The sequence below is a fragment of the Lathyrus oleraceus genome, chromosome 1 (genome assembly GCF_024323335.1).
Source record: "Lathyrus oleraceus cultivar Zhongwan6 chromosome 1, CAAS_Psat_ZW6_1.0, whole genome shotgun sequence".
NCBI classification, from domain to species: domain Eukaryota; kingdom Viridiplantae; phylum Streptophyta; class Magnoliopsida; order Fabales; family Fabaceae; genus Lathyrus; species Lathyrus oleraceus.
Window position 1 is genome coordinate 389073329 of NC_066579.1, and position 72089 is coordinate 389145417.

Sequence of the window (72089 nt, forward strand, 5' to 3'; positions counted from 1 at the left end):
AGATCCTTAGACAGCTTCAGAGCAGTAACCATGGGTCTCCACTTCTTTGGCAAGCTTCTGACTATCTTTTTGACATGGTCTGCAGTTGTGTATCCTTTGTCTAGAACCTTGAGACCTGCAATCAGAGTTTGGAATCTAGAGAACATTGCCTCTATAGCCTCATCATCTTCCATTTTGAAAGCTTCATATTTCTGGATAAGCGCCAGAGCCTTTGTCTCTTTGACCTGAGAGTTTCCTTCATGAGTCATCCTCAGAGAGTCAAGTATGTCTTTGGCTGTTTCTCTGTTGGTGATCTTTTCATACTCATTGTAGGATATAGCATTGAGGAGTATGGTTCTGGCCTTGTGATGATTTTTGAAAACTCGCTTCTGATCATCTGACATCTTACTTCTGGGAACTTCAGCTCCATCCTCTGTGACAGGAGGTTTGTATCCATCTGTAACAATGTCCCAGAGATCAGCATCATAGCCCAGAAAGAAGCTTTCGATTCTATCTTTCCAGTAATCGAATTTCTCTCCATTAAAGACAGGAGGCTTAGCATTGTAACTATCCTTTTCATTTGTGTGGGCCATAGTTTTTCTCGTTCTGGATCTCTCTACACTGTTAAGTGTTTGATTAGAAAATCAATAACAGAGCCGGAGCTCTGATACCAATTGAAGGTGAGAAAAACAAGAAAGGGGGGTTTGAATTGTTTTGGAAAAATAAGCGCTTTTTCAAAATGAAAATCACACAAGGATTTTATACTGGTTCGCTTATAACACAAAGCTACTCCAGTCCACCCGGCCAAGGTGATTTCACCTTCAACAAGGACTTAATCCACTAATCTTGAAAGATTGTTTACAAACAACGTCTAAGAGAAGGATCTCTTAGTCCTCTCAAGTCTACAGACTACACAGAGTCACTTGAGGAAAATAAAACAATAGATGAAAGCTTATGTAATCTAGAGTGCTTCTAAGATAAGCAAATATTACAACAATAAGAACAAAGTATTTCACGTACTAAGTAAAAGCTTCGTGAAGATTGAAAGAATAAACAATATTTTTGTGTGTTGATGTTTCAGTAAAATCTTGTTGTATTCTGTGTGTTGTGTGTGTTCACAATGTTGATTTGCAGTCCTTTATATAGAAGAGAAGGATCCGTTGAAAAATCATGGCAGATAATAACTCTTGAATAATAATTAGTGCCATATCTTATGTTGCTTGTTGTCAAAGCAACTTTCTCTTCTTGAATGACTACTTACCACAAATAGTTCCTTATCATTTGTATTTTTGGAGTTAACGTCTCTTTCTGTATTAGGAAATCCATTTCCATAACTTTATTTGAAGTTAACGTTACTCTTCCTTATTTAGCAATTCCATAATCAGAGTCTTCGTGTTTCTGGAGATTTTGGAATCTGCTATCTAGCTTCTGATGTTGATCTGTTTTGAGTTCTGATGATTTCTTCAGATAGCGCTGAGAGTTTCTGGAGTTAGACATACCGTTGTTCAGAGTTAGAACTTCTAGAGCGTACTTCTTGTTCAGATGCTTCTGATATTTTACTGTTTTGCTCAGAGTTAGATTTTCTTGAACGTGTTTCTACTTCAGATGCTTCTGGTCTTCTGATAAATTTATCTGATATGATTATGTATCTGATGAATTCTTCCTTCTTTCCTTAGAACCCTGCACACTTAGAAACTTTTCGTTAGGGTGCCATTTTTGGTTTCATCCTTTGTTATCATCAAAATCATGGAATCTGATGTAGAACAATTTTTGTTCTTACATGTTTCGACCAAACTTCTTTAGGTGTCTTCATCCCCAAAGTTGTCGAGGGACACCTATTTATCAGGTAAGTTGTATTCATGACAACCTCAACCCAAAACACCTTCTTCAATCCTGCACTAACTAGCATACACCTCACTCGTTCCAAAATGGTTCGATTAAACCTTTCAGCCAAACCATTTTGTTGGGGAGTACATGCAGTAGATTTGTGCCTTGCAATACCAGACATATCACAATAGTTATCGAAAGCCCCATTGCAAAATTCAAGACCATTATCAATCCTCAACCTCTTGTCCTTCCTACCAGTTTGGTTTTTGACCAGGGACTTCCAACTTTTGAAAATTTCAAAACTTTCTTCCTTAGTCTTCTGAATGAATACCCATAACTTTCTGGAGTATCATCAAGTATGGATAGAAAATACTTTGCACCTGAGTGTGAAGGATTTCTTGCAGGTCCCCAAAGATCAACATGAATGTAATCAAGGGATCCATGTGTTATTTGTTTACCTTTGTTAAACTTCATTCTACAGGATTTACTAAATACATAAGGTTCACAGATCTCTAATTATCCGACCTTGTCACCACCCAACAGATTTTGTTTAGATAACTCGACCAGGCCTCTTTCACTGACATGGCCAAGTCTCTTATGCCATAGCCCAGTCTTCGACACAGGTTTTGTGGATGCCACATCTGCTAAACCACTTACAACCTCAACCTCAAGGGTATATAAGCCTTGTTTCTTCATGCCTCTCAAAACTTCCTTCGACCCCTTCATTACCCTTAGGATACTTTGATCTCCTTTAAAAACATATCCTTTCTTGTCAAATTCACCAAGAGAAATCAGATTCCTCTTAATATCAGGTACATACCTAACATTAGTTAGTATCCTTATTAACTCATCATGGTGCTTGAATCTGACAGTTCCAATTCTTCACTCATCTTGAATGAATATAAAGCTTGCTTCAGGTAGAGACGATTAACCAACGATTTTGTCATGTACAAACTTCAAGTTTCGTCTACGCACCAGCTACAATTTTCTCCTTTGAAACCCGTTGGATAACCTTATCACCAAGGCTCAATACAATGACATTGTGGGCTTTTTTGACCTTCGTTGTTTTCTCCTTCTCCGATAGGGAATCGTCCATCTTCTCCGATCCTTTCAACTCTTCTGACAAACCATGTTGAACAAGAAGGGCTTGCATCTTCAAGGGCCACAAACCGAAATCATTCACACCGGTGAATTTCTCAATCTCATACTTTGTTGACGACATCTTCTCCTCCATGCTCACTGCACCAATTTGTTGTGAATTGATGTCGTCGAGAACAAACCAAACTATGAAAAAAAGATTGAGTTACTTGAACAAAAACAATAAACCCTATTAGGTTTTACCAAGGGAGAGAAAAGGGAAGAAGAAGAATAAGAATTGGTTAAAACTGTTTTACTATTCACTTTCTCAATAAGGGTTCACAAATTACAAGTGAATAACAACAATTAACTTCTCTCAACAACCCGAGAAAACTAGCTATTTATAGATTACTAAGCTAACTTAGGCTACAAGAGAACTTAACAATTGGGCTTTACAAGCAAGGGCCAATTCGACATGTTTTTAAACAAAACATATTTTGACAACATGCTTGAACAGACTTCGACTATAATATGCACAACTCTTGTCGAACCATGAAGCTACCCTTGCCGACACCAGAGTTCGATCCAAAATACCACAATATAAAAAAAAAGGTTAGATAAATAAAATAAATATTCAGTTATATGATTATTTAAGAACACAAAATTTAAACCCAAATATTTGATCCTTAAACCCAAATATTTTTCTGCTCTTGCAATCCATCATAGAGAACAATGTTTCAATGTTTCTTATGTAAAATAAATAAGTTTCAATGTTTTCATGACAAATGCTTTCATGATCAATTTTTTATATTCATAATTCTTTTATAATGTGACATGAGCCTTCTGAATGGATGTCTTTTAAGTTTCATGCGAATCACTAATGTCAGTGTCTTGAACGTTGATACTCACTAAATGGACGATAAATATTTGTTTAAGGACTCCGAAGAAATTCAATAAACACGCTTATTTTTCCCTTTGGTTTTAACCTCAGTTTCTAAAAGAACCAAGATAAATAGATGACTTCTATTGCCAAAAAAATTGGTGAATGGAAAAAAAATTAAAGTAACATGTATTATTTCCTTTTTCAATTTTTTACCATTCACCAATTTCTTTATGTGTTGCAATATGATTAAGAATAAATTTTTCAATATTGTTAATCAAAGAAAATTTTCTATTATATATATATATATATATATATATATATATATATATATATATATATATATATATATATATATATATATATATATATATATATATATATATAATAGAAAGTTTTCTTTGATTAACAACATTGAAAAGTTATTCTATTAAACATTGACGTGAACAACAACAACACCATTACGTGAGATAGATTGCAAGAATAGAAAAATAATTTGTTAAAGGATGGTGATGAAGAACAATAACATAAACCAATTTTTTTTGTCTCAGAATCCATCAGATAAAATGATGTGTAAGAGTATAGAGCGACTGAACTTGTGAGTTAGGATTACGGTAAAACTTAGTGAATGAATCATTTTATAGTAAAATCTATGTATGATACCCCTCATTTATTTTAGAAACTGGGGGAATAGAATGTTTAATAATAAAATAAAATCTTAAGTAATAAGAAATATGTCACTTTTAAAGAAAAAAAAACAAAAGTTGTAGTTGTTGAGACTCGAAGCAAGTACCCTGAATTAGTTTACCCGTCGTTTTTTCCTTAAACCAAGGGAATACATGATAATTTCTTTTAAAAAAATAACATAGCGCGTCATGGAATATTACATCGTTTTTTTGTTGAGTAAGATGAAATATTTTTCATAAAATATAATATCTGTAGTAGTGCTTCATAAGTCACAATCATAGGTTAAGCAATAAAATGACAAGAATGTAAGAGTTTCAGAGTCCAATCTACAATCATTTCTGGATGTCGACTAGAATACCTAATTTGAATCCCTTTACATATTTCAAGGCTAGTTTCACTAGGTAAACCAAAAATCACTTATCGGTGATCAATCAATAAATATAATTAAGAATATATATCAGATAAATAGAAAAATACAATCCCTTAGAATATCAATTGCATACAAGATTATGCCCTAAGAACAAGAACTCATCCCTAATATGTTGGAGTGCAACTACTCATAATAATTAAACAATTAAATATATTTAAGAAAATAATACAGGAATCCTACAATAAACAATAAAGCTTCAACGGTGAAAACCTACAACCTCTATTTAGGAAATCTATGTAAAAAAATATCCAACTATAGACTTCAGAGCCCCTATGATCACCCAAGAGTTTAGCTTAAATACTAGTTTTTTCTATAGAGAATCGAGCCACATCTCTATGCAATATCACCACAATGAGTGACTTATATTGACGTGGCAGGAGCATCAAAACTCGAATCGCGTTGCGTTTGATATACAATTGTGACACGGTTTTTCCAGGAATTGTTGGGCATGTGAGTCCACACACAAAGGGGGGGGGGGTGAATTGTGGGTTTTAAAAAAATGACAGTTTGAAAGCAGGCTAAAATGAAAATTTGCGGAAAATAAAGAGTTAATGGTAAGAGAAATGACACCAAAGATTTATACAAGTTCAGTCAAGAAGACTTAATCCTGTCCCTAAGATTTGATCTTGAGAGTATCAAGTAATGCTTAAGGGTTTTTAGTAGGTTAAAATCTTGAACCCCCTTATATCGGAAAAGTGAAGTTTGAGGCTAACTTCCAACCAAACAACAAATAATAGAGAGAAGCGATTAGCCTTCCTTCCAAACACGAACTTGCGGAGAGAAGCGGTTAGTATTCCTTCCAAACAAGAACTTGAAGTGGTTAGTTCCTAAGTTAAACAAAGATTTTCTATGGACTTATCTCGAACCAAGGTGAGCTTTTAAAGTAGGCTAAACTCACGAACCAAACAAGGGGTTTTTACCAGGATGACCACAAACCAATATGAGATTTTAAACTAGGCTTATCTCGAACCAAAGTGAGCTTTTAAACCGGGTTGAACTCACGAATCGAGATGAGATTTTGAACCGGGCTGATCTCGAACTGAAATAAACTTTTAACTAGACTGAGCTTACGAACCGAACAGGTGACTTAGAAACTAAATCCACAAACCAAAGCTCTTAAAGGATTTAACTTTTAACTCAAACAAACACCCTCTTAAGGATAAACCATTAAACAAAGATAAGAATACCTCTTTATGAATTTACAATAATACCCCTTCCAAAATACAAACTTCCTTACTAAACAAAAAAACTTTCTCGAAGCGCTACGACTAATTTTAAGTGAGAGAAAGTAAATAAATATTTTTGAGAGAGAGAGAGAGAGAGAGAGAGAGAGAGAGAAAATTCTCACATTTTTTTGGATGTCAAAATGTGAAGGAAGAAACCCCTATTTATAGGCTAGAGGTTGACACATAAAAGGAAAGATACATGAGCCAAAATTAATGTTCAAATTGATTGGCTTCTTGCCCCAATTGACCGGAAGCCCAAAAATAAATATTTATGAATGCTTGAAAAGGAAAAAATAGATACAAAGACGTTTCCCTTGATTAAGATGATGTCACAAACGTTTAAGGACAACTTTTGTACTAACGCATTGATTAGGTATGAGTAGCAATCAATTAGACAATATAAAATTTTGTCCAAAACTTTTTGACAGTTCCTGAATCAACTAGAACGACTCCAAAACATTTTTAGGGGTGTATTATTAAGAATTAGAGGATTAAAAATTTGTTTTAATCTATGTGTGATTTAACCGTATAACTTTACGCGAAAACCCTTGTGTTTTTACAAAACACGGTTCACTCAGACGCGACAGGGCGAACTTTCACATTTCCTCTCTTTAATACTTTGAAGCTTCGAGATTTGTCAAGTAAACTAATCATATAGACACTTGTTTGAATCTTCTTTGAGACGAGGCTTGAGATCTTTTCAAGTTGAATACTATCATCAGAGGATGTTTGCAGTGATTACCAAACCCTAACTTGTCTGCTTGCATCTTTAACCGCTAGTCATACTTGAATCCTCATAAGTTGTACGGGTTCCCATACAAGTTGTATCATCAAAGACTCATTTTATTTGTCATCATCAAAAATACATTATCAAGGGATGAAAAAACACAATCTTTTCTAGAGAGAGATGCTCTCTTCTCTCTAGAAAACCTCCCCCCAAACTTTTAGGGTTTGATGATGGTTGTCTTCCACGTTCATGGTGGCTTCCATCTACCATCCTTATGGTGGTCATCCCCCCTCTATGAAGAGTAATACCTCTTTCATCGAACCTCACACTCATGCTTCAGTCGAAACTAGCTCCATCATCGGATATGCCCTTTTTCCACCGCGAACCACTGTCGAGTCGCCTCTTTCTCTTCTGATCCGGCCGCCACTTGAACCACCACCACTAGGAGATGAAAAACTTGTTAAGGTTGATATTAGAATTTCAAACTTAACAATGATATGTGTAATTCTCTTCACCATTTCTGCTCCCACATCCTTGGTGTTAGCTACGTTTCGCCCACCTCCACAGTCGTCGTGAATTTACTACATGTTGTATTTTATCTCTCTTTTAGATCTATCCATTTTTGGTTTTGTCTTGTCTATTTTATGTTTTCTTCTTTTAGGATTTAGGTATGTACTCTTAGTGTTTGATAAAAAGTCTCAAAGGATTTTTGTGTGTTGGAGCAACACTATCTCTAGTCATCAATTAAGTTTTGAGCATTTCATAAAAATGGAGAATCTTGAGATAAAATACAATCGAAATGCGCTTACACAAGTCAAAGAAATCGTCCTTAATTAGATTTGGAAAAATATCACTATGGATTCTCACTCCTATATTACCACTAATAGTGTTGGAAAAAGATCATTATGGATTCTCACTCCTATATTACCACTAATAGTGTTCTTAAGAGAGTTGATGGATGAATGATATGTTGTTGTTTCTGATTTGATTGTGTCTTTTTAGCTTATAATCAATCTAAATGTAATATCTTTTATATTTATGCAATTTTTACTAGTAGATATGCTTCTAACCTAGGGATTAAGTATGTTATATGTCATATATCTCTTGATAATTGTAATGCGTTATGACTTTTTCACATAATAAAATGGTATTTTTCTATAAAAAAAAATCAAAAGCACATTGTCAACTGCTTCTCTAATTGCTCCTTTGAGTAACCTGCAAAACATATTTCTACCTGAGTTTCCAACTTTGATTGTCTTCATGAATTGTCACACGTTTCATTGTGATAACACCATGATTAGTCAAATTCTTCATTTTTTGTTTTTTTCTTCAATTTTGTGCGACAGATTCGCTCCACTTTTTTTATCTGTAACTTTCTTCATATAAAGAGTGTACAGAGTATTTTTTTCTTGAATCGATCTCTCTATAATATTATTAATCCGCTTATACTTTACCCTATTTCATACAGTTGTAAGTGTCATAAAAAAGAGCATGTTCAAAATAGTGTGTCAATGACGTTTAATAATGTTTGATTATATTTGTTACTCGTTCAAGTGATTTCAATTTAGTAGTAAGAGCTTAACTTTATAACTTTTAATTCAAACCTCATTTATATTAATTGTAAAACTATTATTAGAATCGTGGTTATTAATAGTAATTTAACATACCTAATATATTTTAAGTAAATCTATATAAAACTTAAATATTTTATACATTAATTTGTGTTGAAATTATATAAATTTTTATGATAATGTAAATTTTTTATTAATAAATATCCATTTCTTTTCCTTATTTATAAAAATTATAAGAGAAATTGATTGATGGAAAGTGAATATATATGTTGGATAAAAAAATTATGGCTAAATACATAAATTTTTTAGATACCATTTTTATTTATATTTTTTATTCCAAAAAGAGTCGTTAGTAAAATGGTTTTATTTGATTTATAATTGAAAAACTAACTTCAATTTATCCCTTTTTATATTATCAATCATTATAGAAATGATTATGAAAATGAAACATACTTTTTTTAATGTTAATTATACAATCATAATATTTTAATATCCTGATTTAGAAAGTCAGTTTAAGTTGTATGTTAAATAATCATTTTATTTTGATAATTTTGAGTAACTTTTATACTCTTTTCTTGATCCTTTTATATGATACTCCCTCCGTTTTTTATTATAAGTCGTTTTTTTACTTTTCACAATATAAAAAAAAGAAATTATGAAGGATTTTACAAAGTTGTCATTCATTAATGATATTGAAAAGATAAATTAATATAATTGAAAGAAGAGAGAATAATAAATATTTAAGGGTATAATAGGGAAAATAACATTAATGATTTAATGATATTATAAAACGACTTATATTGTGGTATAAAATATTTTCCCAAAACGATTTATAATAAAAAACAGAGATAATAATTTTTTAACATATTATTTTCAGACAATGTTAAATATCCATAAATATAGGTCTATTAACCATGCAAATATTGTTTGACTAGATACTTTGTATACGGGTCCTTAATTCAAACTTGAGATATTCTTTTTGTGCCTGATTTATGGTGAATTTGTCATTTCATTTATAGACCTAAAAAGAGATAATAAATTTAATATATTCATTTGTATATGAATTTTTTTGAGACATTGTATATGGATTTTTTTTGAGACATTATATATATAATTATTTTAAAATGAATTAGAAATATTAATAAAAAGTAATTTTTAAAAATATTATTAAATATATCAAGTAAATTGTATAGTTGTTTATATCCATCTAGGGGCAGATTTTTTTTTAATGAAATAAATAGGAACATGGATTTGTAAAAAGAAAAAACTATGGGCAAGGAGTAAAAAGGATGGGATGAAAGTATTTTAGTCTCCCATCATTTCTTAATATAAGACTATAGAGCATTAAATATTAAAATAATAATAATAATAATAAATTTAGGGCTAAATATATTTGTGCTCATATATATTTAATATTTTATTTTAATCTTCAAAATATTTTTTTTAAAGAATAGTCCTCCTAAAAATTTTCACTTAACACTTTGGTCTCTCATGCTAAAACCCTCTTTAAAACCATCATTAATTTCATCGTTAAATAATAAATTATTGTTAATTCTATCATTAAGTTATAAAAACTGTCGCTAAATTGTAGGAATTATTGAGGTTGAAAATTTTTTAAAGACTTTTTTTTGAAAAACTAAAAATAAAATATAAAATATTTATAAGGACCACAAAGATATTTAACTTATAAATTTATTAGCAGTCATATTAATTTTATATATTAATTTTTATAATTATAAGAAAAACTACATATTTAATTATATAAGTAATTAAATAAGAATGTTTTTAGTATAAAACTATTGATATATAATAAATTTTTCACATATTTTATGTTAAAGAACACATTTTTATAATAAATGTTTTTAAAATTAAAGAGGCAGATAATATACCTTGAAACCAATACCTATGTACTACCAATGTAAATTATTTTTTACACATGATTTCAACGATTGACCCAAAAAAGATAATAAAGTTAATATATTCATTTGTATATGAATCTTCTTAAAATACCATTTATATATTAATGTATATAATTTTTAGTTTTTATTTTTTAAGATAAATTAGTAATATCACAAATAAAATCTTAAAATAATAAAATATTAAATGAATCTAATAAATTGTATAGTAATTTATAATTAGGGACATCAATATTTCTTTTAAAAGTAATATCCTTCCTCAATCTCTTTTTACAAAATCCTCTAACAAAGTATTAAGAAAGAAGTTTAAATAATAAATTTAATAAAAGTTATATTAATTTCTATATTTACTAATATTATAAGAAAAAAATTCATATATTCAATTGTACTTTAAATAAGAATGCTTTCAATAAAAAATTATTAATAAATTTAAAAGTTTCAAAGAATTTTATGCAAAAGAATAAAGTTTTATAAGTAAAGGGAAAAATATTTATGTATAAAAAAAAGTAATAATCCAGAATAATTTGACTAAATTTATATATAAAAAATTACACCAATAATAAAATAAATAAATAAACATTTTTATTTTTATATATGAATGCATAGTTTCTTTTTTTCGGAAAGCACGTCAAAGTGACGTTGTACACTAAATACTGTTTGATTCTATCCTTTTTTTTCTTCATTGAATGTGATAAGCAAAAGTGATAAGCACAGGTACTTATCAGTTTCTGTCCAAATACGATAAACACGTGCAAACGACACTGAAACCAAAAACAACTTATCAACACACTTTGAGTAACACAAGGTTGTCTCTCTGTGTGCTAGTTTTTTGTTTCTTCTTCCTCACTCACACAAACCAACTCATCATTCATTGTCACTTCATTGCATATCAACATCACTAACTAAAAAGATATCAAATTTTCAACTCATTCATCATTTCTCTCTCAGAGAGTCTTTTGATTCTCATCACTTGAAGCTAGAAAAATGACAGCTTTGAACAAGGAATTGATGCTACTCGTGATCCAGTATCTCGCTGATGAGAACTTGAAGGAAACTATGCACAAGTAAACACTTTTTTTGTGTTTTTTTTGTCTTAACACCGAAACTATGCACAAGTAAACACTTTGTTTTTTTTTGTGTTTTGTTGGTGTTTTGTAGGATGGAGCAAGAATCTGGTCTCTTCTTCAATTTGAAGTATTTTGAAGAGAAAATTCTTGCTGGAGATTTGGATGAAGCTGAGAAGTACCTCGGTGGCTTTACGAAAATCAGTGAAAACCGTAACTCGATGAAAATGTTCTTCGAAATCAGGAAGCAAAAGTATTTTGAAGCCTTGGACAGGTACTGATCTTTATCTTTATCATCATTATCACATCATTTACTGATTAGTGTTTTTAAATATCTGTCATATTAACGACCGCGGCCACGTCTGATCCTTGATATCGTGGAGAATCGTAGTCAAATGCGACTTCAATTGATTTTGAGCAGCTAAAAACGATATATCGTGGCCTAGATCTCGATTGCAGAACTCTATTGAATGATCAAATTCGGTATCGTTTTTATAATGTTAAATGATCTGATTTCTGATTAGGCAGGACAAAGGGACGGCGGTTGATATTCTGGTGAAAGATTTGAAAATCTTTTCAACATCTAATGGAGATTTGTACAAGGAAATAACACATCTTATTACCCTTAACAACTTCAGGTAACTTTTTGCTTTCAATTTTTTTCTATGATATTATTGACTATGGAATGATTGAAGAGATGTTCAAATTTGGTTGCATTTTATATATGGATTTGGTTTAAACGCAGGGAGAATGAACAGTTATCGAAGTATGGCGATACTAAAGCAACTAGAACCATATTGATGACAGAGCTCAAGAAATTGATTGACACTAATCCTAGCCTCAAAGATAAGCTTATGTTTCCTATAGTGCAGTCATCGCGGTTGCGACAACTGGTTAATCAAGGGTAAATATAACTTTTTTGTTAATACAACACTCTTAGCTTCGTTAATCATGTTTATCTTGGCTAATGTTTTGTTATTTTTCTCTATCTATCCAGTTTGAATTGGCAGCATCAGCTGTGCAGGTTTCCGAGCCCAACTCCGGAGATCAAAACTTTGTTTACCGACCATATTTGTTTGACGCCTCAAAATAATGAAACTCGCTCGCCTACTTCGGCGTTGCGTCCTGCTGCAGATGGTCCAAATCATCTCTCTTTTGGAGTTGCGGTATGAACTTAGTTTGTCTATTAATTTTCGTGTTCGTTGATAAAATTGTTATTACATTGTTGCGATTTCGCTTATTATTACTTAATTTTGTGCAGCCGCATCGTCTAGTCCCTACAGCTCCTACTGCTAATTCTGTTGCAGCATGGTTGGCGAATGCAAATCCTTCCTCGTCATCTCAATCACCTGCTGCGGCCGCAACTTCCTTGTTGCCTGGTCCTTCTAATGCAGGTACATCTTGGTCACATTTTAGTCGCATAAAGTTTAATATGATACAATGCACTATCGATGTAAAATAGTTTTACACTGACATCCGTTGAAAATTCTTGATATTGGAACATAAGCCTTTGTCGAACTCACATGCTATTTCAATTTCTTGCAGCCTCCATTTTTAACAATTCAAGAACGCGGACTAATCTTACACTGGTGGATCACCAAAGTAAGGATCTTGATCCGCGAATGAGATTGTTACCAAATAACAACGCTTTACAGGCTGTGCAGGCCGCGTATACCTTTACATCTCCACCAATTCCTAAGTGGTTTGATGAACTTCCTAGAACCGTCTTCTGTAAGTTACATCAGGGATCAACTGTGACAAGCATGGAGTTTCATCCTTCTCGTCATTCGATACTAGCTGGTAGGTTACGTATATTTTACGCAGAAACTTAATTAGTCATTTTACTAACTTCAGAAAGTTTCATTGAAAACAGTTGGTAGCGCAAATGGTGAAATTTCACTTTGGGAAACAAAGCGGAGAGAGATGATGATAAGTAGGCCTTTCAAAATATGGAAAATTTCTAACTGTTCGATCCAATTTCAGGTTTATATCGAATTATTCAACTGCGTAGTAAATTTAATACTATAAAAACAACATACATTCTGTCATGTATTAAATGATCCTATGCACAGGCTGCGAGTTTGAAAGAAGTGATGATATCCGTTAATCGTGTATCATGGAGCCCGGATGCGAGTTTTATCGGTAAATGTCGTGATTTTTTTTCTATTTTGTTGCTTGATTACTAGTTTGTAATGTATTTCTTTTCTTTTCAGCGGTTGCTTTCGCCGAACATTTGGTTCATTTGTATTCGTATCAGGTTCCGAATGGCCTACAACAGCAATTGGAGGTATTTTCATATCAAATTTTGACATGAATCTAATAAGAAAAAATTTGCGAACAATTAATTCCTCACTAATAATGTATTTGTTTCATTATTATAGATTGATGCTCATGATGGTGCTGTTAATGACATAGCTTTTTCGTATCCGGAAAGTCAGCTATGCATTGTAACTTGCGGAGATGATAAACTAATTAAGGTGACAGAAGAGTTTCTAGTCTATAATAGATTGTATCTAGCTATTTGAGTTTATAATTATTAATATTGGAAGAATGATAAATACAGGTATGGGATTTGGATGGACATAAGATCCATTGCTTTCAAGGTCATGTAGCACCTGTTTGTTCGATTCTTCCTCGCTCGAAGGAAAATATCCAGGTTAAATACTTTTTATCACTCCCTCTTCACATTGTGGATGTTGTTCATTTGATTGACATCAAATTCTTGCAGTATTTATTTTCGACTTCGGCTGACGGGAAAGTTAGGGCTTGGATATATGAAGACAAGAGTTTCCATCTGGAGTACGACGCTCCCGGAAAATGTTCCACCACACTGATCTATAGTGCTGATGGAACTAGGTGAGAAAACTAGGAATAATCAAAATTTTATACTTTTATTTTGTGGTTAACACTATTTAAGTTTTTATGTGAATTGCAATTTTCTCTTGGATGTTTAGATTGTTTTCTTGTGGAACAAGTAAAGACGGAGATATCTTCTTAGTTGAGTGGAATGAAAATGAAGGATCAGTAAAAAGAAAATATTCTGGACTTACAAACAAAGCTGTCGGTACTGTGCAATTCGATGCTGCAAATAATCAGTTTCTGGCTGCTGGAGCAGACAACCAGATTAAGTTTTGGGATGTGGATAGTAGTAATGTTCTGATGGAAATAAACGCCGAGGGCGGTCTTCCTGTGAGTATAGTCCTTTACTTTCGATATTTGGATACATTTTTTGCGAAAACTATTTGACATTGTTGATGCCTTGCGCCAGAATCTTCCTCGCTTAAAGTTCAATAAGAAAGGAAATCTACTCGCTGTTAGTACGGCAGATGGCGGTGTTAAAATTCTTGCTAACGCAGACGGTTTCAAATCCATGAGGGCCGTTGATGCTATTGATCCAAAGGTTTGTATCTGCTTTAATTCAGCAGCACGACTAAGATGTTGATGGTTTAGGTAGGAACCTTTAGTTTATCAAATAGTTATGTGTTTAGTTGATTCGTTTTGTTATTTATCGATTCTAGAGTGGAGTAAATGTTATTATAGCTAGAAGCATGGAGATTAACAGAAGCATCGAAACCGTTCACTCTCTTCAGTGTCAAATAGTTACAATGCCGGAGAGAGTGGTTCCAAGTAAGAAGGTATTCTATGCAAACTATGATTCAATAATATATTTCTGTTTTTCTGTCAAAAATTTCATGATCATAAAGTTTTTGTCTTTACCAAGGCTATTCGTCTTCTTTATACGAACGATGGAACTTGTCTTCTGGCTCTTGGTTCAAGAGGGAGTAAGAAGCTGTGGAAATGGACCTCTGATGAAATGAATCCTACTGGAAAGGTGAATTTTACACAACAATGCATGTATTTTGTTATGTCAAAAACATTGCTGAGTTTTTTGTTTGTTTAAAAGGCGACGGCAAGTGTTGTTCCTGCACACTGGACACCGATTAATGGTATTCGTTTGACTGATGAGTTCCCGAACATTGGTGATACGGCAACTCCGTGTCTGGACATCTCAAAGAATGATAACTATGCTATTGCGTCATATGGAGGAGAAGTTGCATTGTTCAACATGGTGTCTTTTCGGGTGAGTTTTCAATATTTATGATAATGTGCTCTACTTCATCTCATTATTCTAACAAATTATTGTTGAATTCAAGGTATTGTGTCGCTTTGAGGGACCTCCGCCAGCTGCAACGTTTGTTGCGTTTAATCCTCAAGACAATAACATCGTCGCAGTTGGAATGGAAAACACGGACATTCATATTTATAATGTTAGGTCCGACGAGGTAACTAAGGAGGTCGCAATTTTATATTTAGATAATTTCACTAGTGACATTTATAATGATTTGAACCGCTTTTCCTTTTAGCTTATATCTAAACTGAAGGGTCACTTTAAGCACGTTACTGGTATAGCATTTTCGCTTCGACTGAGTATAATGGTTTCTTCGGGCGCTGATGCTAAGGTATGATTAGCCATGACTTCTATAAGGATATTAGTTAGTGTTGTCAAATAGCAGCGCTATAGCATAGCGGGTTTCGATGAATCCGTTGTGAAAACTGCCATGCTGTCCTAGAAGATTTTAACAATCATTTGTTTGTATTTGTAGGTTGTGTCATGGTTCACAGGACCATGGTTTAAGAAAAAATCGGTGACACTCAAAAGGCCGTGTGGTGGAGATGCACATTTAGGCGAGACTAAAGTTCAATTTCACATTGATCAAACAAAGTTGCTGGTATGCCATGACTCGCTGATAGCAATATATGATGCCTCGAAAATGGAATTGATTCGCAGTGTAAGCATCTATTTCCTCGTCCGTTCAAAGTGTCGAATTTGGAACACACCCTGCGCACAAGCCTCTCGTGCTGTTGTGTTTTGCTCATGAGAGAATTAGTGACATTTTTTTCTTTGTATGTAATAGTGGCCGTCACAAGACGGATTGTCCGGTACTATAACCTCTGCAGCATACAACTGCAATGGACAAATAATTTATGCTACTTTCAGTGATGGAAACATTGGAATATTTGGTGCTGAAAATCTCCATCTAAGATATCGGATCGATACATCTGCATACCTATCTCCACCTAACAGGTTTTTGAACAATTTCACTTGCTTAAACTTACTTAACTTCCTTATACCGAGACTCTATTTGGCGGTACATAGTTTTGACGTTGTAGTGAATCAAAACCATTTGATCCTTAAAATAATTTACTTTCAACCATCACGGGTTCGCCTGTTGGTGAAGGCTTCAGACCTAAGAAAGAGTGTGCTCTTTTGAAGGTCTCAGTTGTCTAACTTAAATGTTTGTTTATTTTGTGCAGCCAAAATATTTACCCTATTGTTGTCACGGCGCATCCAGAAAAGCCATATCAATTTGCAATTGGATTGACAGATGGGTATGTTAAGGTTATAGAGCCTATCAACTCAGTAGGATGGATGAAACAGAATGTGCCTGTTGTTAGAATGGATATCATATGATTCATTTGAATCATTCTAGTATTCTCTTTCAATTATTGAGTTATTAAACTATTGTGAGACTTTAAGGTTGAATGTTTTATTTTGTGAGACAATGTTTGGATGCTCATGAAAATGTTTTGGTTAAATAGCTTTTATATTTGGCAATGTTTGGTACTAGACAAGATTTCAATCTAAGGATTTGTGAGGTGGTTTCAACTTCTAAATAACCTTTATGTCTTGGTTGTCTTGAATCATGATTGGTGTTGCTATTAATGATTTTAGTAGACTGCCTTGATGATGAAGCATCTTGAGAGTCTTTTGGTGAGGATAAGTTAGTAGTTTCTTGATTTTGACTTGGAATGGTTAGAGAGTTTGATAAGTCATTTGTTGTTGATGCTTGTGAGGTTGGCCTTTGTGGCTCATTGGCACCAAGAGTTTGAGTTGTATCATGTAAAATAGAAATGGCATCATTAGTAATAAGAGGAGTGAATCTATTTTGAATCTATTTGTAATACATGGACTCTTCTAATAAGAGTTAGATGATTTAGGAGTAGAAGAATTAGGATCACGATGTAGACCATTGTTTTGAAGGGTTCTATTAGTGCATTTGTTAGTCTATTGAGACCAAATTCACTGATAATATATCTTTCTACGAGTTATTTCGTTCACGAGTTTTGACTAAGTGAATTCAAATACAAGACGGGGATGTGAGTGAATTATGATATATGGTTTTTGAATTTTTTTACAAAAAAGATTGATTTTACTTGATGAATTTTAAGAATGAGGATGAAGTTGTGATTTAGGCGTGAAAGATCAATAACAAGAAAATAAAAGAGAAGATCTAGGAATGTGCATACCAGATCAACTTGAACTTTTATCACAGTATCATCACACAATCTTCATACACCAAATTTTTACCCAAATTTAACTTGCAACCTTTATAAATATATCAATATCACACGTGAATGAAACTCTTGATTTACAATTATAGCAAAATCTGAATCAAACAAAAATTACACAACTCTTACTTAAATCTTTTGCACTCTCTGTACTAAAGTAAAATTAAATACATGAAAATATTTATAATAAGAGAGTGAGCAAGATAGAGTATTATGATATAAGATTTCTTGTGTCGTAGAAATAAAATAGAAATTGCTAAAAACAGAAATAAGAGTTATTCTGATATCGGATGTCAAACTTATGTTAATTTCGTCGAACCGTTCCAGACGTGCGGCTTCTTTTTCGATACGCACCGTCAGCCTTCCTTTAAAAAGTCGTTGTTGCAGCTAAAAAAAAAGGAAAAAGAAGAAGGATATGAATCAGATTTTTTAGCTCTTAATACCATATATTGAACAAAATGAGCATTCATTATTATTATTGAAACTTAGAAGAACTAGTTTATAATGCTGCAAATATATTGCATCACAAGGTAAAGCATATAGAAAGCAAGGCTAAGCAAATTATGACCGTTTATAAGTATCATAACATAATAACTAACTGTTAGTTATGACATTTGAAACTGTCATAACAAATTTAATTATTTAAATTTCTATTTTTATCAATGGGAAGTAGCTAGATTTAGTTTCTTAAATTTCATGGAGTAATGAACGGGAAGTAGCTAGATTAAGTGAAAAGCAAATTAATTGCAGTCATTATCAAACATAATTTAGACATATAGTTGGTGTTGAAAAATTGTTTGCAATGCATTTTTGGTAGAATTGAATACACTGATGCATGATGAAGATAGTTTATTATCCTCACTAACCAAAGAAAGGAAGGGACCTGAAGAATCAAAGAAAAGAGAAGAGAATAAATGATAGAATGAAGAATCACAATCACATGCAGAAAAGATGAGAGAGAGTCCAACTTCTCTCTAGCATTTGCCATCAACATCATCAATAGAAGCATGAACCAGTAACAAAATAGAGATGAGATCTTGGAGAAAGGTTTCAAACGGTTAGAATCAGTACAACCAGCAAGGCAGCAGATGGGATAATGTAGGAAAAGGAAGGGTTCAAGAAATTTGGAGATACTGATGAGGTGATAATCCTGGCAAAGTTAGATAAGAATAGAAGAAATTTTGGTTTTGTGAGTTTTTTTCATGTTAAAGACGAGCTGTTCTTAGCAACGGGAAACTAGTGCAGATGTTAGGGAAAATGGTGGAGCAATGAAGGAGCGGTTCTTAGTAACGGGAAATTAGTGCAAATGTTAGGGAAAATGGTGGAGCAATGAAGGACCAGAGGGGTAAAGCATTTGACCCTATCGAGTTCAACATGAGTCTCAGAGAGTTCATGCTAGCACAACACCCTACCATCTTTTGACAAACAACTTTGTTACACAAACAACCTTTTTAAGCCTTGATTGTCCACGATCCACCTCAGGGACACTTGTTGAAACATTCAAGTCATCGCATAAATCATCATGCATTGATCATGTCGTTTCGCTCTAGGATCAAACCACACTTATCATCTCATTCATCTGATATATTCTCACACCATGAATCTGATATCATCAGAAAGTCATGTAACATAAGTATCTATAAAAAGTCCAACCTTGATTGGCATATCACGAAGCCCAATTTTTCTTGGCATCCAATACCTACAGCCAAAAAGGTCAATATTACTTGAAACTCAACATTTACAATCAAAGAGCCTGACCTCACTCGACACCTCAAAATTCAAGAGTCATACTCTGCTCGACACGCCTAGAAAGCTCAGAGCTCAACCTCATTTAACACCTCTCAAAAGCCCAACCTTGCTTGACTCCTTACAAAAGACCAATATTGTTGGGTACCTCACAAAAGACTTGTCCCACTTGAGACCTACCATGAAACTCAATCTCCTTTGGAACAAAATTAATATATTGTATGCATCAATCAGTCATCCCACTTCATGCATTTCTAGCACATATCGCATAATCAATCATCATACTTCATGCATAAAAATAAATCTTAATAGTCATGCATAATCTGTGCACGCTTTGATTTTACTTCTTTCGATTTAATTAAGATGAACGTGTGTTATACATATGACATTGTGTTGCTATCTCTCATTCACGTGCCTTACTCTTGGTTATTCTTACAATGAGACTCTTCTTGTGCACGGACACTCACTTGTATGCGTTTGTTTGATTGGGCTTTCATTTAATCATTTCATTATCTCTATCCCCATTCGACAAAATGTACCCCCACTCCCATGACGTGTAATAATGTTACCGCTTTATTTTTTATTGCTTTGTTTAGTTAGTTTCTAACACAAGAATAAAATCAACCATTTCTCAAAAAAGAACAAAAATAAAAACTCGATTGAACGTTGAGTAGTTTCTCAAATCAACCATTTCAAACCTTCTATTTCAATTCATTTCTATCCTTCCCAATTTCTCAAACTTTCCATTAAACATTTTTACAATCGTTAATCAAATGTTTGATCCAACGTCAAGCCATTTTCCCAATCAAAAATCAAAACACTTAACCACTTTTCAATATTTTTCAATAAAAGAGATGAAAGGAACAAGGTGTAGTCCACGAGCTCTTGAGAGTTAAGATCTGAGATGTAGTTCTCGTTAATTTAAATAATCATCATCCTCAAATCAATTTCACAACACTTAATAAACCTCTACTAGTTTTAAGTGCCCTTTCTCAAGCCAAACTTCAAAAATATCTAAAAATATCAATACCCTTTCACAAATAAGATGAAAAAGGAGCGGGGTGTAGTCCACGAATTCCCGAGAGTTAGGAACTGAGATGTAGTTCTCGCATCTCCGAACTCTCTCATCATCCAAAAGCACATTCAACCAATCAAACTCTTTTCTCGTCGTCGTGCGATTGATCCTTAAATCCTTTTCTCAAATGAAAGGTACTTTTTCTTGAGACGACGAAAAAACAATATTTCGTCCACTTGAACGTGTGAGTATGCTTGCGATGTTACCCACGAATATTAATTTGTAAATCCATTCGGTTGTGATGCGAACGTTCTCTTCTCCACTTGTTTTGGATAGCCAACAATGTTTTAGTCTATTGACATAAATTAGCTTTTTCTAAAATCGACCAACAAATAAATATTTTCTACCCAAAACTACGTAAGCCTTGAGTTCTCTATTGCACCCAGAGATACGTAGGAGCAGAATTTGTAAATCTTGTTAGGCACATTATTAAAAAATTTAAAAACATTTTCTTTTTACTTTTGATCCTATTCTTCTTTTCCCTTTTAATAACTCGAGAAGCCTAACATTTCTAAACTAACATTAACGCGCGTAACTAATCTTATGGTTCCCGTTGAGTATAACGGACGTGAGGGGTGTTAATACCTTCCCCTTGCGTAATCGACTGCCGAATTCTAATTTGGTTACGACAACCAATATCATTGTCATTCATTCTTGGGTTTTAGTGATATTTCCCCTTTCCTTTTTAGGAATAAATAAAGTTCGGTGGCAACTCTGTTCAGTCCATCCCGCGAGCGTGCGATTGCGCTTCGCTAAGTCGTGTTCTCATTTTTTCGAGGTGCGACATATGACGACTCTGCTGGGCAACTCGATTCCCTAAGTGAGTCAAGCCTAGTTAGGTCATTTGTGTTCCTTTATTTGCTTTACTTCTGTAGCTTTTCTTTATTTCTTTTGTTATCTTTATTGTTATATTGATATAATATGTTGTATTTGTTCCATTATGATGTGGTATTGGATCATTACTCTGATTGCAAACCATGTGCGAAAGGCTTTCTACCCGAGTCTAGAGTGAAAACATGAGATATGACGAGGTTGAGTAGTGTGGGTCCCTGAGATGTAGTTCGTGTAAGGGTCGACACGAGAACCTCACTTAGATTAATTCCTTTGAAAATGTTGTCGCCCGACATGTAGTTGCCATTAACCTCGATGTTTTCGTGAGGATCCATGACTCTAAGGACCTTTGTAGAACATTGAACCCTTTGGTTAACAAGAATTAATGGTCGCGTAGTATGGGTCCCTGAGGTGTAGTTCTCGTAAGGATCGGTACGAAGACCTTGCTCAGAGTAGATTCTCTTGATGGAGTTGACACCCAACATGCAATTGCCATAAGCGGCAAACACTCATGAGAATCTGTGACTCTGGGAACCATGTCTAGAACCAAATTCTATGGTCGCATAGTACGGGTCCCTGAGATGTAGCTCTCGTAAGATCGGTACGAAGATCCCACTCATAATAGATTACCTTGATGGAGTTGACAACCAGAATGTAGTTACCGTAAATGGAAAACATTTTTGTGGATCTATGACTCTGGGTTTCCGTTTACAAATTCTAGATCATACCCGGTGAGAACCCTGTTATGGAAAGCAATCAGATTCATCTATTACCTCAGACCTTTGAACCCATGTACTGAAAAAACCAAAAATATGCATGGAATCACATTGCATCCATACCATTACATTTGCATTCATCAGCATACATTGCATATCATTCAAAAAAGAAAAAAATAATTGTGTCTTTTTCCATAATCAACCTGTTAATTTCCCGACACCCATATTGAGCTTGTGGTAGCTATTGAAGGACAATAGAGAATTTGAATCCAGATCAAGCAGAGATAAGAAAGATTATAGATGTCTTAAAAGGACAGGTAGACCAAACATGAGAGCTTGTGATAGTTATGTCAAATCTTTAGCATGCTGTTGTGGAGAATGTTGGTCCCCCACTAGACTTTACTGTGGTGACTAGCTCGACGTATAATCTCCCTTACCACTGCGCTCTTCAACAAGTGGGCGTTCCTACTCGACCTTTGTCGGTGCATATCCTGATATCTAATGAAGTCATCATGATGCATAAGACCCCCATTATTCGCAATGATGGAGGGAATCCTTAATTCACAAGGAACGTGTCAAATTCTTAAAGTGCCCTCCTAATAACAAAGATGAACCATTCTCAAGTGAATGAAGTTGCAGAAATAGGCCATGATCTGGATAAATGATTGAGGGTTATGGAAGGTTTTAGCACGTTGAGACTTGGTGACATGTGTTTGCTGCCATACCTAGTTATACCTCAAGGAGTACAAACGGGACAGTTTCCCAATGTCATATCCCAAAATTTACCCTCCATTTTCTCTCATTTTGCATACTTCATTTGCATACATCAAATCATATCATGCATGACCATTGCATTTGGTCATGGAATCAAAACCACAACCATCTTGTGGTTTTGTATCTTAACAATAGGGTTTCATCTTGTTTTGCTTCACAACTAACCTTAACTTCCACAAGAGATGGTACTTGTTTGCTCTTATTTCTCATGTAGGTAATCGTGCTCCAAATCAAGGCAAAACAAAATCCTTTTGATAAAGGGAAATGCAAGTTTGTTCATGATGATTCAAAAGTGGTTCATATGTTTATTTCTATGCCATATCACTCAATCTCCAAGTTATTCTCAATTTCACTCAAGCCCTAATCAAGTTTTCATTAAGGGAGGCTTATTCGATCACCATTGTGGCTTGAAATGCAAGAAAACATCAAGTTTGCATAAAAGGGTACAAGTTGGTTTGACCTAATTTGCAAGTAAGTCGTGCCTTTGGTCCAAACTCCATAACTCCGTTAATTTTTATCAAAATGACAAGATTCTTTGATCCAAATGTTCCTTTTGGGTTCCTCTACAACTTTGATTCAAGGGTAAAACATCAATTCATTCATTAAGGACCTCATTTGTACAAAGGACCAAGTTTCCAAAATGGGCCAAAACCTTGCCACGACCCCTATTTTCCATCCTAGTCATTTTCAACTCAAGCAATCTTTTGATCCTGTTATTTTTGCATATTGTTAAGACATTGTCAAAGATCATTTGTCCTAAGTTTTGATCAAAATGCACGAGGGAATCAAAAGTTATGGTGTCATCAACTTAGGACTTCAAAATGACCAAACATGCTGCAAAGTGTTTGACCAATTGCCCAACCCACAAAACCAGGTTACGACCTTAACTTCCCAAGCATGTAACTTTCACCTCAAAGCATATTTCGACTTGATTATTTTTGCATCATGTTCTACTCTATGAATTGATCATTTGGCTTAAAGAAAATCAGAAAATGCACGAGTGGATTGGATGTGGCCTAAGCATGAACATGGTGTCCTAAACTTTGTTTTGCACCGTGACCTATAATGGGGAAACATGCCTAAATCAACTTGGGACCACTTCTCACGTGTGCAAACTTGTTTCCCATGACCAAACGCATCTGACCACAACCTGAAATGACTTGCAAAGCTCCAAAATCACGAGTTTGGAGCCAAATTTTCACACGGTTTGGATCTGCAAATGCTCAAGTCAATTCACACAAATTAAGATCCATTTCACGCGTATTTGAATCCTAAAACATTCCCTATAAATAGAGGAAGTTTTTGCCTTCATTTCCAAGCTTTAAAATCCAAAGAAACTCTGAAACCATTGGATCCCGACACCTCAAATAACCAGTCAATAATTTCCTTGATTTGAGCTCTTTTAACTTCAAATATCCACCCAAATTTCTTCATAGACACCTTCTAAATCTAACTGAAGCACTACTTTGACTTGAATCTTCTTGGAACCTTGCATCCAGATCCATCATTGTTGACATCTGAAGCTCCAATCGAAAAGGTAGATACAAGTTACAATTTTAAGCAAACAAGTTACCACACTCTTCGCCTTGTTCCACTGACCAAAATCCCTCACTTACTTGGAATTTATTTTCAGTATCCATCATTTAATTTTACTTTGAAGAACTAGAGTTCTTCGAGTTCTTGAGCAAATTCTCCCTGCTCATAGCAAATCAATTGCTCTGATGCAGGGAGACATGAACGATGAGATGTTTTACAACTAAATCCATGCTTGATTCATGTTAAAAACAAGAGTTCATGAAGTTGCCAAATTAAAATATGGAGGTTGAAGATGAAGTTGCTTTGTGCGCTTCTGTACCAAATTCAAATCTCCTGGCCGACCAGGACACGCCACATAGCTAGCCGTTGCATTTGAATTATTTCCTTTTTCTTTTTATTTCATTTAATTCCTCTTTCTTCCCAAAGTCATTTTAATCAGCTCTTTTATTATTTTTTAGTCTAACTTTTTTTCATAATTTTATAAAAATATTGTCTATCACATATAATTTTTCCATATTTTTAAAAACTCATTTTGCATTCAATTCATATTTTATTTTATTTTCCATTTAATTTCCTTTCAACATTTTTATTTTAATCATTTTAAAATATTTTGATCCCAACTTTTGAGGTCAAGTCATTTATATTTTTTTTACCTTCTCCCTTTTTCTTGAATTTTTATTTTGTGTTTTGACCCCTCTTTGACATTTTATCTTTTATTTTCTTTATTTAATCATTATTAAATCATTTTATTCATATTATTATTTCTTTTATTTTTATTTTCATCTGATGTTTTGAATTAAGTTGGTCACTTGGTTGATGAGTTCTTCCACATCTTAAATCATTGATAGATGGACTTGAGGTTGATTCAACCTTCTCTGATTCAAAACTGTTGATAGATGATCATGAATCATCTTTAATACTTTGCAACAGTAATAGGTTATCCCTCGATGCACCATATTTTGAGCCATTTAATTTGTGGATAGAATGAACCCTATGTGATTGTCTTGAGTCTCCCATTCACTTCTTTCTATCTTCATCTCTTCTCTTTTTTAATCATTGTGTGACATTTTTGTAGGAGATTAACTTTGTGTTAATTATCTACCTTGTCTGACACATACATTGTTATTGACCAACCTTAGATAGGTATGACTTCTATTTAAGCCTGCTTAATCGTCTCGACACAATTAATTGATCACTAACTCCTAACATTACTTTATGCTTTTTACATTTTTTCCATTTAATTCAAGTCATTTAGTTTATGTCATTTACTTTTATGTCATTTACTTAATGCACTTTAATTTTATGCCTCATTAATAATCATTCCACTTCGTACTTTATTCATCTTGCTTTATTCATCTCTTGCTTGTTATCTTGTTTGATTGATCTGCTTGTTAATCTTAATGAATCAAAACATGATAAAGTGACTTAGATTTAATCCTAAACTTTGCTTGACTTGAAGTGTTGAAGACATTTTGGACTAAGGACTTTGATTTAGGTTTATCCCTTTTGCTTGACTTGGAGTGTTGAAGACCTTTTGGACTATGGACTTTGACTTAGGTTTAACCTATTTACTTGACTTGGAGTGACCTTGGACCCATGGACCATATGGACACTTTGACTTGCTTTTCTCATGTGGAAGTTGTGAGTTGGTGGTATTATTCATCTATTTTGTTCATATGCTTTTTACCTCTTGCATTCATCTGCTTAGGCCTAGCAAACTCTTGCACACCCATGGCTTTCTCTTAGGCTACCTAACAATGAGATATAAGACAATACACTTTACACCCACATGGATTTCTCTTGGTCCACCTAACAATGATACCTTAGGCTACTTTTGTATGATCATGGATATTTATTTGTTCATCAATTCTACTCTTTTGATTTGGCTGGATCAAATTCCACTTTGATCAACTAAATATTTTCATCTGATACACTCCCATTTTGTCTTTGTTAAGTGACCATAGGTTCCTTGGTCACTTGATGAGACTTTGTCCCTGTTACTTTGGAGCTTCAGCCTTTCAACAAGTACAAGAGTCCTAACAGGTTCCAGATCTCCTCAACAGATCTCAGTCATCTGACTCATCCCCACAAGCATCTCTGGGAACCTATTTCAAAAACTTATCAGACATTGACTAAGCTTGCATGCCATGAGCCTTAAGTAATAGAAAATAATGGGAGGGGGTCTTCCCTACACTTGTCTAGAATATCTCTAATTACGGGATGAATGACCCAGCTGCTCAAAGTATTTGCCTCTGTTCATAGACTTTAGAGCAATTCCGTTCAATTCACTATAAAGTCTGCAACTTCTCATGTGGCTCATTTTATCAAATTTATTAGAGACACACCTTCATGGTTGACCCTCTTTACTGGTTTTGAAACCACTTTTATCTTTCAGTTCTTGGTTATGACACCACATTTTTGGGATGACACCTTTATGGTTATTCCCCTTTCTTTGATTTAAACACCATCCTCCTTACCATGTGAGACCAAGTGCTTTGGTAAGACCCTTGTCATGTGAGTCCATGTGCTTTGACAAGTTCCTGTTTTTCCTCTTTACCATGTGAGACCAAGTGCTTTGGTAAGACCCTTTTCATGTGAGTCCCTGTGCTTTGACAAGTTCCTATTTTTCCTCCTTACCATGTGAGACCCAGTGCTTTGGTAATACCCTTGTCATGTGAGTCCATGTGCTTTAACAAGTTCCTATTTTTCCTCCTTACCATTTGAAACCTAGTGCTTTGGTAAGACCCTTGTCACGTGAGTCCCTGTGCTTTGATAAGTTCCTATTTTTCCTCCTTACCATGTGAGACCTAGTGCTTTGGTAAGAACCTTGTCATGTGAGTTCATGTGCTTTGACAAGTTCTTTTTTTCCTCCTTACCATGTGAGACCCATTGCTTTGGTAAAACTCTTGTCATGTGAGTCCCTGTGCTTTGACAAGTTCCTATTTTTCGCCTTACCATGTGAGACCTAGTGCTTTGGTATGACCCTTGTCACATGAGTCCCTGTGCTTTGATAAGTTCCAGTTTTTCCTCCTTACCATGTGAGACCCAGTGCTTTGGTAAGACCCTTGTCATGTGAGTCCTTGTGCTTTGATAAGTTCTCGTTTTCCTCCTTACCATATGAGACCCAGTGCTTTAGTAAGATCCATGTCATGTTAGACCTAGTGCTTTGACAGGTTCATGCTTTCCTTACTTACCATGACAGTCCCAGTGCTTTGGTAAGCCTTTTCCTTTCCAGCTTAAACACCACCCCACATTCATTATCTTTTCTCAATCTTTGTCCTCTGAACTACAGAGCTCTGACTTCCTTATTGCACTATAAGGATATGTAGGCACAAGGATGCGAATCCTTGTTGAGCATCTTCTTTTCTTTTCTATGTCCTCAGTGGTTCCATGAACTACGAGACTATGACTTTCTCATTGCACCATGAAAATATATATGCATGAGGACCACAATCCTCCTTGAGCACTCTTTTCCTAACCCTTTTTTTATTTTTCAAGTACATGAAGACTACAAGACCCATCCAGGCAAGAGCATTTAAAATGGTTCCCATGGAGTACCATGAATGTGAGGGGTGGTGATACCTTCCCCTTGCATAACCGGCTTCCTTACTTGTTTCTCGGTTTCCTTTTGGGTTTTATCGATATTTTCCCATACCTCTTTTGGGATAAATAAAGTTCGGTGGCAACTCTGTTGTACCTTCGAGTGTGCGATGCATTCGATGTGGGATAAATAAAGTCCCGTTTGGAAGAACGAAGCACCTGTCATCCGCAATGACCACTTGGATGAACCAGCAGACTGGCTAGCAGTGGAGGCTGAATCTGACGATAATCCTTGATTCTACGACCTTAAGAGATGTATGGATATAGACAAGAATATCCCGAGAAAGCATCCATCACAGATAAGAAAGCTGTGAGAAGGTTATCTTCTAAGTTTTTATTGAATGGGGATGTTTTATACAAGAGGAATTATGATTTTGTGTTGCTCAGATGCGTGGATAGACACGAAATAAGCACAATCATAAGGTCCATACATGAGGGTTGTGAAGGTGTACATGCTAAGGAGCCTGTTATGGCTAAGAATATCCTTCGGACTAGATATTATTATACTAGAATGGAATTTTACTGTTACAAATTCGTCAAGAGGTGTCACAAGTGCCAAACCTTTGGTGACAAGATCCATTTTTTGCCGACTCCATTAAACGTATTGACTTCTCCTTGGCCTTTCTCTATGTGGGGCATATGATTTGAAAGATTGAGCTGAAAGTTCCAACGATCATCATTTTATCCTTGTTGCCATTGACAATTTCACCAAGTGGGTTGAAGCTAATTCATATGCAAACGTCACGAGACAAGTGGTTACAAGATTTATCAAGAAAGAAATAATGTATCGCTATGGTGTTCCTAGCAAGATTATTACTGAAAATGCCAGTAACCTCAACAATAAGATGATGAGTGAGTTGTGTCAAGAGTTTAAGATCGAGTATCACAACTCTTCACCATACCCGCCCAAGATGAATGGCGTCGTAGAAGCAGCTAACAAGAATATTAAGAGAATTATCCAGAAGATGGTCAAGACGTACAAGGATTGGCTTGAGATGCTTCCCTTTGCTTTGCATAGCTATCGAACGTAAGTGTGTACTTCTACTGGGGAAACACCTTATTCGCTAGTATATGGAGTGGAGGTTGTTCTTCCTATTAAAGTTGAAATCCCCTCTTTGAGGGTTATCATGGAAGCAAACCTCGATGAAGCTGAGTGGGTGCAGTAAAGATATGATCAATTGAATTTCATTAAAGAGAAACGCTTGACGGTCATTTTTCATGGTGAGCTTTACCAACAACGCCTTAAGAGAGCTTTTGATAAGAAGGTTCTTCCTTGCTTATTCCAAGTCGACGAGCTTGTGCTCAAAACACTTTCTCCTATACACTCGGATCCTTGGGGCAAGTGGACTTCCAATTATGAAGAACCCTTTGTTATCAAAAAGTCCTTCTTAGGAGGGGATCTCATTCCCACCATAATTGATGGGGATGACTTGCGAATCCGGTGAACTTAGATATAGTCAAAAAATATTATGCCTAGAAAAAAATGAATACAAAGCCCGCTAGATTGGCATCCGCCAGAACCAATCTAGGAAAAAATGGCTATCCCGATGGACCCGAAAAAAAGAAAATGTCCATGCAAAAGTTAGGGATTCAACAAAAAAAATAGACAAGCCCGCTAAGTTGAAAACCTGAAAGGGCGACTTAGGAAAAAATGGCATCCCGATGGGCAAAAGAATCAAAAATTCCATGAAAAAGTAAGGGATAAGGGCATTTAACTATATCTTGATGTTATCATTTGAGCACATTCTCAGCTTGACCTCAGGCGGCATTAGATCAGTCCAGTCATCGTCAACAAAAGCAATGTGTTGAAGCTCAGAGCTATAATAAATGACATCCAATATTGTAATCAGTGGAAAGTCAAACAAATTTCCCATTACCATTTAATTTGCTTTTCAATTTTTGCAATTTCCTCTTTAAGGATTTGTGCATCCTTGTACACACTCTACATGTACAATTTTCCACGGTCAATAAAATCAGTCGTTATTCAATAACTTCTCATCTTTTTTACTTTTCTCGTATTTTGTTTGCAAAATAACTACCAATCTTGATTGCATAATGTCATAAAACTTTGAGAATGATAAAAAGCTAAATCAAAAGGAAAACCTTATGCATTGCTTGGTTACTGAAAAACTCCCTAGTGGATTATCAGTAGTTTACAGTTAAACACTTGCCAACTGCTCAGTGGAGCTATGCATCCTTTTTTCCCCAGCGGAACCAGATGGTAGTCCCCATCCAACAGGATTTTCCCCAGCAGCGGTGTTATCATGGAATCTTTTCATTGTAAGTTCTCTAGTCTGGATACCGACGAGTCGAAGTCTATCTTTCACCAGCATTCCTTATCAGTACCCAGTACTCACATTGCACATGCATCATAATCAAACAATCATACATTGCATTACATACACCATGCATATCAAACATTTTGCTTTGCAGCTGATCTATCTCCCTAGCGGAATATTTAAGTCAATCACGAGCAAGTCAAACCAATAAGTTTACCTGTTACTCCTTACAATACAACCTTCTAATCACGAGCTAATTTTCGGACATTTCTTTATTTACTCCTCTTCTACCTGAACACCCGAAAAGCTAAACGCAATTTGTACCTTCAGATTTAAGATGATTAAATAGGGGAAAATGTCATACCCCAATATTTACCCTCCCCTTTCTCTCCTTTTGCATAATTCATTTGCATACATCAAATCATATCATGCACGACCATTTCATTTGGTCATGGAATCACAAGCATGGCCACCTTGTGGTTTTATATCTTAACATTAGGGTTTCATCTTGTTTTACTTCACACATAACCCTAACTTCCACAAGAGACGATACTTGTTTTCTCTTATTGCTCATGTAGTTAATCATGCTCCAAATCAAGGCAAAACAAAATCCTTTTGATCAAGGGAAATACAAGTTTGTTCATGATGATTCAAAAGTGGTTCATGTGTTTATTTCCATGCCATATCACTCAATCTCCAAGTTATTCTCAAGTTCACTCAATACCTAATCAAGTTTTCATCAAGGGAGGCTTATTCCATCACCATTGTGGCTTGAAATGCAAGAAAATATCAAGTTTGCATAAAGGGGTACACGTTGGTTTGACCTAATTTGCAAGTATGCCATGCTTTTGGTTCCAACTCCATAACTCTTTCAATTTTTATCCAAATAATAAGCTTCTTTAAGCCAAATGTTACTTTTGGGATCCTCCACAACTTTGATTCAAGGTTCAAACATCAATGCGTTCATTAAGGAGCTCATTTGTACAAAGGACCAAGTTTCCAAAATGGGCCAAAACCTTGCCATGGCCCCTACATTCCACCCTATCCATTTTCAACTCAAGCATTATTTTGATCCCATTCTTTTTTAATATTGTTAAACTATTGTCAAAGATCATTTGGCCCAAGTTTGGCTCAAAATGCACGAGGTAATCAAAAGTTATGGTGTTATCAACTTAGGACTTCAAAATGACCAAACATGCTACAAAGTGCTTGACCAATTGCCCAGCCCACAAAACCAGGTCACGACCTTAACTTCCCAAGCATGGAACTTTCACCTCAAAGCATCTTGGAACTTGATTCTTTTTGCATCATGTTCTACTCCATGAAGTGATCATTTGGCTCAAAGGAAATTAGAAAATGCACGAGTGCATTGGATGTGACCTAAGCATGAACATGGTGACCTAAAATCTATTTTGCATTGTGACCTATAATGTGGAAACATGTCCAAATCAAATTGGGACCACTTCTCACGTGTGCAAACTTGTTTTCCATGACCAAATGCATCTGACCACAAATTGAAAAAACTCGCAAAAAACTCCAAAATCACGAGTTTGGTGCCAAATTTTCACATTGTTTGGATCTGAAAATGCTCGAGTCAATTCACATGAATTAAGATCCATTCCACATGTATTTGAATCCCAACAGATTCCCTATCAATAGATGAAGCTTTTGCCTTTATTTCTGGAGCCCAATACCTCAAATAACCAGTCAATCATTTCCTTGATTTAAGCTCTTTTAACTTAAAATCTCCACCCATATTTCTTTATTGGCACCTTTTGAAGCTAACTGAAGCACTACTTTAGCTTGAAGCTTCTTGGAACCTTGCATTCAGATCCAACATTTTTTACTTCAGAAGCTCCAATCAAAGAGGTAGATACGAGTTACTGCTTTAAGCAAACAAGTTAACACACTCTTCACCTTATTCCACTGATCAAAAGCCTTTACTTACTTGGAATTTATTTTCAGTATCATTCATTTAATTTTACTTTGAAGAACTAGGGTTCCTCGAGTTCTTGAGTGATTTCTCCCTGCTCATAGCAAATCAATTGCTCTGATGTAGGGAGACATGAAAGATGAGATGTTTTACAACTGAATCCATGCTTGATTCATGTTAAAAAATGGAGTTCATGAAGTTTCCAAATCAAAATCTGGAGGTTGAAGATGAAGTTGCTTCACACACTTCAGTGCCAAATTCAAATCTCCTGGCCAATCAGGACATGTCACACAGCTAGTCGTTGCATTTGAATTATTTTATTTTTATTTTTATTTCATTTAATTCCTTTTTCTTCCAAAAATCATTTTAATTAGCTCTTTTATCATTTTTTTGTCCAACTTTTTTTTCATAATTTCATAAAAATATTGTCTACCACATATATTTTTCCATTTTTTATAAAAACTCATTTTGCATTTAATTCATATTTTTTTATTTTCCATTCAATTTCCTTTCAACATTTTTATTTTAACCATTTTTAAACATTTTTTATCCCAACTTTTGAGGTCAAGTCATTTATATTTTCGTTGACCTTTTCCATTTTTCTTGAATTTTAATTTTGTGTTTTGACCCCTCTTTGACATTTTCTCTTTTATTTTCTTTATTTAATCATTATTAAATCATTTTAATCATATTATTTTTTATTTTTTATTTTTTATTTTCATCTGATGTTTTGAATTAAGTTGGTCACTTAGATGATGAGTTCTTCCACATCTCAAATCATTGATATATAGACTTAAGGTTGATTCAACCTTCTCTGATTCAAAATTGTTGATAGATGATCATGAATCATCTTTAATACTTTGCATGAAATATAGGTATTCCCTCGATACGCCATATTTTGAGTATTTTGATTTGTGGATAGAATGATCCCTTTGTGATTTACTTGACTTTCCTATTCACTTTTGTCTTCATTTATTCTCTCCTTTTAATCATTGTGTGACATTGTTGTAGGAGATTAACTTTGTGTTAATTCTATACCTTGTCTGACACATACATTGTTATTGACCAGCCTCAGATATGTATGGCTTCTACATAAGTCTACTTACGATTGCTTAACATAGCGCTAAATTGTCTCCGCATAATTAATTGATCACTATCTCCTAACATTACTTTATGCTCTTTACAATATTTCCATTTAATTCAATTTATTTATTTTATGTCATTTACTTTTATTTCATTTGCTTAATACACTTTAATTTTATGTCTCATTAATCACTTCATACTCTATTCATCTTGTTTTATTCATCTGTTGCTTCTTATCTTGTTTGATGGACCTGTTTGTTAATCTTAATGAATCAAAACATGATAAAGTGACTTGGACTTAATCCTAAACCTCTGCTTGACTTGAAGTGTTGAAGACCTTTTGGACTATGGACTTTGACTTAGGTTTAGCCCATTTGCTTGACTTGGAGTGTTGAAGACCTTTTGGACTATGGACTTTGACTTAGGTTTAGCCCTTTTGCTTGACTTGGAGTGACCTTGGACTCATGGACCTTATGGAAACTTTGACTTGCTTTACTCTTGTGGAACTTGTGAGTCGGTGGTCTTGTTTATCTATTTTTTTCATCTGCTTTATGCCTCTTGCATTCAGCTGCTTAGGCCTAGCACACTCTTTCCCACACATGGCTTTCTCTTGGGCTACCTAACAATGAGACATAAGATAATACACTTTACACCCACATGGATTTCTCTTGTCTAGAATATCTCTGAGTATGCGACGAATGACCCAATTGCTCAGAGTATTTGCCTCTGTTCATAGACTTTAGTGTAATTCCTGTCAATTCACTATCAAGTCTGCAACTGCTCATGTGACTCTTTTTATCACCTTTATTAGGGACACGCCTTCATGGTTAACCCCCTTTCTTGGTTTTGACACCACTTTTATCTTTTAGTTCTTGGTTATGACACCACAATTTTGGGTTGACACCTTTATGGTTATTCCCTGGGTTGACACCTTTAAGATTATTCCTCTTTCTTGGTTTAAACATTATCCTCATTACCATGTGAAACCTAGTGCTTTAGTAAGACCCTTGTCATGTGAGTCTCTATGCTTTGACAAGTTCCTGTTTTTCCTCCTTACCGTGTGAGACCCAGTGCTTTGGTAAGACCCTTATCATGTGAGTCCATGTGCTTTGACAAGTTTATGTTTTTCCTCCTTACCATGTGAGACCCAGTGCTTTGGTAAGACCCTTGTCATGTGATTCCCTGAGCTTTGAAAAGTTCGTGTTTTCCCTCCTTACCATGTGAGAACCAATGCTTTGGTAAGACCCTTGTCACGTGAGTCCCTGTGCTTTAATAAGTTCTTGTTTTTCCTCCTTACCATGTATGACTTTGTGCTTTGGTAAGATCCTTCCCACGTGAGTCCCTGTGTTTTGGTAAGTTCCTATTTTCCTCCTTACCATGTGAGACCCAGTGCTTTGGTAATACCCTTGTCATGTGAGTCCCTGTGCTTGGACAAGTTCTTGTTCTTCCTCTTTACCATGTGAGACTCATTGCTTTAGTAAGATCCTGGTCACGTGAGTCCCTGTTCTTTGACAAGTTCCTGTTTTTCCTCCTTACCATGTGAGACCCGGTGCTTTGGTAAGATCTTTGTCATGTGAGTCCTTGTGCTTTGACAAGTTCTAGTTTTCCTCCTTATCATATGAGACCCAGTGCTTTAGTAAGATCCCTGTCATGTTATACCTAGTGCTTTGATAGGTTCCTGCTTTCCTTACTTACCACGTCAGTCTCAATGCTTTGGTTAGCCTTTTTCTTTCTGGTTTAAACACCCCCCTTAATCATTATATTTTCTTAGTTTTTGTCCTCCGAACTATGAAGCTCTGACTTCCTTATTTCACTATAAGGATACGTAGGCACAAGGATGTGAATCCTTGGCGGGCGCTTTCTTTTCTTTTATTTGTCCTCTCCGATTCCATGAACTACGAGGCTATGACTTTCTTAGTACACCATGAGAATACGTAGGCATGAGGTCTACAATCCTCCTTGAGTACTCTTTTCCTAACCCTTTTTTTGTTTTGTAGGTACATGAATATTGCAACACACATCCAAGCAAGATCATTCAAAACGGTTTCCATGGAGTACCATGGATGCGAGGGGGGGCTAATACATTCCCCTTGCATAATCGACTTCCTTACCCGTTTCTCTGTTTCCTTTTGGGGTTTATCGATATTTTCCCTTCCCTCGTTTGGGATAAATAAAGTTCGGTGATGACTCTGTTGTGCCTTCAAGCATGCGATGCGTTTGATGTATATACCATTTATGTCAGCTATCTTCACCCAAGACACCATTTTGTGATGTTATGTCAAAAAATGACTTCCCATACTCAAGACGATAAGATGATGATTCACTAATTTCTAGACAGTTTGAGTGGAGCACCTTTGAGTTGGTACATGAAGATAGAAAGTACCCACATTTAGTCTTGGGATTACTTAGCCAACGCCTTTTTAAAGCAGTACAATCACAACTTGGACATGGCTCTAGGTCGAAGGCAGCTGCAAAGCTTATCTCAAAAGAGAAACGAATCCTTCAGAGCACATATGTAGCATTAAGAGAATTGACAGCCCAAGTGCAACCACTACTCTTAGACAAGGAATAGGTTGGCATATTCATGGATACCTTGCAAAGCCCATACTTTGAAATGATGGTAGGCAGCGTGTCATCCGACTTCTCTGACCTTGTGAAAGTGGAAGAAAGCTTCGAGAGAGGCCTAAAAAGTGGAAGAATCCAATGTGCCTCAAGTATCCAGACTAGAGAGACTGAGTCCCTTAGCGGTTCCCAAGAGGAAGAAGAGGATGTAATCAACGCAATTATGGTAGGTGTTAAGTATCCTCATGATGCACCAACAAGACCCTATGATCATCCATCTTCTTAGAGGTCACCTTTTCTAGTGTCGTACTATCCTTATGAGCAACTAGCAATGCCTAGAGCACCATGTTAGCAACCTTGGATCACTCCTCATTTAAATCAGCAAGCCCAAGGCCGATATCAGAATCATCATCAGAGTTATGCGTGTGTCAATTTAACTGAACGTAGGACTATAGATCATCATGAAGAAGGGGTGGGTTAAAATTAAATTTTGAGCCTTTTATCCTTTTGTTTCAAAAAAATTGTGAACCAGACCACGTTACAACCCTTAAAAGACCTAATTGAGGCATGATTTATTTTGAAAGCATACAACAACAAGGTTGCGTTAACCTGACTCCAAACAACTTTTTTTATCACACCACCTTGCACACTTTGAATGGCTAGATCAGCATTGTGTTTTAATTATTAACCAATTCACTGTACATCACCATCATTTCAATAATGATTGATTTCAAAATTTGTATTTGCATTGCATTAAAATTACCATTTTTGAATGAACAATTTTAGTTGCAAGTTAGCATTTAGCATCAAAGGAATCCCAATAATATGCAGTCAGTTGAGGAACTCAATCAACTAAAAGACTTAGACAGGGCAAGCCACCTAAAGAGCTCAGTGAGTCCAACTTTATAAAGGTCGATCAATCAGAAGTCTACCACTCCAAGAGTTGGTTAGTCAAGGACCACTTCAAAGTTTCAAACATTGGGGCAAGTCACCTCAAGGTCTTGTTGTGACAAGCGACTTCCAAACTCCTTGTGAGGAGAACATCTCTAAAGACCCAACATACTAGGGAAAGATGAGCCATAGAGGGACAAGCCCTCTTCATGCCTTTAAGTTGCTCAAGCTTTGCCATACGTTAATAATTGATAAGTTTAAGACGAGTGTCAGGGAATCATGCAAGTACCCCATCAAATAACCTTTTGCCTTTTGTCAAGTGAGCTTTTCTATAAAGGGACCTTCCATCCATTACCCACAGAGGCATCATTCTAGAAACCTTTAAGTCATTGCATAAAGCATTCTCATGCATTAGTCATGTCGCTTCGCTCTAGCATTAAGCCATGCATATCATCTCATTCATTGAGCATATGCCCATAACATAAGAAAATCAAGCATCAAAAACCAGTTTTCTTCTGTTAGATCATTTGAAAGTCAGTTCTCGTCTGACAGTCAGTTTTCAAACTATAATTTTCATCTGGTAGCCTTTTCTTAAAACTAGTTCCCATTTGGTGGCCTATTTGTAAACCAGTTCCCGCCCGGTGGTTTATTTTTAACTCAAGTTCCCATCTAGTAGCCCATTTTTAAGCCAGTTCATGTCTGACAGTAAATCAAAAGAAACCAGTTCTCGTCTGGTAGAGAATCTAAAAGTCAATTCACGTCTGACAAACAAAAATACAAAACACCAGTTCCCGTCTGGTAATCTAACCTTCAAGTCCAGTTCTCTTCTGGAAGTTCATCTTCTAAAGTCCAGTTGTTACTGACACCCTTTAAAGTCCATTTATCATTGGAATTTTATACAAATCCAATTGTTATTGGTATATCCAAAATCCAGTTGTCATTGGTATTGCTTGAAACCCAATTGTTATTAGTATTCCCCGAAGTCCAGTTGTCACTGGCATCTTGTTCAAAGGCTAGTTGTTACTAGTATATATTTTCAAATCCAATTGATATTGGTATCCTTGAGTTCCATTTTTCATTAGTATTGTTTCAAAACCCAATTATTATTGGAATCCCTTAAAGTCCAGTTGTCACTGGCATCATCTTTCAAACCCTATTGTCACTAGTATCATCCCAAAGTCCAATAGTTATTGGCACTCTTTGTTTGTAATCCAATTATTATTGGTATTCAAAGTCCAGTTGTTATTGACACAGTTGAAAGTCCAGTTGTCACTAGCACCATTTTTCAAACTCCAATTGTTATTGGTAGCCCAAGTCTGGTTGTTACCAACATGCATCTGTTAAATTCCAGTTGTAACTGGTACCTTATTTTCAAAGTCCAATTGTTATTGGCACCTTTTAAAGTCCATTATTATTGGCACATCTTAAAATCCAATCATCATTGGTACCGTAAGTCCAATTGTCATTGGCACTGTTTAAAATCCAATGGTTATCGGTACCTTTTAAAAGTCTAGTTGTTACTGGCATCCCCTACAGAGTCGAATTATCATTGACATTCCTTCTCAAACATCCAATTGTTATTGGTGTCCTCAAAAATCCAATTGTCACTGATATCCTTTAAAGTCCAGTTGTAACTGGCGCTCAATTCTAAAATCCAGTTGTCATTGGTACCTTTTAAGTCTGGTTGTAACTGGAACTCTATTTAAAATCCAATTGTTATTGGTACTCTTTAAAGTCCAGTTGTTACTGGCATTGTTGCAAGTCCAATTGTCATTGGCATCATTTTTAAAGTCCAGTTGTGACTGGCCCTCTGTTAAAAAATATAGTTGTAATTTATACCTCAAGTCTGGTTGTCACCAGTATTGTTCGGAAAGTCCAATTGTTATTAGCATCATTCCTATAAGTCTAGTTGTAACTGGAACTCTAATTAAAAAATCCAATTGTAATTGGTACCTTAAGTTAAGTTGTCACTTACCCCGTTTTAAATCCAATTGTTATTGGTGCCCTTTAAGTCCAGCTGTAACTGATATTCTATTTGAAAATCCAATTGTCATTGGTACCTTCTAAGTCCAATTGTAACTGTCACATTGATTTAAAATCCAATTGTAATTGGTAGCTTTTAAAGTCCAATTGTCACTAGCAATGTTTGCAAGTCCAATTGTCATTGGCATCTTTCTTAAAGTCCAATTGTAATTGGAATCCTCTGTTTCAAAACCCAATTGTAATTTGTACCTTAAGTCTGGTTGTCACCAACATTATTTGAAAAATCAAATGGTCATTGGCACCTTTCTTAAAGTCTAGTAGTTACTGGCCCCCATTTTGGAAAGTCCACTTGTAACTTGCACAAATCCGTTAGAAGCTGGTTGTAACCAATGCTTACAGTCTAAGTCCAACTATTGTTGGCACCTATAGAGAGTTTTATACCATGCTTGTCCTTATGTTTCCTATAAAGTCATGTATGACTCGTCATTCTACGGAATTCCCATAAGTGTGGATCTCATTCTTGTTGGAAGATTCCGTCGTTTTTTTCTTGATTGATTTCTTTGTTAAGAATCATCATAGCTTTTGCGTGGATGATTTTCTTGTAAGAAAGCTGCTGAATTTTGTATTGGACAATTTCTTTCTGAAGAATCTCCATGTCTTTTTTTGCATGGATGCCTTTCTTGTAAGAAAGCTCCCGAGCTTGTCTTGATTTGAATTCCTGTTTAGGAATCCCTTTTGTTGATTAGATGATTTTCTAGTAAGAAAACTCTAGAAACACTGTGATGATTGATTTCATTGTTATGAATTCCTAAAGTTTTGATTAGAAGTTTTTCTTGTCAGAAAATTCCCGAGTTTTATCTTGGATGATTTGTTTGTGAAGAATCTCCAGATTTTCTTTTGTATAGATGACTTTCTTGTAAGAAAGGTCCCAGATTTGTCTTGGTTGTATTTCCTTGTTAGGGATCACCATTTTTGTTTGATTGGATTCTTTTCTTGTTAGAAAACTCTAGATCATTGTGTGGGATGCATTTCTTGTCAGAAAACTCCAAAACTTGTGAATTCTCTTGTATTCTGAAGTGTTGTTTGTTGATCTTCACTTTGAATATTCCCTAGTGTGTTTTCTCCAACAAATTGTTATCCCCAATGAATTTCTACCCTCATTTTTGTTTCTTGTGGGCCACCATTACCTAACATTCATCATTCCCCACATATTTGTCTGTGTTTATTCATCCATCATAAAACATCCAGCTAGGGTTCATCTCATATTGCATCATATCCCTAGCAAACAAAAATGAAAAAGAGTCTCGTATACAGGCATAGCACATCATACCATGTCATATGTATTCAGGATCAAAATTCAGGTCTTTTAAGTATTTAACTATCTCCCACCTTAATCATATGAAGAGTGTTCTTCTTCATATTCTCTAGTTGAAGATACTTAAATAGGGGCAACTGTCACACCTCAATTTTAACCCTAAATCTCCTAATCGATACATACATCATGACTTTTGCATCTCAGCATATCATAGCATGCATTCTATACCGTATAATTCCTAGAATATCAGTCGAAATAAATTTTCGAATCTACAGGCAAATCGGTTGAATCAATTTTCAAATGTGTCAAATAGCGAGCAAAAAATTTCAAAATCGAGCTTGTATACATAAATTTTTTTAATCTACGTTTCACTTAGTTTAACCTGGTATGCTCGTTTTATTTTTCGACTACTTTTTCGATCACATTTTGATCTGTCTGAGCATTTTAACCGAGTATTTCATATTTCAAAATTTGACAAAAACCTGTATATTTTCGAGAAGTTTATTTCGCACTGATCATTATGGTGCAGTCATCTTAATTTTTGGAGCATTCTTGCGCTTGATTATTATTTATTTCTGATTTGTTTATTTCCTTTATCTAGTCAAAATAATCGGGATGATTTTTAGAATTAATCATGTTTTTAGTTAGAATCTTGGTTTTATCATTTATTTTTAATTTATTTTTGAAGTCTTGCTTAATATTTAAGATTTGTAAGGAAAAAAATCAAGAAAATAGCAAAATGTCTCTCTCTTTCATTAACTTTGTGCCACGTGTCCCCATTCTTATCCATACTTTTGAGCTACAATAAAAAACAAGGGGAGGCCACCATTTAGGAGAGTGGAACGTGGCCAACTGTGATTTTGGTTTTCCATTTTGTTGGTATCATGGGAGCCGACCAATAGGGAGGACACATCCCACTCACGACGGAAGGAATCACAACAATCTTTTTTCTAAAATATTGATACTCTCTCTCATTTTCTTCCACGAACCATCTCCTTTCCTCTCTCACTTTTTTTCTCCTGCAAACACATTTCCTCAACATTTTTCTTTCCTTGCTGAAAAAATAGGATCTCCTCCCTACAACAATATCACACACATCCATACTTCTTTCATCTTGAAAAAACTCATACACAAAAATCTTACACCTTATAAAACTCTTCATCGTTCCTTCACTAAAACCACACAACCATGGTAATATTTCTTCTTCAAACAACATAAACACTCACCACGACACATCTTCATGGAACTACTCCCACTCCATGAACACAATCATTGTTCCATCTCCATAATCCACAACACACATTAAATCCCATCTCACTCACGAAAATCACCAAACCACGAACTCGTGTAAAACCTCCTTCCAAACATCAACAACATGAACCTTCCTCCCTCCCCACGTGAACCGTATTTGACCTCTCATTCGCCGCCTTTAACTTCTTTATGAAACACCTTAACCTGAAACTCACCTTCTATCTCCGTCGTTTACCTTTTCACCACCATATAAACCACCACAAGACCATCGTGTTTCCGACGATAACTCTTCCCTCAACAACTTATCAATATCGAATAAAATAGTGCTTATTCGAAGAAAAAAACACCATTTGTTCTAGTTCCTACGAGCTCCTCTATTTACACAACTCAGTGACTCTATAACACTGTTCCGACTCAACATCACGTTGGAGTTCGAATCGGTAATAATTTCGATTCACATTATTTTACTATTCATGTTTACAGTTTGCATTGTATTTAATTTTGATGTCGGTTTTGTTGGAATATGGCATATTGGCTTTCATGTTGGTTCACTTTGCAATGTGAAGAAAAGATGAATAGTGATATGTTGTTCATGAGGCATGGTGGTCTGAGTTTTGCTACTTTTATTTTTTTCCATCGATATGCGCTTTTTCCGTCTTATGTTATTTAATACCATATTTTGACAATATAGAATCATGATTGAGTTGGTTGAGGCTTATGTCTCTTAACTCCCATGACTTGAGTTCAACACTAGCAAGCCACATAATTTTGGTTTGTGTTAGTTTTGATTTCAGTTTGCTTCTTTTCCTTTTATTTCACATTTTTCCTTGTATATTATTCCATACCATTGTTTGACACGATGAGGTGAATGGTTGTGTTGGTTGAGGTTTATGTCTCCTAATTCCCATAACTTGAGTTCAACACTTACAAGATACATAATTTTATTTTTTTGGAGTTTTTTACTACTTTTTGTTTGTTTTTTGCAATTCCTTTTAATCAAATAAATTGTAATTTTGTATGGGTTTATAGCATTTAATTTTAAGCTCATTTAGCTCTTGTTATTTACCCCTTTTATTAGTTGCATTTTTATGATTATTTTTCCATATATATTTCGATTACGATATTTATAATGTCGCAATATTAATGATTAATAAAGCATATTATGCATGTGGTTTTGTTCTGTTTCTTTAGTTTATTTTCATTGCTATAAATAGGATTTTAATCAGCGGATTCGACATTTTCATGTCGTTATGCCGCCAATTTTTTTACCTATATATCAATTATATTTCGCCGCGTTATGACATTTGCATACGGCGTCTCATTTGTTGTTGATACGCACAAACCGACTTTGAGCACATTACCTAGAGTTTCGCTTGCATTTCTTGATTCTTGGCTCATTTTTATTTGTCGATTGAGATGTTTACTTAATATCGATTTTGATAATGTTTGCTTTGTCATTGTGAATTAACCTCACTTTATGACTTCATTCCATTTTTGTGCATGAGTTCACTTCATCCCATTCCATTTTTGCAATGATACATTTTCATGTTAGCATTTCCTTCTATTTGTGATAACATACAACGATTCAACATCTTTGTTGTTTAAATTGAATTTGAACTCAACTTCCATTAGCTTTGCACGTCCTTACGTTATGTGACATCCATTCGCATCTCGCATCATGATTTTAATTCATGCACGCTTCGATTTTACTTCTCTCAATTTAATTAAGATGAATGTGTGTTGTACATATGATATTGTGTTTCTATCTCCCATTCACATGACTTACTCTTGAACCTTCTTAAAATGAAACTATTCTTGTGCACTGACACTCACTTGTATGCATTTGTTTGATTGGGTTTTGATTTAATCGTTTCATTATCTCTGTTCCCATTCAAAAAAATGTACCGCCACTCCCATGACATGTAATAATTTTATCGCTTTATTTTTAATTGCTTTGTTTAGTTAGTTTATAACACAAGAATAAAATCAACCATTTCTCAAAAAACAACCAAAATAAAAACTCGATCCAACGTTGAGTAGTTTCTCAAATCAACCATTTCAAACCTTCTATTTCAATTCATTTCTATCCTTTCCAATTTCTCAAACTTTTCATCAAACCTTTTTGCAATCGTTAATCAAATGCTTGATCCAACGTCAAGCCATTTTCCCAATCGAAAATAAAAAACACTTAACCACTATTCAATATTTTTCAATAAAAGAGATAAAAAAGGAACAGGATGTAGTCCACGAGCTCCTGAAAGTGAAGAACCGAGACGTAGTTCTCGTCAATCTAAACACTCATCATCCTCAAATTAATTCCAGAACGCTTAATAAACCTCAACTAGTTTTGAGTGCGCTTTCTCAAGCCAAACTTCAAAAACATATAAAAATATAAAAATCCTTTTGCAAATAAGATGAAAAAGGAGCGGGGTGTAGTCCACGAATTCCTCAGAACCGAGATGTAGTTCTCGTCTCTCCGAACTCTCTCATTATCCAAAAGCACATTCAACCAATCAAACTTTTTTCTCTCCGTCATGCAATTGATCTTTAAATCCTTTTCTCAAACAAAAGGTACTTTGTCTTGAGACGATGCAAAATTAATGTTTCGTGCACTTGAACGTATGAGTAAGCTTGCGACGTTACCCATAAATGTTGATTTGTAATTCCATTCGGTCGTGATGCGAACGTTTCACTCTCCACTTATTTTGGGTAGCCAACAATGTTTTCGTTGATTGACACGAAGTAGGTCTCGCTAAAATCGATCAACCAACAAACATTTTCTACCCAGAACTACGTAAGCCTTGAGTTCTCTATTGCACCCGGAGATACGTAAGAGTAGAATTTATAAATCTTTTCACGCACATTAATAAAAAAATTAAAACATTTTCTCTTTTCTTTTGGTCCTATTCTTCTTTTTCCTTTTAATAACTCGAGAAGCCTAACATTTCTAAGCTAACATTAACGCGCACAACTAACTTAATGGTTCCCATTGAGTACAACGGACGTGAGGGGTGCTAATACCTTCCCCTTGCGTAATCGACTTCTGAACCCTGATTTGGTTGCGACGACCAATATAATTGTTGTTCTTTCTTGGGTTTTATTGATATTTCTCCTTTCCTTTTTAGGAATAAATAAAGTTCGGTAGCGAAACTATTCAATCCATCCCGCGAGCGTGCGATTTCGCTTCCTTAAGTCATTTTCTCATTTTTTTCGAGGTGCGACATTAGGGCTCCTTAGAGAATAAGTGTTCTTTCGTTGGTTGGAGAAGAAGTGTTCTTTCGTTAGGGCTCGAGAAGTGAATGAGGTAGACACTGAGGAAATAAAAATATAAAGAGAATAACAAGATCAACAGTAATGGAGAATAACAAGAGCAACAATAATGGAACAAAGCAACAACAAGAACAACAACAATAATAATAACATACCAGAAAATAATGGTGAGAGTGTTTTTTCGTTCGCTAGGGCTCCTTGGAGAATAAATGTTCTTTCGTTGGCTGGAGAAGAAGTGTTCTTTCACTAAGGCTCGAGAAGTGAATGAGGTAAACACTGAGTGAATAAAAAATATAAAGAGTATTTATCGCGGTTATACTGAAAACCGAGGTAACATATTCGACGTAAAATCTATAAAAAATAAAGGCACATTGTTGGTTTCAAAAAGAATAAAAAATTAGAGAGTATTTATCTCGGTTTTAATGAAAACCGAGGTAATATATCCGACGTAAAATCTATAAAAATCAAATGTGCAATTTTGGTTCCATATAAAACATAAAACTGTAGGAGTCGGGAATCGAATCTCAAACTCGGAGTATATATTTATGTCGATTTTTCATAAAATCGAGATAACATATTGATTTTTTTAAAATAATACAAGGAGCTTTCGTTACATGCACCCTCGATTTTATATTATTCGTGGTGAAAACTTCATCATAAAAAGTATTATTTATTATAGTGTCAATAAATTAACTTAAAAAACTGCATACTTAAACAGATTTCAATTACAACATGTACAACTCTATCAAACATGAACTTATCCCTATCCATTGGCGGACCTTCTTGGGAGTCCAAAGGGAACTGAACCCCTCAAGAAAGCAATTTTTTCTCTATATAATACTAGTTCACCACTATTGATTATTAGATTTTAGTGCAACTTTTAGTGAATGCTACTTACTTTATCATTTCCATGTTTCAATGTATTATATATACTCTTATATTATTATTACTATTCTTTTATATTAAGAATCTTAAAACCAATAAGCGGTATATTATTATCACTTTTAGCTAACTAAATATTATGTCATAGTATTGCAAATTTAATGTATAAAATGTATAGTTGTAATTCATAGTTAGTTTCAATAATATTATATATAATTTATGATATAAAAATTTGTTGAATTTTTAATTTCCTATTTTTTAATTTATGTCAAATAACAACTTATGACTATAAATTTTTAAAATAATATTAAAGTATTGCTTGTTAATTTAGACTAAGTCTTAGATTTGATTATTTATTCTACTTTATTTTTAATTAAAGAATATTAAAAATATAAAAATACGTAGTAAAATAATTTGTTAATTTATACCTATTAAAATAAATGAGCATTGTAATCAGAAATATTTTATGTTGATTAAAATTAAAACTTAACAAATTTTATGTTAATTAAAATTAAAAATATTTATATCTCTCAGAATTACCATTGACAGAGGAGCCACTACAAAAAAAACTTCCAACATAATTGATCACCGTTGGAAATCCATCACAACCTATAGAGAATTATTATTAGTCTTGATGAACAAGATTGTTATCAACCACACAATGACAATGAAAATAAAAGAACGATTGAGAAAGAAAGAAAAGAATGTTGGAGAAGAAGAAGAATATTTTATGCAGAGTTTTCTCTCTGTCCACAACCCGTGGAAAACTTCTTTATTCACTTTACAACTGTAAAATTCTGTGAATACAATATTATGAGTTATGTGCAAGAATAGGGGTTACTCCCCCTATTTATAGATTTAGGTTAGCTTACTCCCTAAGCCAAAACCCAAAACTATAAAAGTCCAAAATAGTTAACACTACTAAAATTAGGCCTAAGTCGAAATCATGTGTGAAGCAACATGCTTCGACACTTCGACACACTAATACAACTCGACACGCTAAGCTATTCGACACATCCTTGTTCTGTCGAGCAGCTTGCTTCGACACAGGGAATTACAGTTCAACACATCACCTAATTCATTGTGTCTAAGCTATCTACATTCATCATAGCTCTTAGTCTTATAAACACTTCGACTTGCACTCCCTTCGTCATGATGTCTGCAATCTGATTCTCAGTTCTACCGTGTTCTAAATTCATCTTCCCATTTGCTACCTACTCTCGAAGATAATGGAGCCTCATTTAGATGTGCTTGCTTCGACCATTTGCTATCGAGTTATTTTCCAGATTGATAGTTGACATGTTGTCGATCTTCATGGTAATTGCTCAATGACTCTTCGTTGTTATCTCTTCGACCAAATTCACCATCCACATTGCTTGACATGCACAAAGGGAAATAAGTATGTATTCTGCTTCGCAAGACGATAATGCCACTACTGACTCCTTTCTCGAACTCAAAGTAACTGGTGCACCACCTAGCATAAACACATAGCCAACTGTAGATTTTTTATCCTCGGCATCGCTACACCTAGCATAAACACATAGCCAGATGCATTACGATGGATCGATATTATTTCATTGGAGAAGTGGACTAGGGCATACGACAACGGTCAACGTTGGGGGCACATGACAATAAATCTTGTGGAATCAATGAACTCTGTCTTCAAAGGCATCTGAAACATACCTATAACCTCCTTAGTGCAGGCAACATATTTCAGGCTAAGGGTGTTGTTTGAGACCAGACGCTCCAAATGGAGTTCAGTGTTGCAATCTGGGCAGTTGTTCAGTGGTGCTTCAATGAAATTCATTAGACACAAAGTTACCAAAGCAAACACACACGTGGTCACGGTGTTTGACCGTACTAAAGGTTGATGCAGTGTTGTTGAGTCCATGAATCATAATGAAGGCATGCCGATGGGACAATACAAAGTGGAACTAGATAGAGGTTGGTGCGACTGCGGAAAATTCCAAGCCTTTCGTACGCCCTGCTCCCATGTCATTGCGGCATTGTTCAAAGGTTCGAAGGGGTCCATCCTACTTACTATATGACGTTTAGAAAGTCATAAGCATATCCAATATTTATAAAATTAGTTTTTCAGTTGTTGCAAAAGAGGATTACTGGCCAGAATATCAAGGGGACATTCTTTGACACAATGAAGTTATGCGAAGAAAGAAAAAGGATCACCCAAACAACACCCGAATTCGAACCGAAATGGATACGGCGAACAAAATGGTCCGATTATGTAGTTCATACCGTCAGCCAAGTCACAATCGTACTAACTGTCCTAGTGTTGGAACGAGCACAACAAGATAAATTTACATGTACCTTTTTTGCAATATATAAAAAATAAAATTTATTTCATATGATAACTTTATGAGAAAATACCATCACAAACAAATTCAACACATTCAACAAAAAGGCAACACATAAACAACAACACAAACAACTAAAACAATTAAAATACCATTACTATAACTAAGCGATTACAACCATCAAAACAATTTTGAACATATTATGCATCATCCTGCGAACGTCTCTGTCAGTCTTAATATCCACTCATTCACGCACTTCTCCATTTTGGTTGAACGTGGACACAAGCCATTGAATCTTTCTAATCCTTTCACCATCAGTAATTTCTCCATCTAACAAACGGTTCAACGTCTGATTAAGACGTTCAAATGAATCTATATTCTAAACACGAATCTTTATCAGAGGTGCGACGACTGAAAAAATTAAATCGGCATTTCTCTTGTGAATGTATTCAGACATGGTTAAAGAAAAAAAATTGAAGGAGATTGAAGTAGAATCAAAGAAAATGGGGTTGGAGGGTAAGAAGTTGTGTGAAAAAATATGGGAGATGCGCATGATATTTATAGATGAACCATGAAATGCATGCGCCAAAGCCCTAGGCGTCACACCACAAACACACATGCATGCGCCAGATGCATGGGCGCATGTGCTAAACCACACATGCATGCGCCAACTACCATGACGCCTCCATGCAATGCCATTGGAGTTGGCGCCTCCTCTTAAGGTTAAATGGATGTGCTAGTTCAACTAGCACATCAGTTTAAAAAGGTGGTTATTTTGATATTATTTAGGGATTTAATTTGAAAAATATGATTATTTAAAAAAAAATCACACTATCAAATCATAAATATTTATATAAATTTTCTTGCCCCTTTTATAGAAATTGACTTGCTGCTTCTTACGACACAACTATGATGTACAACAACACTTTTTAGAAAATAAAATCATATTAGAATTTCATTTTGTAGGAGTAAATACAACAAACATCAGACAACACAATTGTAATTGCACATGTATATCATTTGAATGCTTTGAGACAAAGTGTATACATGCATAGTTTTTGTCTTTTATCGTGAAGTTCATAGTCAAGGAAGAACATTAGTAAATATGGACATGTGGTCCTTCTGTATTTGATAACCAGAGATTTAATGAACATGTGGTTCTTCTGTAAACGATGACCAATGCATTAAAGTGTCTCACTACGAGTCAAATAACATCTTGGGCCCAACACCGTATTGGTTTTGTATTCGCATAGTGTGTTTTTTGGAATACCTGTTCATGATTGATATTTGGTGAAGAAGCTCACAAAATGAGAGAGAGAAATATGAACATTAATATCTCATATATTGAACTTATGGGTTCAAGGAACTACATGAGTTATACGGTGGACCAACACGACAGATGGTTCATTGCGGACCATGACTTAGAATCATATGAGTAAACCAACTCACAAATGTTTTTGTGTTGTGTTTTTACACAAGATTTTCTTTTTCTTCTCTTTACTATTTCTATATCCATTCAACACTTCTATTCAAACTTAAAAAAAAAAAACCCTTAATCAAAATTAATTTTTTATGTAATTTATATTTATTTATATTAATTAATATGTAATTAATTCACTCCAAATTAAAAAATAAAATATTAGAGTTGTCATTTTTAGGAAATCTTAGACAATTATCATACTTGTTTTTTTAGACCTTCAGACAACCCTCCCACAACCTTCTTAAATGCTACTTCCTCCACATCTTTTTCTATATGCAACACACATTTAAGATTGAAAAATTCTTAATTTCTAATGTAATAATGAAATCTCTTTCACAAATAACAATTTAAATATATGCTCAACCAGTCTACTAGTGTGATTGAGAATGCATCTGTTTGGTTTACATAAAGGAAGTGAAGTATAATCTTATGGCGAACTTCAATGAAGGTTTTCGGTCTCTCAAATTTGGTTTAAAGATTGGGAAAATAGGTGTACCTAGAATACTCTGACGCCTAAGTTATTGACGGTCTTTAGTAATAGATTTTAAGGTTAGAATAATTGGTATTTTAATATGAGGTCTTCGTTACACTCTTATAGTATGGTTCTAGGGTTTAATTTCTTGAATTCGAAGATCCAATTTGTCTAATGAGGTGATTAGGACCTTTGGATCCTTCATCTATTGGGCCTTGGCGGATTGTGGATTGACCTAGACCGCAATAGTAGCCCCCCAAGTTTGGGTCATTGAAGTTAGGGAAAGGTTTACAAGCGCAATTTATTTTTCTATGCGCGCTTTGGACTTCACACTTTGAAATTGGATTTATCTGTGAAAAATCCTCTTTGGAATTTGTATTGGAATTTTAAATTTTTTCTTTTTATTTCTTTGTTAGTGTGATGGGACTTTATTGATCTTTGCCACTCTTTCTGTTTTTTTTACGTGGGGCCTACCATTTAGGAGATGATGACCTATCAACATGTATTCCATAATTACTTTTTGGGAACCCTAACTATATTTGAGGTTTGGAGTTTTAGGTAATGTAACCTTTAATGATTTGGCATTTGGGTGGTGAGTACATGTTCTCATAGATTTCTTGATTGTTATTCATTTGAAGGATTTAAAGTTACACCATAAGGTCAAAAATTTCCTTAAGAATGTTATCTCTTTTAAATATTATGATAAAACTCCTAACAATGCATAAACAAATTCTATCTTTTATTATTTATTTCTTAACTATGAAGGTAACAAGCATGTAAAATAGTTTAAGCTAATGAAATATGAGTTGTTCAAAATAGAAGAAGATGAATATGTGAATATCATGTTTTCTAGATTCCAAACTATAAACTTTGTACTTCAAGTTTTGAAGAAAAAAAGATATACTACTGCATATCACTTTAAGAAAATTGTTAAGATTCTGCCAAAGAAATAAAGACCAAAGGCGACTTTGATTCAAGAAAAAAAATACTTAAATGCATCAGCTTTTGAATATCTCATCAACTTCCTTCAAAGTTTATTTCTTTGAAGTCGAAAAACAATAAATTCAAGGCTCTGCAAGCAGAAGAATCTGATGAAGACTCTAAAGAAGTTTCACATGATAGTGAATTTTCCCTCGTCGCCAAAAAGGTTCAACATCTATGGAGAAAAAGGAAGAATAAATTACACGATAAAGAGTCTGAATATTTCAAATATACAAGATACGATAAGGAAGTTGAAAAGAAGTTTATTTTCTATGAATACAAAAAACCTGAACATTTCAAACATGAATGTCCAAGGAAGACCCAAGAAGATTTGGGTACCTAAAAAGAAAAAGAAAATTATATTGCATTTATTTAGAAATCAAGTTAAAACATCAATCTTGATACCTTGACAATGGATCCCAAGACACTTGACAGGTAAAAAAGCTCATGAATCAAAGCCTCGAGATAAAGAAAAAAGGCAACATTGGTTTTAGAGGAAACCAAAAAGGAAGGATTTATAACATTTGTTAACGACTAGTTTCTGTTGGAAATTATGAACAATAATTACCCTTGGTATGTTCCAATATGACAAAAATGGGAAATTGAGTTAATGGCAATAAATGAATTGCAAATAGTCTCACATAGAAAATGGAGCTAACTTTAAAAGCATTATAAAGACCTTGGAACATTAAACTCACCAAAGGAGGCAAAGAGGATAAGGTGCCACATGGACATATGTGGTGGTCTCAAGCATTATGATACATGTCACATCCAAATAACCTCGATGGTAACATCAACTCCGCCTCTGGGACCGGGTCTGAGGGCGTGGGCGTAGAGGCGCTGGTGGCAGGTTGTAGGCGAAACTTAAGCACTTATTTTGATTTTTGCTTACAATTAGAATTTAAAATTCAAAATATACAACACTTCATGAAGTGGTGCATTGTATTATTATAGGTGAGCCATTGTAAACATATGCTGAAAATATGTTGTTTCATCAAGAGTTGTAAACTTATAAAACAATACATGCATGGCCTATAAATACATGATTATGAATTCGAAAATCACTCACTCAAAATTGTACATCCTCTTCAATATTCCAGACATACTTTCTTGCATTTGAGTTTTTCACCAGTCTTGTGAAGACTCGATTAAGCGGCTGGGTTATTCTGGGTATTCTTGCTTTCTAACTCTAAGACAACAAAGAGAGTGCTTAAAATACTTTTAAGGAAAATGACTTCATTCACGATTTAGACCTGGATTCATTCAATCTTACCGAAATATCTAACAATTATCCTCTATTAATTATCTATTTTTAGTTAAAGGACAAATACATAACCTACAAAGCAAAATTAATTAAGCAAAAATGCTTATGATGTGGTTTTTAATCAAAATTCCTATTAGGATATTAGTAAATAAGATGGCTATGTCATCTTAATGGTATAAGAAACAAAATTTATAAACTCAAGTTGTTCAACCTTCACAAAGAAGAGGTGAAATGTCTTATGTTAGTGAAGGAAGAGTGTTGGCTTTGGCACAAATAAATAGGGCATATTAGCTTGAGATTAAACTCAAAGCTTAATCTTGTGAAAGGTTTGCCTAATCTAAAGTAACAATAAGTTTCTCTTTTTAAGGCATGTCTAAAATGGAAACTTGTGAAAACTTCTTTTAAATTAGATCCTCAATTAGAACACTAAAACACTTCACATTAATATGTTTGGGCTAGTGAAAATGGCATAAGTCAATAACAAGTAATATGAATTAGTCATTGTTGACGACTATATCATATAGACATGGGTGAAATTCCTAATATACAAGGTCGAGTTTTATTTTGTGTTCTCAATTTTCTTTAAATGAGTGCAATTTGAAAGAGACTCCAAAATTACAACCATTAGAAGTGATCAAGATATGGAATTTAAAAACAATCAATTCAAAAAAAATGGGAAGAAATTGGAATTTCACATAACTTAAATGGAGTTATATAAAATAAAAGTATATCTCTTCATCAAATGGACAAAACAATGATCAATAAAAAAATGTTGCTAAACACTTCTAGGCATAAGTTGTAAATGCAACATGTTATATTAAAAAAAAATCTATATATGACCTATATTTTTTATAACTTATAATGAATTATGGAATGATAGAAAATCCAAGATTTCATATTTTCATTAAAAAAAATTGTGCTTGATATATCTTAAATGGCAAAAAGAATACCTTAACAAGTATAATTCAAAAGCACAAAAGTGTATCTTGTTTTAAGAGTATATATCAAATAAACCTTGACCATTGAAGAATTGATTATATAAGACTTAATAATAAAGAAATTAATTGTAATATCTCAATGATAACTAGTACACTTATGAAATCTAGAAGAGAAGTTAATCCCAACATTTTGGAGAAAGTGTGTTCGGAACTAATGTCCCTTGTGATGAAGACTCTGGACAAGAAGCCTTTGGTGAACTTGATGATGTCAATGACCCTGATCCTAGTAATTAATGGAATTATAAGTTTTCACATCCTCTCATGTCAAAATATTGAGACAACTTTAAAGAAAGAAAATAGAACTTGATTCTATTTAAACTCTCAAAATTTATTTACATTTCATAAAGAAGTCACTTGTTAGAAAAAAAAATTGAAAAGCTTCGGTTATTCTTTTAACAAGTGCTAAATTATCTCATTTCTTATCATTTTACTAACTGTATTTTCAAAGTTTAATTTTTCAGAAAGGGGAGGTCACAAACCAAAAAAGGTATGTCTCAAAATAAATTTGAGTCCAATCCTCATTTCAAGCCTAAAACTATCCATGGAGCTGAAAATCATGTTCCCTAATCAATTAGACCTTAGAGTTAATCGAATAAGACTTACTTAAAATTCAAATCCAACATTATTAATCGATTAGGGTGATGATCTAATTGATTAAAAGTTCAAATCCAAACAAATCTCAAATGAATCTTGTCGCTATCAGGGTTTAACGATAACAAAATCGGGACTTAAAATAAAGGATGCCTCCTCGATCGAAGAGAGAAGCCAAAACAGAAGAGTCGCCACCGAATTTTATTTGTGTGCCCCATTAGAGAGGAGAGGGGAAATGGTTGATAAAACCCTCAAAAGCATACATGCACGGGAAGCGCTAGAAAGGGATAAGGAATCGGTCTTGCAACGAGATTTGGGTTCAGAAGTTGATTACGCAGGGAAAAGGTATCAGCACCCCTCACGTCCATGGTACTCCATAGGAACCATTTTGGTTATTTACGTACGCGGGAATTTATCTCATTATTTTTTTATTTTCTAAAAGAATATGTGTGAAAGAGAGGGGTTTTTGGTTTTTTCTTATTGTGCTCGCCAAGGATTGTGGCCCTTGTGCCTATGTATCACTCATCAGGGATGAGGAATCAGAGATCCGTAGTTCGGAGTAGAAAATGTTTGTGTGTTGATTATTTTTACCTTTGAGAAAAAGGTTTCCGGGATGGGTGCCCTAAGGCACAAAAATTAGGTTTGATGGGTTGTGTTGATTTTACCTTGAATAAGGGTTTATGAAAAAGAGATTGTTTGTGATTAGTTTGCACTAAAGTCTAGGGACGGAGGTAAATATTCTAGACAATAAGCCAAGCATCTTGCGTCTAAAATAATCAGAGTGAGGGTAGGAATGATCCATTCTCACTCATTCTCCACCACTTAAGGCTCGTGGCGCACAATACTAATCGTAGTTATTAAGTGTTTTAAGTTTGACTAAGAAAAAGCCATTTGATGTTGAATCAAGGGTTTGCTTATCTGATTGAGAAATTTGGCTTATGCAACATAAATGTAAAGTAACCAACAAGAAAATAAAATGTCTCATTGTAAGGTAGCCCAAGAGAAATCCTTGTGTGTGCGAATGTGACTTAAGCTAAACAAAGGATAATAGTCTTACAAAAATACCCCCCCCCCCCTAAGGTGGTGCCATGATGCCATTCTTACAACCGAGCTGTAACTACAAATGAAATTCAAAATTCACAGAGTGTCAACAAATGCGCTGAAACAAATAAATAATAAAAACAAAGTTAAAAAAAGAGGCGCGCGAGAACCAGCCAACCAGAAGAGGACACGAGATCTTTTCAAATTCAAAAAAAGCGCGAAGCAACAATCTAGGTATCGTCTTCAACCTTGAAACCTCATAAATTAAAACTTTGAAATACACATTTTTAACCTGATTTTTTTTGTGGAATCATATTGCATGATCATAAATAAACTGTCCTCGACACTCATGAACTATTGATTAACTGTGAGTGTGGAGTATTCTGCCACAAACCAGAAAGATGAACTTGACCTAATCTAAAAATTAAATCGTAAATATTGAGTAATCAAAGCTGGAAACTTAGGGGAAATGATAAAAAGATCATTTCGAGGTGAATGGTAACTTGTTTGGATGATGGGGGTGAAGGAATCTACCTTATCAGAAATAACTCAGGGAGGTTTTGCAATGACACAACTCAGCTCAGGTGAGGCTTGGAGAATATTAGCTAGGGCTTTGGAAAGTTTGAATGGATGATAGTGCTTGGAGAAGATGAGTTATGGGTGGTTATTTGGTATTGAAACAATCTACAACTCAAAAACATGATCTTTGTTTTGGATGGTTCAACTTGAATGTTCAATAGAGGTTTTAGGGGCTTTCAAGCTTGGTTCTTAAATGGAACACCTTCCCCTATTTATAGGGAAGGTGATGGAGTGGTTTGGAGGGAGAAAAGAGGTGGTTTGCTCCGAAAGCACATGTGACTTGAAGCATGCTCGAAATCGGCTTTGAGGAGACATAGAATAGTACATTATGAGCTAGTTTCCTTCACCAACCACTTGGTTTTGGTCCTTAGCACCAAACAGGAACAACCAAATGCATTGAAATGGTTTTCTATTCATTTTTCTTTTTGCCATTTTGGGAAAAATTTAATTTTTGCACATGGGATCGGTTTTGGTATTGTGGGGATTTTGGCATCCAAGTTGACTTCATTATACATCACATTACCATATACAAAGAGTTTGTGGACCATTGGGATCAGAAGGAATTGATTTGGTGACTTGTTGTATCCATTTGCAAATTCTGACTAGTTGTGATATGTCTTGAACATCAGGATGAAACCCCATGTTGAACCAAGGCCAAATGAAATTGGCTCATACATTTTGTCTCAATATTAGGGCCATTTGTTCCTTTCCTTGATATTGATTGAATTAAAAAAGAACCAGGTCAAAAGGATTTGTGGTTTGGAAATAGCAATGTGTCAAAGTAGTGGCCATGACATGATTTTAAGGCATGTTGGACCAGCTTGGCCAATAGCAAAATTGAAGTCATTCCTCAATGAATTAGGTCTTGGACCTTGAAATAAAGTTGGAGAGGGAGTTATTTTGGACATTTGGCTCAAAGTGGAATTTAAAAATCTTGAAAAATGAGAAATTTATGGTCTTTGGAACTTCCCACTGGCCATTCTTGCCAAAATGTGACCAACCAACATGACCTAAAGATGGGATTTTGTGATTTCTTAATTTCCAAGGCACGGTGGTGGATGTTTTTATTTCATATGATCATACCATATGGGAAATGAGATTTGGACCTTTATGGGATGACTTTAGGTCAAATTTATGGGTGGATCAAAGCATTGAAAGTTGAAAAATCATGAACAAACTAACTACTTGTAACATGGCTTGAATGAATGTTTAAATGGTGGATTTTTATGGTAATGGACATAGAATGATGTTGAATGAATTATAGGGTTATTTGATGATCAAAAAATGAGCAAGGTCAATGATCAAGGGATCCTCAAATTAGGGTTTCTTGAGCCATAAGTTTCATCAAGAACCAAGGTCAGATGAATTAAGGTTTGAGGTAAAAAGGTCACATTGATGTGTTTCAAAGGTGTATGGCATGAACAAACTTTGGATTTAAGGGGTCCTCAATAGCATGGCAAAATCCATGGTGAACCATGACTTGTACAAACCAAAGGAGGGTCAAGAACTAGAGTTTGTTCCTTGGGTGACTAGATGAATCTTGAAGCTTCTTCAAAGGGTACTCACCATCCAAATTGGGTTTGGGGAGTGAGTGAGATGCCTTGAGTGATCCCCTAAGCTCTGTGGGATGCTTGAGGATGATATTAGGGTTAAGGTAGCTTCGGCGCACCTCAACATGGCTTGAGGAGCTTGATTCTTCATAGATGAATTTCATGCCTTGAATTTGTGGATTATTGTGGATTGTTAAGTATGGATGCATGTGAGATGACATGTGTGGTATGTATGCTCATGGATTAGGGCTTTAAGAAGATGAGGTGGGGTACGACAAATTTGGGGGTATATGACAAATCACATCAAATCTTAGCAACAAATAGGAAATTAATTGCACTTAATGAATAATCGATTAAATAATCTTTTAATTGATTAAAGGGCCGTTATAAAATGGTATTACCCTTCCATTTTTGTCTTCATATCATATTATTTTCATCTTCTTTTTTTCCTTCTTGTCTTTTATGTTGCTACTTGCTTGTGTGATCTCATCATCATCAAATGGAACCAAAGAAGGCTCATAACTTTTCTAGCCCATCATTAAGTTTTTGAGTTAAGATACTTCACTTATCAAATCCAATAGGATTTCTATACCAATCACTTCCATGATCGCAATTTTATCAAACCTCTTTACCTTGACGAAAGGTTTTATACAAAGTATGGTTTCTTCATCAATATGTGTCAAGAAAAGCTCAAAGATTTCATTTATAACAAGTCAGAAAACATGTTTCACATGTTGGTAAGATGTTTTACGCTAACCTCATCTTCTATGAAGGGGTAATCACATCTGAGGTATGTAAAACCCAAAATTTTATCATTATTGATGATTTTAGAAAACTTTGTGATTTACCTTTTTTCGGAATTCTCTACCCTCTTTTTTCGAATAGGCGTTCAAGTAGGCTTCCTTATAAATCATCTGATTAAGTATGGTGTACCAAGTCGTCCTGGGCTACTAAACAAGAAAGATATAGATCTTCAGCATCATTAGTTAGGAGGTAAGATCAAGTTTAAGGGTTCAAAGTCCAAATGAAATATCTAAACAAAAGTAAATTAAGAAGGAACTAAAATTATGAAATTGTGAAAGCTCATGAAAGATCGCATGATTCTGCACTTAATGTTATTTCTTCTAGTTTTATTAGTTAAATGTAAATGAAGTGAGACTAAGTCTACTAGTGCTAAGGTGATGTACGCACGAACTATAACCTTTTGAAAATCTTCATTCTTTTTCTTAAAACTTCTTAAAACCAATTCGAGCAAGCACTTAATCAGTTAGAAAAGAAAAAATCAACTGCCAAATTAATTAAGCCATCCATCTAATCAGTTAGAGTAAGATTAACACCTCTTAATGAATTATCTAGGATTGCTAATAGATCAAGTTATGCAACTGATAATGGTTTTCTTTTTAGGCTTAACCTAATTAATTAGGTTGGTGTTCTAATCGATTATGAAGCATCAAAGGCCCATGAATTATTTATTTTTTGAGATAAATTTTTCCTACATAAAGGAGTGTTTTTGTCATTTCTCAACAAACCAATTTTCTAAGTTATCAACTCTTTTATCTCTCGTATTATCATTCTTTTATAAGTTTTATTCACTAACCATTTCCTTAGTGTTGATATAGTGAAAAGCTTCATTTAAGAGTTATTATGTTCTAGTGTTGTGCTGAATTTTCTTATTCAAGAAATTACTTCTCTTGTGATTTTTTAGTTTATTTGAAGGTTGCATGCCAAACCTATAAAAATCTTGCTATAAGGTTGTTGGGTTGAACCTGTGTAAATGCTCAAGTTGTTTATGTAAGGTTGTTAGGTTGATCCCGTGTGAAAGCTTAAGTTGTTGTAAGGTTGGTGTATTGATACTATTTAAAAGCTCAAACTTGTTTTTAGTGAAAATTTCAAGATGTAGCACTTGGGAAATAGAGTATGCCACATGGTTTAAGACCGAACTAGGATAATGTTTGGTGTGATCTTTCTTATCCTATCTCTTTATATTTTTGTATTCTATCCTTTCTGCTGCTTATTCTTTGTTTCTATTTCTTTCTAATATAAACCATTTTAAAATCAATCATTTTTTTGTAAAAAGTTTTGAAATTCAAATATCAAAATTCACCCACTCTTGTGTTTGGAGTCACTTGTTCAATAATCAATGTATCATATTGTAAAGTCATGCCTTATGACCACTCAGGTTTTGAAAATACTTGTTTAATACTGATTGGTTTAGAATGAGCAATATATGTTTTTGGTTTTATTATACCAGTTTTGACTCGAGTTAAATAGCATGATCATTTTATATAAGAGATTGAGTTGTCTTGCTTTTATGAAGGGATGGATATAAATATATACCAAACATACTAAATATTATGCTTGATGTATTTGTATCCTAAGGATAAGAGTTTATCCTTTGTGTTAAGCTGGGTAGGTCTTTGACACGTGGATAAATTAGTGAATTGTGTTTTTGTACAAATGGTGATAGGTACAACTCAATAATAGTGTCAATCCTTTCTTGAGATATTTCAGTAGTGTGATTGTGTGTATTTGGTTTAACTAGAGAGTGAAAGTTGGATTCTGATAAAATAATAGAGACAATATATTGATTGGCTTGCTCATGGGGTAGGGTTGGAGTCTCAGACTGAGATAAAGTGTCAGGCACATTCTAAGGTAAAGTTACAACTGGATGATAGTAGGTAAATAGCAGCGGAAATTAAAATGATAAATAGAGGGAATTAAAAGGATAGGGCTGGAGAGATTGCACCAAAGATTTATACGAATATGATGAATGTTGGCCTAGTTCTGTCCCTAAGAAGTCTTCTTGAGAGTTTGAGTATAAACTTTGAGATTTTGAAGGTTATGCTCACAAACCTTTATACAATATAATCTTGATATTTTTACATGCTTATCCTCATCCAAAGATAACTTTTACCACATGCTAAGCTAATGAACTTCTTAGAGATTTTCATGCTGATCTCAATAACCAAAAACAAAACTTTTTCCAGCAAAGCTCAATAAACTAAAATAAATACTTTATGACTAGTTTATTTCACGAACCAAACATTAGTTTTCTGAAGAGTATCTCACTCACAACAATTAAACATACAATACGGTCACTTACAAAACTCTTCCTCACAAGCATTAAGACAACTTTAAGTGAAAGAAATAATTTCTAGAGAGAGAGAGAGAGAGATAAATTCCAAATAAAGTGTAAATTATTGGAAAGTGGTATAAAATAAAGAGGGGGCGGGCATCCTTTATATAAGATTTGGAAAAATAAGAAAAGAAAATAATCCATGGTCGGAATTGATAAGCTAATCGATTGGCGTAAGGCTCAATCAATTGATTTGGTCATTTTTAATCGATTACCTTGTGCAACATGGAAATATATAATATAGAGTTGTTACAAGTCCTTTAGGTGTTGTCCTAATCGCTTGGTTAATTTATTAGGCATTCTCAAATTGATTGGCAGCTTCAAAAAAATATTTTCTAATCGATTGGTTAGTTTTTAAAATCCTTTTAAACGATTGTGGACAACTTCTTAATTGACTTTTCTTGGTTTTGAAAACATTTTAAAGATGTAAAACGATTAGAAAAAGTCCTTCAAGTATGTATGTGTATGAGAGTGTGTGAGGGTGGGGTGGTATGTGTGTGTGTGTGTGTGTGTGTGTGTGTGTGTGTGTGTGTGAGAGAGAGAGAGAGAGAGAGAGAGAGAGAGTTTCCTTAGATATTAATAGCTACTTCCTTACTTTTACAAAACTCTTGCCACTCAGACAGACATAACTTGATGAACTTTCACACTTTATCTGATGCTTCAAGATTCTTTTTTGGATGCATCTATTATATAATCACTTCAATCTTGAGTCTCTTTTCTTGACGAGGTTTTACTAGTTGGTTCACCATCATCAGCATGTTGAGAGGTATTACCACCAACTTCAATATTACAACTATTTACGTTGTCATCATCAAAACTTTATATAGGATCTTTTGTAGATTTATCAACTATATACTTGCAAGCACATAAATCCACAATTCTTACTAAGATATATTGGACATATGGTTCCACACACAAGCGGGGATCAATTGTGGGTTTTAGGAAAACTTGAGTTTGAAAAACTCTTTGGATCATTTTCAGAGTTTAAATTCATTTCAAAGGATTTTAAAAATATCTAGCAAAAATTAGAGGTGCAGAAAGTGAAATGCATAAATTTAAAGAGTTAAAGATTAGAGAGAAGACACTAGGAATTATACAGGTTAAGTGAGAACTACTCAGTCTTGTCCCTAAGATTTGATCTTAAGAGTATCCAATAAAATTAATAGTTTTTAGTAGATTTAACTATTGAACCCCCTAATACAAGGAAAATGAAGTTTTTGGCTAACTTCAAACCAAACAGCAAACCACAGAGAGAAGTGGTGAGTCTTCCTTCCAAGTAGAGGATTGGAGTAGTTAGTCTTCTTTCCAAACAACTTGAAGTGGTTAGTCTCCAAGATTTAAATCGATACTTCACACTAGCTAAACTCAAAACGAACTGAGGTTTTGACAGGATCACCATGAACCTGGGAGATTTTATATTGGGCTTATCTCTAATCTTAGCGAGCTTTTAACCGGGCTGAGCTTACAAACTGAACTAGGTTTTTTACTAGGATAACCGTGAACTAACATGTGGTTTTATATCGGGCTGGTCTCAAACCTATGAGAGCTTTTAATATGGCATCAACTTTCAAACCAAAACAATGACTTAGTAACTAAATCCCCAAACCGAAGGTTTTAACGGATTTAGCTTTGAACCCAAATAAATAATCCCTAAATGGATAAATTATTCAACCAAGGTAAAAAAATTCCTTGGTGAATTTACAGTTCTACCCTTCTAGAATTACACAAATGGCTCATTTGTTAATGGCCTTTCTCGAAAGCACTACAAATAAATTTGTAAGTGAGAGAAAGTGAGAAAATAATTTTAGAGAGAGAGAGTGAAGAGTGAGATATGAGAGCTAACGATTCTGGATGTGAAAATATGAAGGAAGGGTCCTCAATTTATAGGCTAGAGGTTGGCATGAAAAAGGAAATTTTTTTAGGGGAAATTTAATGTGACAATCGATTGGCATCATGCACCAATCGATTGATACGTATAAAAATAATCATTTAGAAGGTTTTAAAAGGAAGGAATATATATATATATATATATATATATATATATATATATATATATATATATATATATATATATATATATATATATATATATATATATATATATATATATATATATATATATATATATATATATATATATAATTATTGTCATTCATCAATGCATTTTTCTAAACAATAAGGACACATTTCTCCACTAACCCAATCAACTAGGTATAGGTGATAATTTATTGGCTAGTACAAAAAAGTTGGCTAGAACTTTTCTGACAGTTCCCAATTCAACTGGCACGAATTTAAAACTTTTTTAGAAATATTTCTTTGCAAAAAATACATTTTAAAATTTGTTTTAGTGAGTCTGTGATTATTCGTATAACTTAACGATAAAGCTATTTGCTTTTACAATATTGTTCTTGTAGACGCGACTTGACAAACTTTCACACACGTCAAGACTTGTTAGATACTTCAATTTTATAGACACTTTCTTGAATTTTAATTGTAGATGAGACTCGAGTTATATTCCATTTAAGTGTCATCATTAGAGGATGTTTGATGTGATCATTAAACTCATCAAACCCTATTTAGTTCACTTGCATCTTTAACCACTTTATACTTGACTATAGTTGTCATCATCCACAGAATATTTAGTTGTCAACATCAAAAGCATATTCGTCTTTGACACTTCTTTGATCACTAACTTGCATAACATGGTTCCACAAGATAAACATACTACTGAGTTCTTGCTTATGTTTGTTATGAGGCCTTAATAAAGGAAACCATGAACACTAAAAAATTTATAATGGGCTTATAATTAGGGATTTATTGTAAAAAGTATGTAAACGAGAGTTGAAATATGGAGAGGTGGAAGAAGGAAGTCTTTTTATTAGATAGATGGAGGTGGAAAAGTTATGATCTCAAAATTTTAGAGGCACGAGATAACAGGGTTAACCCCATTTCAACAATGTGTCTATGTTTGTGTTCAACTCGCCCGTTTGGATGAGAGGTGTGTGGACGAGTAGGACTATGGGAAATACGTAACTCACTTAAGTATTTTATCAAAGGCCTGAACTCTCACCCATATTTAGATTGAATGGCTTTAATCGTGGTTTTGAATTGATTATGAACAAACACGTTAAAGAGCTTAAAGGCATTAAGGGCTTCGAACTTTTGTTTTAGAAAATATACCAAGGTATATTTAGTGTATGCATCTATAAATGTTATATAATAGTTAAAGTAAAAATTAGAAGGTGAGGGAGATGAACCCCATAAATCAATATAAATTAAGTCAACATATGCATTATAAATAGTTGATGATAAATGTGCATAAAGTCTTTGATATTTGCCTAAACATCAGGATTTACAAAAATTAAATGTGTACTTATTTGATATATGTATATTACACAAAATGTTACATTTTTACAGAATTAAAGTTGTCATGTCCAAATCTAAAGTACCATAGAGAGAGAAAATTAGAGTTACTTGAAATAGCCTGTTCATAACTAGTACTAGCTAGATTGGAGTTGGAAATAACATGTTTTAGAACAATAGTGGAGAAGCCATGACTATCAGAAATGGAGTTCTTGACGCTTCTAAAATTATCTAGGGGAAAGATTATAATCCTTTGGAATCAAGGTGTATGCTTTGAATCCTGAGATTTTACATATCACTTATCAGATTGAAACTCAAATATGACAGGACTATTGTTAGCGAATTTTGAAATAGATAAAAGGTTCATAGTGATTAAAGGAACATGTAGGATATTGGCAATAACTAATTTACTTCTATGATTAAATTTATAATGAGCACACGATGAGCCAACATGCCTAATTTCACAAGCTTCGCCCATTTCCATCATGAACTTTTCTATGTCCGACATAAGGTTGTTTATTGTGATAATAAAATTCATAAAGTGTAAGGTGTTGATATGTGTTTGAGTCAACAAACTAGGCTTGAGATTCAATCTCAGGTCGAAGGGAGTATTCTTGTGTATAGGCACAAGGTTGATGTATGGTATCTATCATAGACATAGCTTGAGAGTGTGACACAAATAATTTATGATGTTCATATCATTTATTTCTAGATGACATTGACTGAGAACTCTAATGTACAAATGACTCATCATACATATGTCAACTTTCGTTTCCAGGATGACCATATTTACTATATATTTGTAAATATGCTTATTATCAGTTTAGTAGCGCTCCCAGTCATGATTAAGGTCATAACTAAAACGACATCTACTGCAAGAACATGAGAAACTTCTACGTGAACTAATTTGTTCTTGAATTATGTGAGTAATGCTTTCAAAAACAGGGGTGACATGTTATTCTTGTCTAAACTTGTTGGATTGATCCTTTTGAACATAAAGAATGACTTCTACATCATAAAGAGTTAGTAATCATATGCTCCCATACACTTGCATTACAAATAGAATGTACTCTTCAGAAAGAGCATCAAGGATATAGTCAATTTGATCTTGTTCTAATATTGACTCTCCAACTGCATGAAGGAAATTAGTAATAACTTTGACTCTAAACAGGAACTCAGTTATTGATAGATTTCCTTTGTTTGTTGACTTTAAATCTACTCATAACTGACAAACTCTAACTTTCATTTGTGCATTGAAGTATTTACGAATTTTATCTTAAATCTCATATTCATGCTTGCATGAAAAAATCTTAGGTAGACCCTGTTCAAAAATGGTTTATAGCTAAATGAATACAGAATGATCTTAAATAAACCATGACCCATAATCATAAAAAATGTTACCTTCTTAACGGTCTTAATCAAGTTTTGAACTTCAACAAAATTTTGGGAATCGACACAAATTTATGCATTTTCATTGTGAGAATCACACCTTCCACTTAGTGATTCCATAAAAGATGATTTTTTTCTTGCAATTTTATTGATAACTCTAGTTCAAACGAATTAATGAAGTTTGGTGTGTAGAAGAAAGAGGAAACATCTTGCGATTGAGCTAGATCTTTGACAAAGGAAGTTTTGAGTTCTGGAATGTACATTAATTATGTAACTTAGATGAGATTGTTACTAGAATTCGTATGAGTTATTGAGGAGAATTAATTCACATCAAAGATATCGTCACCATTAGAACTTTGAATTAAATCTTGATGTGTAACCAAAATTTATTAGGTTATAAAGGAAGTGTGGTTGATTCAAACACGTGATTGATATCATATTAAAAGAGAACAATATGAAAAATACTTTAAAATTTCATTATGTTGAATCAATCTTTACAATTACAAACCATTGACATTTATAAAATAAAAGATGATTAACTTTAGTCACATATAACTAACTCTGATATATTGCTACAAAGGATAAATCATGGATTATTTTTTGTTCAACTCTAAGAATGACAATACCTAACGTGAGTAAGAAGATTATAATGACTCTTTTATCAAAAATGTCAACTCAAGTAACAATCAACAACAAAAAAAAGTTATTTTCTATCTTAAGTTTTCACTATTTTATTTACCACCATGATGAAAAATATATTAAAGGAACTTATTTTTAGTGAAAAAACATTTCTATTCTTAGATTATACAAGTGTCACAATAGCCTAATTTTCAACCCCATCCATAAACTTACAAACAAATTGCAATAAACACAAAACACATACAAACCACAATAAACAAATAACACATGAAATGATAAACATTAAAGCCCTTAGTTAAAGGGATATATATATATATATATATATATATATATATATATATATATATATATATATAATATATATATATATATATATATATATATATATATATATATATATATATATATATATATATATATATATATATATATATATATATATATATATGATCATTAAATAGATGAGTGTGGGTCACTGGTTTATTGGTTGAACTATCAGGTCATTGGTCGAACCGTGTGACTAAACTAAATTAAATCGAATAATTCAGTTGAATATACCGTATGACTCAATGGATAAATCGGTCTCTATAACAAAATATATAGTTATTAAATCAGTCGAACTAGATGACTCGATCTTAAAAAAATCATGACATGTACCAAATTTTAAAATTTCAAAATATCATAATTTTACAAGTTTTTTCTTTAAATTCAAATTCTAAACATAATCATCACATACAATAAAATAGCATAAAATACAAATCAAAATAAATTTTGAACAAAGTCTAATTGCAACAAAAACTAAACGAAAAAAAAAGTTCGGTGTCTAATAAATTTAATTTTAAAGACGTAAATTTGTTCCAAATAAGTTTTGAACAATGTTTACTTATATTTTAATTTATTTTTTACAAAAATACTAAAGCGGCGTCGTTTTATTTGAGGAAAAAAACAAGCATTTAATCTATTATTTTCTAAAATCGTCGGTTGGTTGGTTTGTACCAATATTGGTCGGTTCTGGATGACTCTCATTGATTTAATAACGTATATGAGCCAACAATCAAATCATACTGATGAACATTTCGATTCTCAATTTGAATGATCATGCAGTTCGACTTTTGAAACATTGTCACCATCTCTCGAATTTCTCTCACTTTTATATTTGTTAATCCCTCGATAGACGATTTTCATTATACATGTATTTCTTTAAACAATATTATTTCTTATTCTCAATATAATTTAATTCATAATTTTTTTCATGTTTAATCAGACCAATATGTAATGTCTTAAGTTGCCCCTGAACATGATAAAGAGAATTAAAACATAATTTCACCTTCAAAGTTGTTAAAATTAGAAATGAAGCAAGACGAACTTAAACAAGATAAAATCAAACATTAAGAAGTTGAACAATATGAAATCGACAAATACTCTCATATTTTACCCTTTGTTCTCGTTCGGAACTCCTTTCATGCTCTCATTTATTTTTCTTCTTTATTGAAATTCATTCTTTATGAATTTAAAATGAAAAATAGAGAGACAAAAATGAAATTTATATATTTAAAGTTTTAATTTTGATTTAACAAATTAGGTTTACAAAGTGCTACATGTATTAAAAAAATAATAAAAAATTTAAAATATTAATTGAAATTTCATAAATTTTGCACAATCAGATAAGTCTAAAACAAAATAAAAAATTTTAAATTATATGACGAAAAGTTTTTAAAATATCATAAATGATAGACTAAAACTTACCTATTATATTACTTTATTCTTAAGTAATATTGTTTAGAGTTAAATATATTTGTGATCCTCGTAAATATTTTTAATTTTATTTTTAATCTCTCAAAATATTTTCTTTAAAGAAGCGTCTTTCTAAAATGTTTTATCCATATTTTTAGTCTCTCTTACAACTTAACGACGGTATTTGTAATTTAACAACGGAGTTATAAACGGTTTTAACTATGGTTTATTATTTAACGATTGAATAATTGACAATTTTAACGATGATTTTAATATTAAAAACAAAAAATATGGATAAAATATTTTAGATAATTAATTCTTCAAAGAAAATATTTTAAAAGATTAAAAACAAAATTTAAAATATACAAAAAAGACCACAAATATATTTAATGATATTGTTTAATAAGGGATGCTACCTCCAGCTTTAATAATTTCAATAATGAACCAAGTGTTAAATACCCACTCGAACTGCTCTTAGGAGGCTTAAATGGTAAAGTTTTATACTACAGGGACTGTAATTTTTTTAAAGGAAAAATTCAAACATATTTTTTTGAAAACTTTAATTGAAATACACTCTAAATTAACCATCAATTAATCCTATAGATTGGATATTGAAATAAGATTGACTTTTATTTTAAAAACCTATAAAATAATGCAAACGGATAATGATGATTAATCGACAGTGTAAATCTTTTTATACCGACAATATATAATAATTAATCCCTTAACTAATTAGTATCGAGTATGTTAATACTAATTCTTAATTAATTAATTAATTAGTTATTTTAATTATTATATATTTAATTATAATATTCACAATAAATAAAAAAATAAATGTTGAAAAGTAATTCTAAAAACATTTATATGGTGTATTATTTTAGTCTAACTTTAGTTTTTTTTCAAATAAATAAAGTTTAAAAAAATAGTTAATCGTTTTGAACGGTTTCATGATTTTCCAATTATATATATATATATATATATATATATATATATATATATATATATATATATATATATATATATATATATATATATATATATATATATATATATATATATCAATTTTTTTCTACAAAATGTTAAATAATATTAAAATTAAAATGGTAAAGTATTTAGAAGTGTAAGTTTTGCATATCCTTTTATGAGCATGAAAGAGTTTTTGACCATGACATTTTCATGTGGACCAAGACAGGACAACGTGCTTAGACAAACACAATCTCTCACTTGATTTCCCTTAGAATGTAATCCAAGCATCAAGTACTAATACATCCTAAGTTTGCAAACTACCATAACATCAACCTTACTTTCCAATAAATGCATCTAAAAAGGTTAATAAATACAAGTTATATAGCACATAGAAAGGGAATCAAAAGGACAAGCATGACAATAACACTTCCATTGCATTCCATGGATAAAAACTCTGGATCTCTGAGGCCTCTGGCTTTATGTTTGTAATGAGTTGAATTGGTGAAAGAATAGAGAATATTCTTAGTAAATAAACACCTTCGGATCTTCTTGTACTTGAAAGTGTGACTTCAATAATGCATGTTATAGCTCTTTTGTTTTGGAATTCTAGTATAACTAGCTAGTTTCAAATCAACTTTTGCTATGGGAGTATTAATGTATTATATAAGATTAAAATCAAATGTTTTTTAGTCTAGACAAAAATAATTCAATTTTTTTTACTAATATGATAGCTATAAAATTATTTTTGATAGACAATATAAAAACCATTTTACAATACATTCAACATTTTTTATTTTTTTTAAAATAATAAACAAAATAATAAAAATATTTGTTGATACGTGAGTTTCTACCACTTTATATATGGATATAAATAAAATTACTAATAGAAAATAACACATAAAATTGTCATTGTCATTTCCTTTTTTTATAAAAATTCCAAATACATGATTCACATATAGCCTGTTGTGGTTGTATGAATTCTTTTATATATATATATATATATATATATATATATATATATATATATATATATATATGCTCAAGATAATAACTATATTCCAGTATTAATGGCTACGTAGTAGGTTTTTTTGGTTTGTAGTGATTTATTCGTTACTTAAATATGTGGAACAAATTTAAGGTTTGTAGTGATTTATTTTTCCCTTTTCTAAAACCAGCAAAACTTACCATTGCCCAGCAGGATACAGCTAGTTGAATAGTGATGCAAATCTGAATTTACAAACATATGGTAATAACATTGACTGCCACAAAAAATGCTTTAAAAAGCAAAAGGAAAGGAAAGGAAAGGAAAGGAAGATGTCAACAATAATTAATGTCTAGGTTGCCTATGAAAAATTATGGATAATCTATCATGCATCCATTAAAAGAAATAATTATACAAGTAAATTCACGAATTTTTGACCCAAATAATCCAATTTTCTGTTTCGATTTCTGGTTGTTTTGAGCAGGCCTCTGATGTGATAGTAAACACTGCTTTTGAGGAAGAAGTGGCTGAAAGCCGGCAGCCACCTTTTGTTTGTTATCTTCCTTCATAATGTCTTCAGCTTACTCATCAATCACAACCTGATCTGAGAAGTTTGTTGTCATGCTATCTAAGAATAGCCCCAAACCATGTCAGCTTTGTTAATGCTCTTAGTCTCTTCCATGATCCTTGGATGATTGGTGTCGGCGAATCGTTGTCTTCCTGATGGAGGAATGGATAGGGTGAGTTTTCTGGTTAACATGCATGAAATGAAAATGAATGAATGCATATGTTAGGAATGGAATGCAAATAATTATGCAACACCCATAGATTCAAGGCATTGGTGGTATATCAACCCAAGTTCCAAGCTCCAACACATGTACAACAATGCAATACCATAGGTTAACAACACCAATAGTCTGGATAATCTGTGTATACTGCCTGATGCAGGATCAAAGATTCGACTTCCATGAGAATAAGGCTATGTAGAGTCTATAACTTCCTGCAAGAAAAATCCATATCCCCCTCACAAGTATGGACTATGCTCCAAGGTGGTCCCTAGAAGGTCTCCCAGAGTCATCAACTCGAAATGGAAATACCCTTCCATAGTGAATACTCACAGGACAAAAGTACTTCCAAGTGAATCTAGTCTGGGTGTGGTTCTCGTGACAACCCAACGCGCGAAACAAAAGTGTACACGACTATCCACAACTTTATCCTATGTGTATACTAAGCTCGGTTATAAAGCCTTTCTCTCATGTAATCTATCTCAACCCAACAACAGCATAACAGATAATATCCATAACAATATCTAGAACAATAAAGTAAATGTGATGAATAAAGCGAGTAAATCTACAAAAGCAAACACCTAAGCTAACGGAGAAGCGATTAAAACTAGGCTCGACTCCTTTTAGCGACTAGGAAGTACTTCCAAGCAACGAAGCATCCCCAGTAGAGTTGCCAGCTAAAGCTAGCGGAAATATACCCGAACGTATCACACGCTCGAACATACAACAGAGTCACCATCGAACTTTATTTATTCCAGAAGGAAAGGGAAAACATCGATAAAACCCGGGGGAAAGAGATATGATGGGTAAGGAAGTCGGTTATGCAAGGGGAATGTATTAGCACCCCTAACATCCATGGTACTCCATGGGAACCGTTTTGATTATTCTCGCTCGAATAGGTGTGATATCTAAAGATTACTCACAAAAGAATGGGAGAAGGGGAGAGAAATAGATAAAGTTCCCAATGAGGATTTGGATCCTCGTGCCTACGTATCCTCATAGTGCAATGAGGAATTCAGAGCTCCGTAGTTCAAAGAACTAATGGTGGGAGATGAAAAGAATTGTGATCAAAGTATGGTTTGAACCAAAGGATGATATGATTTGAACTCCAACAAGGGGTGAAAATGTGAACCCAAGAGTAAAACTAGTATGAACCAACAAGTGAGGGCCTACAACACTGTATTGGAATAACCGAAAAAAGATTGAATTAAGTGTTTGGTTTCATAGAGCAAACAACTTTTGGTTCACAAAGAGGTACTAGATGGAGCACAAAGAAATATTGTATTTGGCTCAAAGAATAGGGTATATCACATTAAGTGAATGAAGATAGAGTATGAATGCATCATGGAAATGAACGGAATAAAGTGAAGTGACCGAAGTCACAGAATAGAGTATTTGGTGATAAGTGATTGAAGAGGTATAGGTATATTGGAATCCATAAGAGAAATGAGATTTGTACCATAGAGGGAAGCATGCATCTGAACCAAAAATAAGGAATTAAATGTCTGGAAATAAGCCAAACAACTCTAGGTACGAAAGCGGACTATTCATTAGGCGTCCAAAAAGGATGTATATGGAATTCCAAAGAAAGTGTCTTTCGATGTCAAGGCAATAATATGTCACTGGGTGAATGATTTATGATCGAAGGTAGGTAATGAATCATGAAAGATATGGATGATGCCCTAAGGCAGAAGAAGGAATAATTAGAAGTATGCTCGCCAAGGATTCGCATCCTCGTGCCTACGCATTCTCATCGTGCAATGAGAAAATCAGAGCAGACGTAGTTCGGAACTACAAGAACAAAGAAAGAGATTGAGAGTGATGAAAATTATAACTTGCACCAATAGAATGGTATTAAGGGAACTCACATAATAACTGGCTTTGAACTCAAGAGCAAAACTGGTATAGACCAACAAGTGAGGGCCTACAACATTGGTGGAACGACCAAAAAAAGATTGACTTAAGTGTTTGATTGCATATCACAAACAACTCTTGATTCACAAGGCGGACTGTTCATTAGGCGTCCTAAAAGGATGAGTATGAAACCCACAAGAAAGTATTGTTGGGTGCAAGGGAGAATGTATGACTTGTTGGGGGTATGAATAATTCGAGATCAAAGGAGAATAATATCTTGGATCCATGAAGGAATAAACTTATAACCGAAGAGCGAAAGAGGTATTGATTAGGATGTGGAGGAAACTAGGCATACCCATTCATGTCACAACAAATTAAATGTTTGGGGATAATCCAAACATCTCTTGGTTCACAAGGTGGACTATTCATTAGGCGTCCTAAAAGGATGAACATGGAAACCAAGGTAAAGTAATATTCGATCTCAAAAAGATTGTATTGATTGATGAAGGAA

General features: G+C 33.8%; 1 protein-coding gene across 1 annotated transcript; it reads left to right on the forward strand.

The window, feature by feature from the left end:
- The first annotated feature begins 11060 nt into the window (after window positions 1-11060).
- Window positions 11061-17087, forward strand: LOC127073516 (topless-related protein 2). The gene is made up of 23 exons (XM_051014683.1): window positions 11061-11384; window positions 11479-11658; window positions 11909-12022; window positions 12130-12288; window positions 12382-12550; window positions 12646-12778; window positions 12930-13184; window positions 13258-13367; window positions 13457-13526; window positions 13598-13671; window positions 13766-13861; window positions 13948-14040; window positions 14113-14240; window positions 14339-14573; window positions 14653-14784; window positions 14903-15019; window positions 15106-15216; window positions 15289-15465; window positions 15539-15667; window positions 15749-15844; window positions 15989-16174; window positions 16301-16470; window positions 16701-17087. Exons 1-23 carry the CDS (start codon window positions 11305-11307, stop codon window positions 16855-16857), a joined length of 3171 nt encoding a protein of 1056 aa, XP_050870640.1. The 5' UTR covers window positions 11061-11304; the 3' UTR covers window positions 16858-17087.
- Window positions 17088-72089: the final 55002 nt, after the last annotated feature.

Coding starts and splice junctions, on each gene's coding strand:
- LOC127073516 (XM_051014683.1), top strand. CDS start 11,305: ATGACAGCTTTGAACAAGGAATTGATGCTACTCGTGATCCAGTATCTC. Junction 13,672..13,765: donor GCCTACAACAGCAATTGGAG/GTATTTTCATAT, acceptor TCATTATTATAG/ATTGATGCTCATGATGGTGC. Junction 16,471..16,700: donor TACCTATCTCCACCTAACAG/GTTTTTGAACAA, acceptor TATTTTGTGCAG/CCAAAATATTTACCCTATTG.